Source organism: Labeo rohita, unplaced genomic scaffold (assembly GCF_022985175.1).
Source record: "Labeo rohita strain BAU-BD-2019 unplaced genomic scaffold, IGBB_LRoh.1.0 scaffold_307, whole genome shotgun sequence".
Lineage (NCBI taxonomy): Eukaryota > Metazoa > Chordata > Actinopteri > Cypriniformes > Cyprinidae > Labeo > Labeo rohita.
The window spans coordinates 1-72089 of NW_026129225.1; the positions used below are offsets into that span (position 1 = coordinate 1).

A 72089-nucleotide genomic window follows, 5' to 3' on the forward strand; every position below is an offset into this window, starting at 1 on the left:
AGATGCAAAATTCACAGCAAGGTGTAATCTGAATTTGACCCTAACGTGGCCCATGTGGTAAATATTGTATATGGCCAAAATAGTGCCAACCAAATGTGGGCCACCTTTGGCAAAAATGTGCCACAATTGACAAAGGCTAATCAGGGTGTAAACCAAATGTGGTTAGGCCTGTCGCGATAGTCGATAAATCGATTAATCGCACGATAAAAAAAAATGACCTCGATAATTTTTCCGGCCGCAATAATTTCATTTGCATACTTGTTTGTTATCCGCGACTGAATGACAACTCTTGTTTCCTTAGCATAGGAGAAGCGAACCCTCTTGTCAGTTGTATTGTCTTTTGTGTGGGGAGGCAGCGCTTGTCAGTCACATGAACTTTGTGTGGGAAGGCGGGAGTGCTTGAGGCGACTGCAGAGAAGAGCAAAAAGATGAGACGCAAGTTGTGACATGGAATTGGTTTCAAAGCCAAACGCGACAGCTGCCATGTGGGAGCACTTCGGATTCAAACCGAATGACCGTGGTGTACCACTTAACCTAAGCGAGCCGGTATGTCGCATTTGTTGTAAAACAGTATCGACTAAAACCGGTAACACAACAAACATGCACATGCACCTAAAACACAATCATCCGTTGCAGTTTTCCCAGATGGGAAAAAAAAAGCTACAACAGACGGGCCGTCTGGGAATGCATGTTGAGCCTATTGTTTAATATTTTTTGAAGTGCAATTTTGTTTACATCCATTTTATTTATTGTTTTTGGTATTTATTCAAGTGCATTTTTTGTTAACAGAGACTGAGAGTCCATTGCTTTTATTGTTTTTGGTTGTTTTGTTCATTGTTATTGTGGATATTTAAAATGTTTTCCATTTTCAGTGTTAAATAGTCTAAAAATAAACGTTTTTGAATTTTGAAAGGCGTAAGTGCATTATTATGCCATTATCATTATTCTAGATGAAAATGGTCTCAGATCGACAATATTATCGTTTATCGCGATAATTTCTTGGACAATTTATCGTCCAGCAAAATTTGTTATCGTGACAGGCCTAAATGTGGTCCACAATCCCCAATTATATATAAAATAAATCTGGGACGGTTTTGGCAACGATACGGCTGCGTAAGCACTGGCAAATGTGGGCGTGAGCCTAAAGTGGCCCACATATAAAAAGACAAATATTGCCCAAATAATTAATAACAATTTGGGCCACTTTTGGCAAATATATGGCACAGTCAGCATTGGCTCATTAGTGTATAAGACTAATTGTCCCACATTTGACATAGCAAATATGCCCCATATATCACAAAACAGATGAGGGCCACATCTGGTTTGGATGTAGCACTTGATACTGGCTAATAGAAATGTATCTTTAAAAGCTATCTTTGTAAATATGGCCTAAAAATTTTATAGAATTTGGCTACTTTTAGTAGGATGCAACACAGTTAACTAATGCAAGCTGATCAGGAAATGAGTCTTAAGAAGGCTACATAACCACCAATTTATTATCATTATTGTAATGTATGTGTACTGTGCAGCACAGAAAGAGAAGTGCACTATAATGATAGATGAAACAGATTTACTGTATATGTAGAGTCTGAGTGAGAAACTTGTAAAGAACTGTTTTTGAAGTCAGAGACATTTGAATTGCTGCTTGTGCAAAACATTGGTCTGGATGACTTTACCAAATTATTTGAACCTTTAAGAAGGACATTTTTAAATTTCCCTTCAAAATATGTAGAGTATTTTTGATGCATAACTCACTTAAGGCTTAGTGTGGCCCAGATCATATATATATTTATGCTTTATTTGGTTCATTATTAGCTAAAATGTGGCTGCGCAGTGGCCTGCTTGTGGACCACTGCTAGAATGCCACCATTCCATGCAGCATGTGGACCACATGAGGGGAAGAACAGGGTTAGAATAAAAATCAACTGTGGCCCACATTAGAGCTAGTTTTGGTTAATTTGGTTGATTTACAAGTAGTAATGCTAAGGCTTACTTGATGCCCATATCCAGGACTGCCCAAATGCTGTTATTTCACGTGGTATGTGGGCCAGAACAAGGTGTTTGGATCTGGGCCAGAATTAAAATCAGTGTTGCCTAGACTGTAAAATACTGTGCAATCACTTCAGACATAGCACAGTGCTCATTTAGTAAATGCACAGCTAAACAGATGTGTTTTAAGTCTAGATTGAAATATGACTACTGATTTAGCCCATCTGATGCTTCTGAAAGCTGATTCCAACTGCTGGCAGCATAATATCTACAACCAGATTCCTTTTGTTTGAAGTGAACCCTTGGTCTTTCTAACTTACTTGATCCTAATGATCTGTGTGGTCCGTTAGGCTTATATTTAGTGAGCATATCTACGATGTATTTAGATCCTAGGCCATTTAGTGATTTATAAACAAGTAATAATATTTTAAAATCCTTCAATCCTAAATGTAACTGGAAGGCAGTGTAAGGATCTGAGGACTGCTGTAATATGCTCAGATTTTCTGGCTGTAGTCAGAATTCTGGCAGCAGTGTTCTGGATGAGCTGCAGCTGTCTAAGATGATAGTGTGCTGATTTATTTACTGCTTTGACATGACTACTGAAACAAAGGTCTGACTCCAGAATCACACCATGATTCTTGATTTGATTTTTAGTTGTTTGACCCCTAGAGTCAAGGTATGCATTCACCTTAAAAACTTCTTTGTTTCCAAATGCAGTTATCCATGTTTGACGGAATAAAGTTTGGGCACATTCAACTGTTAATTTCATAAATGCATTGGCAGAGGGAGTCAATGGGGCTGTAGTCATTTGGCGATAAGGCTAGATAAATCTGGTTGCAAACTGCAAAACTGCTGCATTTTCAAGAATAACTTCTGACAGTACTGCACAAGCTAGGAGCACTATCGAGAAGCTGTGTGCAAAAGGTCTTAAGTCTAAAAGGGGGTAGAGTGAAAAGAATAGTGTGTCACGAGAGAGAGAAGAAGAGTGAAACAGATAGAGATGTGCAGAGAGGTGGATATAAAAAGAGGAGAAAGAGAGGGAGAAGAGACAAGTGGAACGGAGAACATTGGTGTAGTGGAAAGAGCAAGAGGAGAAACTGTACAAAGACCTGGACAGAGAAGAAGTGTAGAGCGAGGTGGACCAATATAGAGAAGGTAAAGACAATTTTTTAATGAAATCAAAGTTACTCTAATAGACTATGTAAGAAATCATGACTTATTTTTAGATGCTTGGGAACAGATCTAAAGTTTCCAGAAGAGTCTTTAAAAGAGTTTGTCAAAACAATTCTATATTTATGAATATTGTGCTATGATTTTTGATTTGTAGTCCTCCTGGGACAGCTTCTGTTCTTTACATGTAAATGTCCAAACATTATTCATAATTGAAGTTTGAGAACACTCAGGTTGACATGAATGGAACAAGAGCATTATTGATATGATGATCCAGAACAACATCACCAGCCACAAAGGAAGAGATCTGTGGAGATGATGAGAGGAGCTTGTCAAGCACGGATTCAGCCTTTTCACATATTTATTTCCTTTATGATGTCAACACAGTATGTATGTAGTGTGGATAAAATGCAGATGAAATTCTCTTCCAGATGTAAATGAAAGGCAGGATCAATAATTCAGTGTAATTCATGTACGACAGCAAATAATCACACACACGTAAATGTATATATGTATGTGTATGGATATACACTGATTAGGCTTAACATGGCCACCTTCCTAATATTGTGTTGGTCCCCCTTTTGCTGCCAAAACAGCCCCGACCCATTGAGGTATGGACTCCAAAGGACCCCTGAAGGTGTGCTGTGATATCTGGCACCAAGATGTTAGCAGCAGATCCTTTAAGTCCTGTAAGTTGTGAGGAGGGGCCTCCATGGATTGGACTTGTTTGTTCAGCACATCCCACAAATGCTTGATTGGATTAAGATCTGGGGAACTATGGCAGGTATCACATCAGAGGCAGCATGATCGAGAGTCATAAATATCAGACATGTTTGATGTTTATGATTTGGGCTCTGACGTGATCAGGGACAGTAAATTAATCATAATGACAACACACAATTGAGGATTTTTTTTTTTTTTTGACAAAAAGTCATTTGCGACAAGCCTTGAATCAGGCTATTTCCACCGATTGCTTAGGGGTGCAAATTTTTTGTGACCAGTTGTTTTTATTGAATAATCAGTTCAATATAAGAAGGAACAACAAACACACTAATATGATGTGGACTGTTGTTGTATGTTTTTGTAGATTGTCTGGCTGTATGGTGACAGAGAAAGGCTGTCATTATGTGTCTTCAGCTCTGAGTTCAAACGCCTCACACCTGAGAGAGCTGGATCTGAGCTACAATCACCCGGGAGATTCAGGAGTCAAGCTGCTTTCTAAACAACTGAAGGATCCAAACTGTAAACTCAAGTATGTCAAGCAGGAGGAAGTTTTTGGGTTTTATTGTTTAAACATTTCAGTGTCTCTGTATATCTGTACAAGTTTCTAGAGAATGCAACAATCTAAAAACATTAAAGATCACTAGTCTGAGGAGTAAAATCCAAAATAAACTGTTCAGACAAAACAAATGAACAAAAAAAAAACCATTACTTTAACTCCCTAACTGGCCACAAAACAGGAGCAGACAGTGAAAATACAACAAAAATTGTCAACCTTCCTACAGCTTTCATAAAAGGTAGAACAAACGTATTTAAAATGATAATTTATGTTGCACACAGTAACAACTTGTAAATAAAGGAACCAAAAAGGCCTAACTTTGAATATTACAAGTTACATGTTAATATCACTATTATTGCAAATTAGCTGACATTACCTTAGATTAAACAAACAAAAAAATAAATAAATAAAAATAAACCATAAGAATACACAACAGTTTCAACAAAAAAGTTGGGCAGGACAGAGACAGCACTCTGGAAAATGTTTCTTAGCTGCTGTGACCAGCTTCCTGACGAAGAAATGGGAGAAACACAGAGAAAAAACACAGGGAACACAAATGATAGTACACCACAAAATAAGACAAGTCAAAGGAGAAGTCCACTTCCAGAACAACAATTTACAAATAATACTCACAAATAATTTACTCAGGAAAACAATTTAGCATTTTTCTCCATATAATGGACTGACATGGTGCTCCGAGTTTGAACTTCGAAAAAAAATGCGGCTTCAAACGATCCCAAATGCCAAAATTGTAAACTCTCTGCCGAGGAAGAAGGGTCTTATCTAGCGTAACGATCGGTTATTTTAATGAAAATAATACAATTTATATACTTTTCAATGTCAAACGCTCGTCTTGTCTTACTCTGCCTGAACTGTGTGTATTCTGACTCAAGACAGTTAGGATATGTCGAAAAAACCCATCTCATGTTCTCCCTCAACTTCAAAATCATCCTATATCGCTGTATCCTATATCCTATATCTGATCTAAGTGAATGAAGAAAGTAGAGCTGCTGTTTAACTAGTAGTAGATGACTACTACATCTATGACACACTAGTACATAAGGACACCATAACCATGGTAGCGTACACCAGCCGGTCTACGCACCCGTCGCATGCTGCAACTCGCCCGCCATCTCCTCCTCTGGAGTCTGATGTGGCTCAAATTACCAGGCGCCATTCACCTTGTTAAGAGAGTTGAGTTGCACTCTTCCTGACAATGGCGACTCCAACCCCAGGTGGTCCAGCTCATCTGGAGTTGACTACGCAAAGCTCAGGTAAACCTGTTTTGCTTCCTTCGAGTCCTCCCTCTTCCAGTAAATGTCATCAACGTAAAAATCAATGCATAATATGCTGTAATGTTTACCAATAATTGCTGCAAATACCTGTATAGTGAAGCTGTCGTCTCTATCCTACTTAAAAACATTCAAATGTATTATCAACGTTGGTTTGTTCGTAGAGCTCCATGAATCACATGATCGCAGGCAGTGACGCCACTGGGATCAAACTCATTGCAGCTCTGTTTTCGACGGCTCTGGCATTAACAGAAGCACTACATTTTACGATTCATGCCACAATAAGTGCGCCAAAATGGTATTTATCGTTTGAATTCAGTATTAAAACTTACAACATTTGAAAGCTGAAACTTTGTTTAAAATCGCAGACAGGCTTGCCAATTTGGCGTGAGATTTACACGGGCAGAGTGAGAGCGGGAGACGCGTGAGAGTTGGCAACCCTGCTGAAAAGTGTGTTACTTATTTTTGTCAACCTGGCAACCTTGTGTACTCGCTTTCTCTCCACTGTGGATAAAAGCACTGGCTTTCTGAAAACATTATCTCCAGTGATCTCCACTTCATATTCTATTCTCAGAAAAGTGTCATTCATCAAGTGTTCATTTACGAGAGAGAGAGATTTCAACAAAACTTTATTACAAAAAAAACTTTAACACATTATCCAGACAATCTACGAAGCTTAAACAAAAATGGGGGCAAAGACCAGGTTGTTTTCAGAAACCTTGCACAAAGCTCCACCATAGCACCAAACTAAGTCAAAATTAGTAAGATCATCCATAGCTTTGTAATAACAAAATTTTTTTTTCTAGATTTTACTGAATTAAAAAAAACTGCCAATAAACTGTAACTCACATTTCGTTCAATTTTGTGTTTCCTAGTATTATAGACAGCCATTTTAGCTTGACCTAATAAAAAGTTCAAAAGTTGACATTTAAAACGTTTCCTTTGAACATATTTGACACCAAAAATAAAAGTCTTAGTAGAAAAAGTCACACCAAAACACAAAAATAAGTTTAGCAAGGCAGTAAATAAAGGCTCAAGTCTAAAACATTGCATGAAAGCATGAAATACAGTTTCTCTCTTCAGACAGAAAGGACAATCATGATCAACATCAGGATTTAAAAAAACTGAAATGAAGGCATTGACTGCAACTGCACCATGCAATATTCTCCACTGCAGGTCCCCAATTTTTTTAGTTAATGGTGACTTGTACAACGCTCTCCATTCAGGGTACTCACCCTCTTCCAACTGTAAAATGTCACACCAAGTAGTATCCACTCTATTATTTGAAAACATTTTATTCAAAGATTTAACACAGATTTTATATAAATCTTTTCCAGAAGCTGGCTTTAAGCCAGTTTGTGCCACATCTTTACAGTGCAAAAAAAACACCTTGACAACCTTCTAATTTGAGAGATAGTGACAACGCAGGGAAAGGATCATCACAGCTCAGAACAATTAAACCTTCATTGTAGTCATCCAGCAGCTTGATTTCTTCTGTTGTAAGAGAAGCTCTCCATTGCTCTAGAACAGTGGTTCTCAACAGAGGGGGCGTGGAGGGATCAGAAGGGGGGCGCAAATCATGGATCGCGGAACCGGGGGGCCGCCCGGGCCTGGGCGCGGGTAACATTTGAGGTCTGGTGCAAATTATGACATACAAAAATACATAGGCTATAGACTCATATAGATTATTAATTGAAATTAATTGCGTGCCACATGATAGGGGAGGTTTGGGGGGGCTTTAGTTCCAAAAGGTTGAGAACCTCTGCTCTAGAAGTCTATAAAGTCTTTTCCTGCCGACTGCAAAAAACATCCAAGAGTTGTTACTTTAGAAGAGAGGAGAATTCCATTGAGTGCAGGAAAGAAGCCTGCAACAGATATGTCCATGTGTGAACCACAGACTAAAGGCTCTTGTAGCAACCAGTGTAAGGAACTTACGCTCCAGGGTCTTTGCACAGTGAACAAAGTCCAGACCTTAAAAACATTATGATAAAAAAATTGGAAGCTTGGATACATCCATCTTTTTAGGATTCAGCCAAAACAAAGATTTGTCCAAACCTAGGCCTCCAAAAGACTGCAGAATCATAAAAGCCGTAGATCTCCAGCTCGAGTCCATATGTCCACTCAGAAGTCTCTGTACAAATTACAGCCGAAAGGCTGCTGTTTCTGCAAATGCACAAGTCCATAACCATCCTCTTCCTTAGGCAAATACAAAACAGCCTTTGGAATCCAATGAAGTTTATCCCAAAAAAAGTCAATCAGAATTGACTGAATTTTAACTAAGAAATTGAATGGAGGATCAACACACATTAACCGATGCCACAAAGAGGATGCTAGCAAGTTATTGATAATCAATATTCGGTCCCTGTATGACAACTTTGGAAGCTTTTCATTTCCTAGTTCAGTGGGAAAAATATCACTGAAATCTCATTTGTGATTATCTATAATTTCAAAAACAGAGACCATATACCTTTGTAGCCTATATGATTTTGTTTTTTAATTGTTGTGGGCTCCATATATTCGTTAATAATTACAGTGATGTTTGAGAATCAGACTTACCCTAGTTTTTAAATATAATTCATCAAAAATCACACTATGAAAAATATTAGTAACTATTGCAAAACATATCAAAACAATATTTGCAACTATGGCTTTACAAAAACACATTAAAATAAAACAAGAAATATGAGAACATGAGAAAACTGTTTAAGAAATGTTTAATATTTTTTAACTGAACTGTATGTTTTTAACTATGAGTACAGTAATTACAACTTTACAAATTTTATGTTTGCTTTTGGAATTTTCTGTCCCTGTTCAGGCTTATTATTTTGCATGTTAGGTTCATTTTGACAAAGTATGTGCTTCCTACAAATCTAATTGTGCAAGATTTGTTTATTTTATTTTATATATACAGTCATGGTCAGAATTGTTGGTATCCTTGTTAAATATGATCAAGACAGGCTGTGAAAATAAATCTGCATTGTTTATTCATTTGATCTTTAATTAATATAATATATTAAAATATCTAATATCTAATAAAAATCACATTGTGAAATAAATCATTTTCTCTTGAATTCTTGAGTAAAACATTTCTAAAGTATATTTCCATTCATATTTCAATGTTTTAGCACACCAGCATGACAAAGAACATTAAATTATCCAGGAGTGTAAATGTGAGGTAATACAAAGACCAAATTCCCTTAATCATTGATCACAATGAGAAAAATCAAAGAATATATAGTTCTGATGTGCAGCAAAAGATTGTTAAGTCTCACAAATTAAGTGTCTATAAGAAAAGAGCTCAAGCACTGAAAATCCCTAATAATTAAGTTCTAATCAACTAAAGATGTTACAAATCTGTCTGGAAGAGGACGTGTGTTTATATCATCCTAATGTATGATGAGGAGGAGAGTTTGTACCAAAGATCAAATGAATAAACAATGCAGATTTATTTTCACAGCCTTTTTGATCATATTTACTAAGGACACCAACAATTCTGACCATGACTGTATATTTTTCTCATATTGTAGTTGTGACGGTGGAAGTTTCAGGAATGTTTAATATTGTGTGCAAAACAATCCTGCAACATTATCATGTGTGTTGTTGTACAGTGAACACAAACAGTCATCTATTAGTTTGTTTAACCTGTAAAATTACTACCTTGAAACCAATAACGGTGTCTCTTTTGGTGATAATTATGCTTTGCTCTCTTCCAGGATCTTCATGGTTAAAGTACAAAGTAGTGGCGCAACCAAATAATCAGTAATAGCTCACAGCGCCTCTGCTGCTGAAAATAATCACAATCACACGATTACCAGCTGCTGATATTGGTCAAGCTTTTACAGTGCATTTGCAGGTTGTTTTGAATGTGTTGTAAAACGGGGACATTTCTGGGGACAGATCCAGTTGGGGACAGGACAACAAAAACCAGTACGTCTGGTCACCCTACTGAATGTGAGATATATGGAGATACACAGCCCTACTAGCAACCGCCCCATGTACCCTAGCAACTGCACAGCAACAACCTAGCAACAACCTTGTGTGCCTTGACATCAAAATAGCAACAGCCTAGCCACCACCCCAAGTACCCTAGCAGCCATATAACACCCTAGCAACCACCAAGAATGTATTATCAACCACACAGCAAGTACCATAGCAACCATATAGAAATAGCCTAGCAACCACTCCGAGCACCTTAGCAACTGCATAGCAAAACTCTAGAAACCACCCAGAACACCCTAGCAACCACACTGAGTGCCTTTGCAACTGCATAGCAACAGTCTAGTAACCACCCTAAGTACCTTAGCAACTGCATAGCAACCACTCAAGTACCCTGGAGACTGCATAGCAACAGTATAGCAACCACTCAAGTACCCTTGGAACTGCATTGCAACAGTCTAGCAACCACCCCAGGTACCTTAGCAATTGCATAGCAACCACCCTCAGTATCTTAGCAGCTGCATAGCAACCACCCAAGTATCCTGGCAACAGCCTAGCAACCACTCTGAGTATCTTGGCAACTGCATAGCAACAGTGAGTTGACTGAATGTGTGTGTGTGTGTGCACACCTGGTATTCATCACGTTATGGGGACCAAATGTCCTCACAAGGATAGTAATACCAGTAAATTTTGACCTTGTGGGGACATTTGTGAGGTCCCCATGAGGAAACAGGCTTATAAATCATGCACAATGAGTTTTTTTGAGAAAGTAAAAGTGTGCACAGTCTCCTGTGAGGGCTAGGTTTAGGTGTAGGGCGATAGCAAATACGGTTTGTACAGTATAAAAACCATTACGTCTATGGAATGTCCCCATAAAACATGTAAACCCAACATGTGTGTGTGTGTGCGTGTGTGTGTGTTTTCTAGTGTGGATCATGGAGGAGAATCCAGGATTACAGCAGGACTGAAGAAATGTACGTCTACAAACACCCACACCCACACACACACACACACACACACAGCTGTAGTGATTGTTGTTGTGTTATAAATGTGTCTGTTCTTGTGTTCAGATGCCTGTTTTCTCACACTGGATCCAAACACAGCAAACAAACAACTCAGACTGTCTGAGGAGAACAGAAAGGTGACACGTGTGTTTGAGATACAGTCGTGTCCTGATCATCCAGACAGATTTGATGATGAGTATCAGGTGTTGTGTAGAGAGAGTGTGTGTGGACGCTGTTACTGGGAGATTGAGTGGAGTGGACGTGTGTTTGTATCAGTGTCATATAAGAGCATCTGCAGGAAGGGACGGGGTGATGAGTGTTTGTTTGGATATAATGATCAGTCCTGGAGTTTGATCTGCACTCCTGACAGATACTCATTCATACACAATGACATACTGACTGTTCTCCCTGTGAATCCTATCATCAGTCGTAGAGTAGGAGTGTCTGATGATGTTGATAATATCTATAGAATAAGAGTGTATGTGGATGAGAGTGCAGGAACTCTGTCCTTCTACAGCGTCTCCAGAAACACAATGAGTCTCATCCACACAGAACAGACCACATTCACTCAGCCGCTCTATCCTGGGTTTCATGTTTTTTTTATCTTGGATCATCAGTGACACTGTGCTGATGAATGAGAATAGACTGATGAGAGATTCTACCCATAATGCTTTGAGCTGCTGATGAATCAGTAAGAGTGAGATGTTCTGGAGTCTCTTCATGACATTAATACTGCAGCTCAACTTCTGTCACTCAAATAACAGTCAATAAATATGTGTCAGAAATCCTCATATAGACAGTAAGATCAGTGTGTGTGAGTCTAGATTTGTGTTTTTATTGTCGTGTCTCATCACTCATTTATTTTATTAGTGTTAAAAATGTCAAAATGTCACAATCTTGACGAAGATCATGCCATTCATTTCTGTTGTTTTTGTACAGAAATAATAAAAGTGACGAATAAACTTGAGATCAGATTGTAACTGATGTTTGTATCATGAATGTAACTGATTCCTCACAAGACTGAAATGAGTTTCTGACATAAAATATCACATTAATCACAGCATTTAACAAAATATATTATTGTAACTACAGTAAAGCTGTACTAAATTATGGGATCTCTTTAAATAAAAAAAGCTGTCAAAATATATTTTAAAATACACTGTAAAAAATGAAAAGTTAACTCAGCTTAAAATTTCAAGTCAACTTGCTGCACAGCTTTTTTGAGTTTACTCGGTGACTTGGGTTAATTGAACAACTTGGTCCAAATGTGTCTCAATAAATAATGGTCTGTTAACTTTTTTTCTGTGAGCTTTATGGACAAAGATGTTTTGTTCTAGTTAGCATTTATGCAATACTATAAAATAAAACTACAACTGCAGGCTTCAATTTAATGTTTTTATTGTCTTGAATGTAGAAAGAAATACAAACAAGGTAAAATAATAGGCATAATTCCTAACATAAAAAAACCCTTGACAATCAAAAATCAATAAAAAAAACTAACTGAAGATGCATAAATTAAGATTTACTTTTAACCTTTTACAGGGTGTCCGCGGGGTTGTAAAAGGTAGTAAAAGGTAGTAAATGAAATTAGCCAAAATTAAGGGCATTAAAAAGTATTAAAAAGTAATAAACGTCATTTGACGAGGTATTAAATTTTCGATTTCCCATTTTTTTTGTAGATAAATTTAAATTTGTGTTAAGTGCAGGCCTTTCTTCTAAAATTTGCGTGGATTTGTGTATATGTTGAGAGTAGGACCTGAGCGATATCATGTGAGGTGGTGTTCGTTCGCGCGCGCACTGAAACAAACTGGGTACCCGGCTGGTTCGCTGCCAACCATGTAGGCGAGCTCGCTTCCGTTCAGTAATTAAATAAAACATGGGGAAATGCAAGTTTTCGGACCTCTAGCTGGAGGACTTAAGATTTAAAAACTGGCTTAGGCCAGTAGTTGGCAACAGCCGCGAGGCTTATTGCCACGTCTGCAAGAAGACGATTAATATAACCTGGATGGGGGTGAATGGTGTCAAATCGCATATGGAATCAAATAGCCACCAAGCTAGGATGCGCGGACGTAGCGAGCAGCTTCCCATATCAATGTTCTGCGCTACGGCTGCATCAACGACCTCAACCTCCACTGCTTTGCCTTCAACATCGACTGCTCTCCCGATGCAAACCACTGCCAGCAGTAGTCCTAGCAATATCGTCAACAGCTGCGTGACAGACGTCAGACAGCAGACGCTATGCGCCATCACCACCGCTACATTGCGAGCTGAGGGGCTGTGGTGTTTAGACCTAGCAACTAGAGCTGTAATCGTGCCGACAAGTATATTTTGATTGACAGTTTTTAAAAGCCCGAACCCGTTTACAGCCCGACATTATTCAAATGTGCGCATAGCTCTTTTGCCTTTTGTCAAAAATGAGTCATTTATACATGTTTTAACATAATTTATTAATGACTAACGTAGGCTATAGGCCACTTGGAAGTTGGAACAAAAAATAAAATAAGTCCAATGTAACATCGTAACATCTTAGCACTCTAAATAGGCATACACTTAGCCAACGCGCCAATAAAAAAGACTCTTTCTTATATTATATTAATATAAGTTCTAAATTAGGAAGGGGTTAAAGAAATTAAGATAAAGGCTCCGCGGGATTTGCTTCGCTACTTTTCTCCACAATCCGGCCTCAATGCGACGGTGAATATCTGAAATGTAATAAGAGAATAATGCCAACATTAGCCTATATACTCTGTCTACATTATGCATTTAAGACTCAATTAATATTTTGTTATAATTGAAAAACCTTTACTCACCAAGATTAGGGTACATATTTTTGTGGAGGAAAATGATTGAATCTACTGTAGTTTCAGCGTGGTCCTGCGCTCACTGATGGTGCGTTCAGTAGCACTAAACCCCCTTTCACTGCTGCTGCGACTGCCCGGGATGCACAGTACTGATCTGGCAAATTTTGCCAAAACGTAATCACCAGAGGCGAGCCCCCGGTTTACCTCCCCAGCATCCATTTTCGCGTCTTTCTCGCGCTAATCGAAATGCATCACATGACCGCTCATTTACCGCGCAAGCCGTGTAAAATGATATAAATTAAGCCCGAGCCCGACCGGACCCGACATCGGGTTCGGGACAAATATCTTCAGCTCTAATGCAATTGTTACTTTTTGACATTGATTAAAAACTATGGACAAAGGCCCATTTTGACAGCTTGATTAATACCTCTGCTTTACTTAAATGTATCAGCTTAAATTATTTTAATAACACCTGTGCTTACTGCATGGCCACCTCTTTTTTAGATTGCTCACACATCAGACTTACTGACTAATGATCTATGAAGAAGATGTCTCCATCTTCAGTCTTTATTTCTATTCTTATATCTGTGGGCAGTTTTTGAGTCCAGTGTTTATGTTAAGTTATAATGACCTTGTTACATTGTGATGCAATATGTTATTCCATTTGGAAAGGTATTTCATTTACGCCACTACAGTTGCAGCTCTAAGTCGTGCTGGTATTAATTTTTTTTTTGAAGGTATTAAAAAAGGTAGTAAAAGGTATTAAATTCAACTTAAGAAGTTCTGTATATACCCTGTTTTAACATGAAAAAGCTTTGACTATTCTTTAGAGTGTTTAAAACATTAAAACACCAATAAACATGTAAAATAAAGTTTATAGAACCTCATCTTTAGAACATAGCAGTTCAGCACTTGGATGTTCTGCCCACCTCAACAATGTAACTGTTACGGGGAGAACGAGACGAGAGGCGAGCGGATCCATGTGCAAGCTTTTATTGGAATGGCGGGACAAGGACAATGTCGTACAGGCTAGGTCGAGGCAGGAGCAGACAGGAATAATACAGGCAGTAGAAGAGAATAGTCCAAAAAACGAGAGCTAAAGTCAAAAGGCAGGCGGCTAGACAGAAGAGGACGAGAAAACCAGGCGGGAGATCCAAAAACCAGGAACTAGGAATACACTAGGAAAAGCTAACAAACAACAATACAATAATACACCGTGAGTGCACTGAGGGGGAGCGAGGTTTTTAAGGACGCCTGATTGGTCACGGGGACTGACGCAATAAGAGCGGTGGAGGATGGGAGATGCAGTCCGAGATGCCTAGTGACAGTCAGAGTGTGTAAGTGATGCGAGAGTGACATCTGGTGGTTGGTGGACAACGGGACACAGACCAGATTCGTGACATAGCCCCTCCCCAAGGAGCGGCTTCCAGACGCTCGAGGGAAACAGCAGTCCAGGAGAGCGGTGGGGTGGGAGCGAGACAGGGCGAGGGCTGGAGGACCAGGTCCATGAGGGAAGCCCAGAGATTGAGGCAGGACCGACAGAGCAGGTACCCTCCAGGGTGGGGCCGGAGGCGGAGCAAGAGCCCTCCAGAGCGGAGGTGGAGCAGGAGCCTTCCAGGGCGGAGCAGGAGGCGCAGGAGCCCTCCAGGGCGGAGCCGGAGGCAGAGCAGGAGGCGCAGGAGCCCTCCAGGGCGGAGCCGGAGGCAGGGCAGGAGGCGCAGGAGCCCTCCAGGGTGGAGCCGGAGGCAGAGCAGGAGGCGCAGGAGCCCTCCAGGGCGGAGCCGGAGGCAGAGCAGGAGGCGCAGGAGCCCTCCAGGGCGGAGCCGGAGGCAGAGCAGGAGATACCGGGACCTTCCAGGACGGAACCGGAGGCAGAGCAGGAGGCGCAGAGGCCCTCCAGGGCGGAACAGGAGGCGCCGAGGCCCTCCAGGGCTGAGCAGGAACCCGCATAATAGACTGGGACCTGGGGAGAACAGTGACAGAGGAGGCAGACAGAATGAGGGGAGAAGCAGAGAGTTTGTAGGGGGGCGCCACCTCCAAGGGAGGATCCACAGCCACGGCTGACACCTCAGGAGGCATTGGTGCAGCTTCTCCAACTGACGGGACCTCTGGAGCAGACTTGGGACCAGACGGGACCTCTGGAGCAGACTTGAGTCTGGGCCGTCAGGCGGGGCGTGACTTGAGTCTGGGCCGTCAGGCGGGGCGTGACTTGAGTCTGGGCCGTCAGGCGGGACGAGACTTGACCCTGGGCCGTCAGGCGGGACGTGACTGGACCCTGGGGCAGCAGCAACAACTTTGTTTGGCTCATGAAGATCAGCTGTGGTCTGACTTGGTTCTTGGAGATTGGCTGTGACTTGACTCGATTCGTGAAGAACAGTAGTGAACTGCTTTGACTCATGGAGACCAGCGGTGACTTGACTTGGCTCATGGAGATCAGCAGTGACTTGATCTGACACGTGAAGACCAGCAGTGACTTGAATTGGCTTGGGAAGATCATTGACTTCACTTGACTCAGGAACCACGGCTGTTACCTTGCTTGACTCAGGAATGACCGCCTTGACATTACTGGACTTGGAAGCTTGACTGGACTTGGAAGCCTGACTAGACTTGGAAGCTACAGCCGTAGCCTGACTTGACTCTGGAGCAGTGGCTGAAGCTTGACTTGGCTCTGGAAAAACAGCAGCAGCTTGGCTTGGCTCATGAGGACCTGCTGTAACCTGGCTTGACTCATGGAGGTCCGCTGCAACGGGACTTGACTCCTGAAGAACAGGTGTGACTTGGCTTGACTCGTGGGGGACAGCTGTGACTTGGCTTGACTCGTGAGGAACAGCTGTGACTTGGCTTGACTCGTGAGGAACAGCTGTGACTTGGCTTGACTCGTGAGGAACAACTGTGACTTGGCTTGACTCAGGGGTAGCCGCCGCGACATGGAGCGCCACTTTAGCTGCCCGTACTGTCATTAGGGGTGTGTCCAGCACGTGGGCCATCATAACCACAGGTGGCGTCCGGGCGCTGACCACAGGTTCTGGAATGGCAGCCATATTGTGGAACGGCTTGGAGACGGCGGCCATTTTGTGCAGTGGCTCTGGCGTGGCAGCCATCTTGTGCAGTGGCTCTGGCGTGGCAGCCATCTTGTGCAGTGGCTCTGGCGTGGCTGTAATTTGACTTGAGACAGAAGCGACAGCTGTAATTTGACTTGACACAGGATCTACAGTTCTGGCTTGATTTGAAACAGGAAAAACAGTTTTAGTCGCCGCCATTTTGCGAACGGGCACCGCCGTCGCCGCCATAGCTTGAGCGCGCTCCTGCACGGCCGCCATTTCACGAGCGATCCAGGCGGCAAACGTGGTTTTGGCGTCGTGATCCGACCTAACCACCAATCTGCGAGCGGGGTGCGGAGCTGCCGCGTCCGCGTTGTCGCGTTCCCCCTTCGCGACCCCCACAGTACACGGCGAGCCCACACACAATAACGCAAAGTTTAAAAAAGCAGCCAGAGATGAGCGCGGACCCTCGCGTCTCAGCCTCGTCTTTAAAGGCTCGTTTATGCCATCACAGAATATTTCCATGATTGTACAGTCCGGGAGGGTGGAATAATTTGAGATGGCCAGAAACTCACGGATATGCTGTTCTAGAGTGCGTGATTTCTGTTTAATCCTGAAGAGAATTGGGTCTGTGTCCATATCCTCTGACTGTCCGGGGGTGAAGCTGCTGGATCCTGTTGTGACGGTTGGTTCTGTTACGGGGAGAACGAGACGAGAGGCGAGCGGATCCATGTGCAAGCTTTTATTGAAATGGCGGGACAAGGACAATGTCGTACAGGCTAGGTCGAGGCAGGAGCAGACAGGAATAATACAGGCAGTAGAAGAGAATAGTCCAAAAAACGAGAGCTAAAGTCAAAAGGCAGGCGGCTAGACAGAAGAGGACGAGAAAACCAGGCGGGAGATCCAAAAACCAGGAACTAGGAATACACTAGGAAAAGCTAACAAACAACAATACAATAATACACCGTGAGTGCACTGAGGGGGAGCGAGGTTTTTAAGGACGCCTGATTGGTCACGGGGACTGACGCAATAAGAGCGGTGGAGGATGGGAGATGCAGTCCGAGATGCCTAGTGACAGTCAGAGTGTGTAAGTGATGCGAGAGTGACATCTGGTGGTTGGTGGACAACGGGACACAGACCAGATTCGTGACAGTAACAGTGTTAACAATGGCAACATATTCCTTACAAAATACACTGCAATCAGTATTAAAATTTTCAAACAAACAATTAAAAAAAAAAGTATAAATACAAATAAAATTGCACAATTAATAAAGAATCTGAAAAGATGAAAAAAAAAATCAACAACAAAACAAAAATAAATAAAAATGACATTGTAAAACATTATATTCACATTTTAACAATTCAGTATACCAATCCCTGGTTTAACATTCCAACATTAAGATGCTAATATTTGTTTAATTCAAAAGATGCTCACACCAAGGCCACATTTACACATAGCCGGGTATTTAGAGAAACGAATATTTCCTCCCCTCCGTTTTCAATAATAACATTGTGCACACAACATCGTTTTCAAAAAACTTGTCATTTATATCAACCCGCATAAATACGCCGTCGAGCGCCATAATAACTATGCCAAACCTATGTAAATAGGGCGCTCACATGACGTTAAGCATTTTCTGGCGCATAATGTGACGTTTGAGAACCTAAAACCCCGTTTCTCCCAGTTGACACGGCAACACATAACCGGCGTTATCAGAAATCTCCACTTTGGCCGGAGTTTTTAGAAATAATCGTTTTCTGTGATAAAAACGGGGTTTTCGTGTAAATGAGAGGCCAAACCGCAGGGAAATATCTGCGTCTTCCCTTCGTGTAAACGGGGCCCAAGACTTCAGTGTTCACAGCAAGAGTTTAGTTTTCAGGGACTGTACCTTTGCAGAGCAGTAAGTGCCTATTTCCATAGACACCTTCTCAATTACCTCAAAAGTATATTTGAGTTCATATGGGTAATGAAAATCCAAGGCGAAGATAAGGCCAAACAAGTAAACAACAGCAGATTGTAAAAGTAGGCTGTGTGCTAGAGGCAACATCATCAGTCATAAAAAGAATTCCCATTTTCATCCCTCTGATCTGTCTGTCTGTCTGTTGGTGATGTGTCCTAATGAAACAAAAAATACATCATTATCAGCTGATCTCATTTTTTTCCTGAAATACTAAAACAAATCATAATTAACTTCCTCACAATGTAAAAATTTACTACCTTTTATTTCTCCTAAGGTTATGTGGCAAGACGTTGTCAAGGCTTTATATCTGCAAAAGAATTAATGTTACATACTCACCAGACACTTTCTAAACAATGCAGAATGATCTTCAGGGAGAAACAAAGGGAGATCTTCCAGAACTGCTTTCTGTGATTCACAATATTTGAGGTCTGAAAAATGGGTACCAAATAAAAATAATTACAAATCATACAGTTTAGAGATTACACATGGTTGTCATTAACATGTTACCTGTTTATCAAGATTGTTAAGAAGATCTTCCATCTTTTTTCCAAAAGCCCCCTGTCTTGCTCTGTACAATTTCAGAAGTTGTGGTGTATGTTGGTGTAATGATGAGCTGAATGTATCGATGAGGCCAACACTGGTAATGCGTTTGAACTCATTACCTATGTGATGAGAGAAAAAACAGGTTTCAGCTATAAAATTGTTCAACAAACAAACAAACAAACAAACAAACAAAAAACACATCACAAAAAAACTCAATTATAAAAAAGTATACTACAGCTAAATACTTCCTGTTAAGGCTATTATTTTTACCTCATTAGGAAGAGACAGGGCAGGCCATCGTTCCAGCACCTCAGACACCATTGGCACCACTTTCACAATCTCTTTTCGTCAAAGTGGAAATGTCAGGCTCATTTTCTGACTGATGAGGATCTCTTTTTTAGTCCTCTTCTTTAGTTCCTCTTCTGAATTTTACATTGTGTGCATTGATCTCTGAAACCTGAAACCGTTGACTGACGATCAAAATGGCGCTATCATTGCATGTGCTCCAACGTCAGCATGTTACAGCGTGCATGCTCCAACCACCAAATCAACGTGTGCTTGTAAACTTGCATGTGCATATCCTGTCAACAGTTCAAATTAAGTTGGTCAGTGTAGAAGATTTTCATTAATCTTGAATCAATATAAAACAGAATTATGCCTATACATAAGAGGATATTATTCTACTATTGTCATCTGACTATGTGTATTAACTGCAGTGCAGTGAGCTTAGAGCAAAGAGAACTATTTAAAGCTTGAAAAACACCTGTGTATGGAACGAACCTGTTCAGGAGCTAGAAATACATGACAGCTATTGATCAACCTTCAGAAACTCATATACAGTAAAAAAAATACAACAGTGCATATATGGAATGCTTCAGGATGTATATATGTGTGCTTGAGATGAAACTCTGGAATGGTGTTCGAACATAACTCAGCCTTTTGTTAACTTAATAAAGGTCTATCTGGCTTCAAAGCCTCTTCAGAGCTATTTATTTTGAGCAAGGAAAATTCTACAATGCCTGCAAGGTCCCCCTGCTCAAGAAAGCACATGTACAGGCCTGTCTGAAGTTTGCCAATGAACATCTGAATGATTCAGAGGAGAACTGATTGAAAGTGTTGTGGTCAGATGACCTTAATCCCAGAGAAAATCTGCCAAACGTCAGCCTCGAAACCTTAATGACTTGGAGAGGATCTGAAAAGAGGAGTGGGACAAAATCCCTCCTGAGATGTGTGCAAACCCGGTGACCAACTACAAGAAACGTCTGACCTCTGTGATTGCCAACAAGGGTTTTGCCACCAAGTCAAGTTTTGCGAAGGGGTCAAATACTTATTTCACTCATTAAAATGCAAATCAGTTGATAACTTTTTTGAAATGCATTTTTCTGGATTTTTTGTTGGTGTTGTTATTCTGTTGCTCACTGTTCAGATAAACCTACCATTAAAATTATAGACAGATTTTTTTTTTTTTTTTTTTTGTCAGTGGGCAAATGTACAAAATCAGCAGGGGATCAAATAATTATTTACATTTTCTTTTTGCTTTTGCAAATGTTAATTTTCTTATTACTTATCCCTTTTCACACCCTTTTTGTGATAATATATTACATCAGGTCTATTGAAGTCCACTTTTCCTATTAAAAGGAACATGTTTTTCTGATTGTAAGGGACAACTGCTCTTTAAACACTCCCTGATGCAAAAGAACAGTACATAAAACCATGAGGGTGAAGTCACTTTCTTATGCAAGCCATCTCAATGTTTTCTCTGTACACTTTAAATTATATTCCTAATTATAACTTACTTTCAGGTCCCAAGCAAGATTTTCAACTTATTTTAATGAGAAACTTGACAAATGTTATGAATGTTTCTCTTAACATGAGAGTGAAGAATGAGAATGTTCATAATTCAAGCATAACATAAGGATGTTCCATAAATGTTGTTTCATGATAACATTATGAAAACATTCAGAAATAAGAACATTCATCAAGTACAAATAATGTTCTAAAGATGTTGCAAGAACGTTGTTTTAAGAACGTTTTCTACCAACATTATAAAAACATTCATCAAGTACAAACAACGTCCTAAAGACATTCCAAGAATGTTGTTCTAAGAACGTTTTCTCTCAACATTACAAGAACGTTCCAAAAACATTTTAGTAATGTTTTGTACTAACATTTACACAACTTTTAAAGAATGTTATGAATGTCTCAAATTACCAGATAAGCCGTTCTGAACATCGGGACCAATCAAGGTGCTCGACAAGATTTTTGCTCCGATTCTCGGGAGGGGAAAATCTGGGCAAAATCGGGCAAAAAATCCTGTAGTGTGAGGCCGGCTTTAGTGAATGTTCTGAGAACTTTCCCTGTTAGCTGGGGAATTAAGAAGGTAAGTAGCAATCAGACTCTGCTAATCAAATGGCTTTGATTAACTGATCATTATCAAGTGTGAGCACCTCTATAAAAGCAGTTTGCTGCTCTGTGTGTTAACACAATTCCAAAGAGCATTGATGGCATGTTTGGAAGGCTTACCAGAAGAAAGCCTATTCCAGGGGTGGCAAATGTCAGTTCCACAGCCCTGCATAGTTTTGCTTCAACTCTAATCAAATGCACCTGAACAAGCTAATCAAGTTCTGAAGGGTTACTAGAAAGCTACAGGCAGGTGAGTTTTAACTAGGGTTTAAAGAGTCTAAAAAATGTCTAGATTTACAATACTAATTACTGTGAAAAGGCATTATCATATGCATATAATAGACAGCTGTGTTTAAACAGGACTTTTATTTTGGTCTGGTGGTGTGACATCATAAAGCCCCGCTGCACTCCTGCATTTGTTGTGATTCTTTATTTAACATTATTTTTGTAAATAAAATGCATCCTCATATTACTAGGCTCTTCTGAGATTAAACACAGAGATGAGTAGGCAGCTGCATTGAGAGGAGGTGTGAAATAAGTCCAGTCAAAATGGACAGTTCTGACTTCTTCAAGTGGAACAGATAACTATGAGATCAAAGGTGGATATAATTTAAGTTCTGTTGCTTTTATATGAATAGAAATATGATGAAGACACTCTAAGTGCTTGCTGTTTAATTCCATTCAAAAGGCATATTTATAATTTTTTTAATTAATATATTTATATTTATATATATATAATATTAATCAGGTCATTTATGTCCATTAACTCTGACTGACTCCCTTACCAGCGCACTGACTACTGCACTAGGGAGCTAACTGAGATGCAGCTCAGAGATTTAGTTTGCATTTGAATTTATTGTTGAATTTATTTTTGAGAATAATTTACTTTGTTATTATTCTCATGTTAAAACAGAACAAAGTGTCCAAACACAGAAAACTCCTGTTGAATCAACTGGGATCCACATGACACACTATTATAAAGATGGTGTTTATTAAAGAGGAGAGTGAAGACATCAGGATTGAAGAAACATTCAGAGTCAAACTTGAAGATACTGAGGAACAAACAGGTTGGTTTTTATTCTCAAAGCTGGGCTCATTTGATCCTTAACATGTCCAGCTCTACAGAAATGCATGATACTTATGAAGAATGTCACACGAGTGCAATGACCAGACAAATACTAACGCTGCCTTCAAGTGCAGCTGAAAAGATCATGCTTTCACATTGGAGATTTGTTATGACATCATGCATTTAAGTTTTAACACTAATATGGAATTAATATGGATTTTTTCTGTAACATTACACCTAATATCCGCTTCTAAAATTAAAATTTCTAGCTCTTAATTATGCAAAAAAAAATCTAACTAATATTTAGCATAACGCAAACCTTCCTTGAACCTTCCTTGAGTAATAACTACTGCATGCAGTCGACATTTGTTCATTTAAATGGTGCAAATATACAGCAAATAAAACAGCCAGTGGACAATAAGGCAACATCTACAATAATCCGGATACACTTGAAAACTGCATTTTTGTTTTAAAATGCTCTTCATCCACATCCACAATTTTAGAATTTGACATGAAACATGATCTATAAAAAAATCCTTTATAAAGCAGAAAAAAAGGGCCCTGGAAATGAATTTAATGGGGCATATACCACAGATATGATTATGTATGTTAGAACTAATAAAACAGTGATGGGAATATTGCTTATGAATAAATGACATTTACAAAAAATCCTTTTTTGTTTATTTTTCCATCTTAGACCTAATAGCACTGAAAGAGGAGAGGGAAGTACTAAATGAAATCGAAGAGAAAGATCAGTATGAGAATCTTCCAGAGAAGAATCTTTTTACTTTTTTACCTGCCAACAGTGTGGAAACTGTTTCACTCATATAAAAAAAACAAAAAAAAAAAAAAAAAAAATGAGGCACATGAGAACTTACACTGGAGAGAATCTTTTCACATGCTATCAAGTGTGGAAACAGATTCAGTGACAAAATAAACCTTAACAGGCAAAGGAGAGAAGCCTTACACACGTTATCAGTGTGGAAAGAGTTTCAGTCAACCTGGAAACCTTAAAATCCACATGAGAATTCACACTGAAGAGAAACCCTTTATCTGCCAACTGTGTAGAAAAACTTTAAAGCGAAAACAAACCCTAATGGTCACATGAAAATTTACACTGGAGAAAAGTTTTACACGATCCCTCAGTGTGGAAAGATTTTTACTCAAAAACAATATCTTGAAGCCCACATGAAAATTCACACTATGAAGAGTCGTTTTACCTGCCAACAGTGTGGAAAGAGTTTGACTCATAAAGAAAGCCTTAACAGACACATGAGAATTCATACTGGAGAGAGGTTTCATCTGAAAAGTTTGAAACTTTAAGTACCACATAAAGAGTTATTCAAGAGGGACATGTTTAAATGTCAGATGTGTGAACTGAGTTTTACAGACAAGAAAAGCCTAGGAATCATGCAGGGACATTGAAGATAAGCCTGACATGTGCCATCACTGTGGAGACACTTCCAGAAACAAACCAACTTTTGAGTTTCAGATACACTGGATGATGGCATATTGCAGCTGAATCACATCTTCCAACATTGACATTGGTACCTGACTGAATTCAGCCAACACTGAACTGATTCTAATTGAATAACTACATTGCTTTCTTTTGTAGAACTGTTTAAAGCTGAATTGGTGTCATTTCAAACTGATGAACTTCACAGTTATTGATCTGAACTGACTTGAACTGAATAATGACACTCTTGTCTTTCAGACCTGCTTTACAGCATAATCTGAATGTGTATTATATAATTTACTAGAGAAATAAAGCTGACTTGACATAAAAGTTTATGCTAGAGGTAGTTATTTCACCAGCCATCAAGATCCTGATGTATTCAGTACTTGTTCATTCTTCCTCTTGGGGGTAAAAAGAATAGCCCTGCAGAGTTTAGCATCGACCCTCATTAAATTGATCAAATCTAGCTAATCAAGCCCGTCAGGGTTATTAAAAAACTATGGGTATGTGTGTTGGAGTAATTAGAGTTTTGCATCCCTGATGTAGTATATCAGGAGGGAAGCCTGTAATTGGATGGAAGTTACTCAGAGAATCAAGCAAAATACAGCTACCTACAACACCAGAGTAGCTGCTCAGTGTCACATTTTTGAATATTTGTGATCCACTCTTTGAAGACCCAGCTCATTTACGGCTGGGTAAATAGTGACAGTGTGAGCTTTATTTCAGAGTGGTTTTACGAACAATTTACACAAAAAATGAATGAAGGCCCATTGATTACAAAATAGTCAGTTATTAATATTTTGCTGGTCCTGTCTTGTTTTTGCTTGTGTTCATAATTTCTTTGTATGACTGCATGGTAAAAAATTATGACCACACAATTTGGCATTTTCATTGTAATATTATCAGAAATAAAAACAATTCACTCCAAGCAAATTTGCAATATGCCTACAAAATCAGCAACATGTTTTTGTTCTCTTGGCTACTACTATATGTCATTTAATTGATTTTCCAACTGACCGTCAAACCATGCTGCAAAAATAAGCCACTTACAAGGATTGTGGGCTTCCTTGGAGTAATTGGAGCTGTTGATGAAATTCATGTTCACATCATTGCTCCAACTGTAAATGAGGAAATGTACCAGTAGAAAAGGATTTTAAAACATCAATAATAATTTGTGATAATTTTGCACAATGCAAAGCATTTTTTTAAATACATTGAAATATTAAATAGTGTCTTAATTTTTATTTTAATTTATTTATTTTTTTACTATAGTTGCATCAAATGACTGAAGTGGTGCTGCTGTGGCTTCACATGAGCAGGCTCACTATTGGCTGTTTCAGAGGTCAAGGCCGGCCATTTTGGGTGACATCATTGTAGTCCTTAGTTCACAACACTTAAAGTGTCCCCTCAGTCAACACTTAAGAATCACTGTTATACTTTACTGAAAGTTTATATAAAAAAAAAAATTCTTTATAAAAGTCCCCTATTCTTAGAAAAGTCCTACTTTTTACTAAGACTTTTTCAACATTTAAGTCAAAGCTTAAGACTATTCTTAATAATATTTCTGAGAAGTTTTATACATGTGGGCAATGTTTTTCTATTCCTCAAATCATGATACCAAAGAACAGCAGAACATGCACACTTTATTTAGTAAAGTATGAACAAAAATGTGTGTGACATTCAGTTTTTGCTGCAGTTGTTGAATCTGAAGTGCAGCTGGACTCACTGAAACAGGAAGTAGAAGAACAGAGGACACAACAGCAGGAGGAAGCTTCCCTTACACATCCCATCTAATCAAGACAATAAGGAAACTATTGTTAATTAATACTACTACTAGCAATTAAAAATGCTTATTCATTGGTTATATACTTAATTGCAGTTTTCTAAAAACAATAATTAAAAAACTATAATAATAATTAAAAAACTCTCTGAAAACACTTAATTCATAAGATTTTTGCCGTTTTCTTAACGCACAAGCATTATACTATTTAGGACTACTTTTGAAACAATCACTTGTGTTTGTAATATTATTGTTTGTATTTTTAAGTCACTGTGGACAGAATCAGACAGTCAAATAAAAGGCAATACCTGCTGCATTGCAAAGGTCAGAGTCACAGCACTGGAGAGATGCAGTCCCAGTTCCTATCGGTTTGGTCGCAGGTTCACAGTCACGTGCACACTCTTTAACTGTGCTGGTCACCTTAGTGGAACCTGCAAAAAAGAGATTCATTCTATTGATGTAACAGGATAATGAAACAATTTTGCGATTTGCAATTATGTGAAAAGATTAAAAAGTGTCCAGAGAAAGCATGGGCATTTATAACTTGAACAGGAATCTGCTTATAGTTATTTTTGATTTACAACAACATTTTGTTATGCTGCTTGATATCTCAAACTGGTATTTATTACCATATTATTTTAATCTATGTCATAATCATAAACACATGGGGCTTCATGTATCAATGCTGCGTACACACAAAAACTTTGCTTAAGCCAGTTTTCACGCTCACAGTCAGATTTACTAACAGTGAAATTAACGTGAGAATGTGTGTTCCTCCACGCCAACTTCAGGTCTGGTGTACGTACATTTCTCATGTTTTTTGTCCGTTGGCGACTCTAAGAGGCAATGAAGTGAAGTTGCAAACATTACACTATGAAGTATTCTACAAGTCTATCTCAACACCACTTGAGAGAAATATTTCTGTTAATTTGTAATTGATAAAATTGGCTAATTGACATACTATTGTCACACAAGCCTTATGGGAATGTTCTCAATTATGCAATTAAGTTAGAACATATAAAACCATGTGCAAATTTATATAACCCTTCGTCTATAGCAATTTGTCTGGATAGACAAAAATGAAGAGAGAATATCAATTTTCATGTGTTCTGAAAACAAACTAGATTTTCATGGATTTGTAACAACATAGTAAATGATGACAAATTTTTCATTTTGCCTGAACTAATGCTCTAAAATGTTTTTACAAAGAGAATGAAATATGAATCTAATTAATTATTTTTTTTATGTGAAGGTTCATTGTGAGGATCAATCCTGACACACCTCAAGTGCTCTGCAAATTTCCAGACCAGCAAAAGAAGTGGGAAGATGGTGCAAATGAGAAACTCTGACCTGAACCCTCATGTGTCCAGGGAGTTTGTGGATTTCAGCTGGCAAAAATATTAATCCACTACAGGCAAATTAATTTTACTCAGGAGAGTTTTTGTGAATTTGTATGTTTTTAAAATTGTTCTTATCATTTAATTTATTCATTTTTTTTTTTAATTGCTGTAATATAAAATATTTAAATATTTTGTATACATTTTTGAAAAATGCTTCTTGTGTGTAACAAAAGTTTGAGTTTTATTTGAAGCTTCACTGTCATTGCTGTTCACTGCTATCACAGTATGTTGTGCTTAGGATAAATGCTAAGAATTTTTCTAGCTATAATAAATAAAATGGTATGTGCTGTAATATGTACAATACTTTGTAATAGTGTTTTGTTTGAGTCTTAACTGAATCTGTGAAAATGTTTATGTTATTCCAACAATTGAACAATTAAAAACATTAAAAGTTACACAGTTGTCATTGCATTTTTTTCTTGTATTGCAATGTATTACTAGAGAAAAGACCATAAAATTACTGTATATTTTACAAGTAAAATAATGTAAAAAATAATTGTACAAGTGCAGTATAATACTGTATTTACATTTACAGCAAGTTTTAAATGGTACTGTAAATATAAATACAGTATTTTTACTGTAAGTAAATTTACAGTAAGTTACTGGCGAACCGCTGCCAGTAAGTTACTGTAATTTCTACAGTGAAGTCTTTGTACACGAGGCCCATGATTTGTAACTCAGTTAGTTTTTTTCTGTTTAGCATAACAAACTGCAGTAGTTATTTACTTTTATTTACCTATAGCAGCAGAAGTTAGCAACTCTGTGAGAATTTTTTTCCAGTGAAGCAGCACCAATGAGTCACCCATCAATTATAACAGTAAATTTTAATCCATCATATTGGACTTACCAATTTGTGTCACTGTTTGTGTCGAGCACTTGTAAGATCCACTGGGACATGTTTCTACCGTTGGATCTGCACAAGAACCTATGGGGTTTGTGCACTTGTAACAGCTGAGAGAGTGTCCTTTAGTAATGCAAGAGAAAGACAGTGAGATACAGATCTGTATTTGTACCAAGTAACATTACAAACAGTATTTGTCTTTGTACCTGCAGTAAAAAGCAAGAACAGAAAAAAAACTAAGATCTGCAAATCCATTTTTGATCAGAATGTGATTTTAAAATCATCCCTGTTTCAGCACTCATTTTATAGGTTTTCAAAGCGGGTGGGTCTTCATGAGAACCTGAACGTTTCTGTAATCAGAAACTTCAGCTTGCGCAGTTTACTTGGAAGTTAAACATAAAGGGATGTTAAATAAGGAAATACATGGAATCCCTGCAAACAAGCCTGCGCTCACCGTTTACGGTGCCACGTAGGGATAACCTAAGGGCCACCAGCCGAGAGCCACTGAGACTTTGCTTATTGGCAAAACGTTGTCCCCTTAGCGCTGACCCTGCATGGGCAGCCCTCACTAGGCCCACACAGGGCCCGTAATATTAGCCTACAACAAAAAATCTGTTTGACTATAAATACTATACTGTTTGACTATACAGCTACTATAACTGAAGTCTTTGGTAAAAACAAGTATACATCTGAAATGGATGCACATAACTAATGTCTGTATTGTCAAAAATGTACAGTAGTCAAAGGGATTTCAAATCAATGGATTTATTAAATACACAATAGAAAACATTCAATTCAGGTTATTACTGATAATAATTTAACACTGAAAGGGAGTACAAATTATCTATACAAATATAAAATTGCAAATTAACATAAAATTAAAAAATACCAAATTATTACTTCGAGCTCTGCTGAAAATATGATTTGGTGTGCAGAAGTATTCATTGGCAAAGCTCCCTCTTTCATCCACCCAGTCTGTCTCTTGAATTCCGCAACCACACCTTTATCTCACTCTCAACTACAGAATCAGGAGGACTTGGCTGGAAGGAACATTTTTAATCAGCCTCTGAAAAGCAAAACAGCCAACATGAGGGATCCTCAAATCTGGCTTGTAAGATCCACTTTCCTGCAGAGTTTAGCTCCTACTTTGATCAAACTCACCCACATGTGATTTTCTAATGATCCTAAAGCAAAGCCACTATTTTGCAAGCCTGCTTGCATTAGCTGAAAAAGTGTAACGGCTAAAGCTAACGCTTCTGGTCTGGCAGTACGTGGGAAAAGAGACCAGAGGCCGTTTTCTTTGAATGGATGTCAATGGAAGAGTAGCTCTGCACTGAAAAAAAAAAGAAGTTTATTCAAGTGTGCTATTAGTAGTTCTTTTAAACTAAAAATAGGAAAGTATACTTTCAGTCTACTTTTTAAGTACTTCTCAGAAATGTGCTTTATGTACTTCTCAAAGATATACTTAAAATGACATTTAAGTATACCTGACTTGAAAAAGTCTAAATATATTTAAGCTATACTATACAAAGCTAAGGGAATCCATGTTTTCATTGTTATACAGTAGGGGCACTAGTACAGAATTTCCAAAACACAAGCAAAGAAGAAACTGAAACAACAGATGCTTCCACATGTAAACTAACAGGATCATCAGACATAAAAAAACCATCAAAACTGTGTAACATTTTGGGATAAAATGTTGACCCATGAAGAGGTAATAATGACTGTCAAGCTTTGGGGTGTTGATCAGCTCCATCTGCATTTTGATTATATAATTCCAGTTTTTTTTCAGCGTTTTGTTCAAAATATTTGTTTTTTTATTTTTTTATTTATGAAACTTAACCACAAGTGTTTATAAAAAAAAGAATGCATTAAGCTAGAATAAAATGGCTTTGTTTACAAGCAGATACCCTGTTCTGTCTTTTGATGTTTTGTATATTCAGATATTCATATAACAAAATATATACAAAAATGATACCTAAATAGAGACACAGTAGTATACTTACAGTATGATGTAAAGTTTACTTAAAGAAAACTTACGAGTATACTTCAGTATGAAACTACTAAACTAGTAGTTTACTGAGAATATACTTCAAAGTGTACTAAAAATGCTATATTTATTTATTTAATTAGTAAACTATCAGTATACCTATAACTTCACTTTTAGTATAGTTGCAGTACAAACTAAAAACTAAAAATACAAACCAAAAATATGTAAACTAGTTGTGTACTCAAAGTTTACTACTGTTATACATACAGTATATTTAAAAGTATACTTTTATACTAGAAAGTGGGCCAAGTTAGTGCCAAGGATTATCGAAATAGTACACTTACAAGTATACCACTAGTACACTGATATTTGCATACTTACTACATAAAGTATACTTACAAATATACTTAAACCTTACCTAAGTATCTTACTTAGGTAAATATACTACTTTTTGGTAAGGGGTGGCAAGCCCGAATTGGGGCTGTTTAGGTTTTTTTTGTGACAATTGTGTTGTCATTGTGTCTTTTTTTTTTTTTTTAAGTCTGTTTATTTACTTGCGTATGGTCCATAAAATTAAAGCCAATTGGGGTTCAGTGACATTTGGGCCCAAACAATATTCAAAATACCTTCTTGTGTTTTGCAGAAGAAAGAAACCTCTGTTTACATAGGTATGCTTCAGGTATAACTTAAATTCTGTGGTAATTTGATAAAAAAAAGGCATTGAGACACCAGACAAAGACTAGTTTCTATTGACTGTTTAAACAGTAATATCAGTTTACTTTTCTCTGGAATCATGACGGATCAGACTTGAGATGTTAGAAAGATAAAGACTTAGGCTTTAATAAGTCAATATGTAACGGGTCCCGGACACGGAACTCGTTGACAGATTAAAAATGTCTGAATTATCAGGAGAAACAAAAACACATTGAAACTTCAGTGTCTTTCCGCAGGCGCAGCTTAGTAGCGTCTCTTTATTAACATTCATATCATACCAAAAGCATCCTCACAAATCATGTTTCATGTAATTTAACAAACAGTTTTGTTCCCTTCTTTTGTATAGTTCTTTTACAACAATATAGTCTTCAAATACTTATACACTCTGTACACTTTTATATACCACATATAATCATTATACCTGCTGTATTTTTATCAGTATTATACAGAAATACACTTTAAATTCTTTCAGTAAGACGTCTTTCTCATGTTTCTCTGTAAATACCTCCATATATAACCATTTTACCATTAAACTACTAAACTCAGTTGATATAATCATGCGTCTGTTATTTGTATCATTTAAATTGTAACGGTTTCATTTGACACCAATTACCAATGTTACTCTCATAAACTATATACATTACTCTAACACATATTGATTTACGTTTTCTAAGTCATTTTCTGTCCAATTATCACGTACTGAGATAAATAGATATTATTTATTTGCGAGACAGTTGTAACAAACGTAACTCAGGCCAACTGTCATTTTACCGGTTCTTTCATCTAAATGACTCTACTCAATTTACTACCGTAAACAAGCTATTCGCTTTCAAACACATAGGAAATGTGTACTCGCATGTCTTTACATTCATGATAACAAACATATTCACTTTTTATGAAACATACCTGAATTATCAGGAGAAACAAAAACACATTGAAACTTCAGTGTCTTTCCGCAGGCGCAGCTTAGTAGCGTCTGAAGTAAACACAACGCGCATCGCCATGGCAACCCACAGCGCGTGCTTTCTCCAATGCTAACGATATTTTGTTTCAGACACAGATGTTAGTAGTGATAATTAATAAATGACTTTTCACAGTATATATATATAAATAAATAAATATATACATTAATAACAAAACAACCATTACTATTGTGAATACACAATATCACAAATACACATAAGATCAAGTTACTATCATTTTGATCACATTCAGAAGCACAAGACTAAAATTACCCTTACCAAAAAGTAGTATACTTCAAGTTTATTTTATTAAATATTCTTAAGTAAAGGTCAAGTGCATTTGTAAGTATACTTTATGTAGTAAGTATACAGATATAAGTGTACTATTTCAATACTCCTTGGGACTAAATTGGCACACTTTTTAGTATACAAAAGTTTACTGTAAGTATACTTCAAGTTTAACAGTCTAAGTTTTTAGTTTGTACTGCAACTATACTAAAAGTGGACTTATAGGTATACTGATAGTTTACTAATTAAATACCGGTATTTTAGTACACGTTGAAGTATAGTCTCTGTAAACTACTAGTTTAGTAGTTTTATACGGTAAGTATACTCATATGTTTTCTTTAAGTGAACCTTACTTCATACTTGAAGTATACTACTATGTCTAGACGTTGCTTTGATATCGGTTGTCTGATGCTTTTTTTCTCAAAACACAGAATCAACTGAGTATGCAACTGTCGCAATTCTTGTGTGCGCACAACATATGTGTGAAGTACTCTTACTGGGCACAGACTAGAAAAGTCAAGTCCTGTAGATATAGCTGATGTATTAGGTTGTTTTCACACTTTTTAGGGGTCGGAGCACATTCCACCTGATTTTTGGCCCATATGTGAACTCTCCAAACGATCTCAGACCCCTCGAACCGAACCCCTCGAACAATCTCAAGAGGTGGTCTGAGTACAGTTCGCTAAAAACGTGCATTGTGAACACAAATCGACCCGGGCTCACTTGATTTTTCCATTCACAAATTCTGATGTAGTTTGTTCATCAGATGTTTTCGTACAAATCAGCTGTTCATAATGGCTGTGTCCAAAAGCTGTAAAATGCTGCCTTTAGCATTCGTGTCATCGAAGGGGGGGCCGCCGTCATCGTCAAGCGGTCAAACTCAAAAATAGAAAATGCCGTCTGAGCGAAAAATAAGTATTGCAGTTGTTAACCCTTTAACTGTCACTACCATTTTTGAACACAGACATAAAATGCACTATCCAGACTTAATTTTTGTAACATTTTTAAAACATTTTGTAAAATGATTTTGATGTACATTTCCCGTGGAAGCGCAGTGTCTGATTTTAAAATGCCTTTCAAAGGATCAATTTTGAGATTTTAAGTTTTAAACTTATATATAATTTCTTACGATTTCTAAAGTGTGATAGAGAAAAAGGCAACAAAGAAAGTCTTTTATGACAAAGGTATATAGTTTGTCTTCATGAGAAGTTTCTGTAATCAGAAACTTAAGCTTGCTCAATTTACTTGGAAGTTAAACATAAAGGGATGTTAAATAAGGCATTACATGGAATCCCTGCAAACAAGCCTTTGATTGCCCTTTATGGGGCCACTTAGGGATAACCTGAGGGCCACCGAGACTTTGCTTATTGGCCAAACGTTGTCCCCTTAGCGATGACCCTGCATGGGCAGCCCTCACTAGGCCCACACAGGGCCCGTACTATTAGTCTACAACAAAAAATCAGTTTGACTATAAATACTATACTGTTTGACTATACAGCTACTATAACTGAAGTCTTTGGGAAAAACAGTTATTATACATCCAAAATGGATGCACATAACTAATGTCTGTATTGTGAAAAATGTACAGTAGTCAAAGGGATTTCAGATCAATGGATTTATTAAATACACAATAGAAAACATTCAATTCAGGATATTACTGATAATAATTTAACACTGAAAGGGAGTACAAATGATCTATACAAATATAAAATTGAAAATTAACATAAAATTAAAAAATACCAAATTATTACTTTGAGCTCTGCTGAAAATATGATTTGGTGTGCAGAAGTATCCATTGGCAAAGCTCACTCTTTCATCCACCCAGTCTGTCTCTTGAATTCCGCAACCACACCTTTATCTCACTCTCAACTACAGAATCAGGAGGACTTGGCTGGAAGGAGCATTTTTAATCAGCCTCTGAAAAGCAAAACAGCCAACATGAGGGATCCTCAAATCTGGCTTTTGAGATCCACTTTCCTGCAGAGTTTAGCTCCTACTTTGATCAAACTCACCCACATGTGATTTTCTAAAGATCCTAAAGCAAAGCCACTATATTGCAAGCCTGCTTGCATTAGCTGAAAAAGTGTAACGGCTAAAGCTAACGCTTCTGGTCTGGCAGTACGTGGGAAAAGAGACCAGAGGCCGTTTTCTTTGAATGGATGTCAATGGAAGAGTAGCTCTACACTGAATGAACAGCTTTTTAGAGGAAACGGCTTATTATTGAATGAATCGACAGCCTATCTGCTAATCTTCAACATGTTTTACACTAAACAATACTTTCCAATTTAACTATTTTTACCTACCCTGGTGAAAAAACAGCATATGCTGGCATAAACCAGCAAAAGACCAGCTTAAACCAGCATCAAAACCTACCTAACCAGCATCCCAGCATCAAAACATACCTACCAGCATATGCTGTTTTTTTCACCAGGGTATCGAGTTTACCACGAAAAAAATGCTGTTTTATAAGAGAAGTCACTGACTTTTTGCGGCAGGAGGAATTCAGCTTACAGCAAGTTTCCTATGGTATCCCTAAATGGTGATTGAGTGTCGCACAACTCTGACTAAAATTCAATGACGTCAAGGCTATAATGTTATTAAGGGACACGTGATCCAAGCTAACTGTTACATGTTCTCCAATAAGAAGTAATACAGACCCTCTCATCTCCCTATAGTAAGAAAATCTCTGCCTGACATTGATTAACATGCTCAGGTGGGTTTGATTAGGGTTAGAGCTAAACTCTGCAGGAAAGTGGATCTCGCAAGCCATATTTGAGGATCCCTAGCCTACATGAAACAACAGGTTCTGAAAAGGTCTCTTTTGGTTTAAGCCATTCCAGTTCAATTGAGTGGCTAATGAATGGCCAGTCAGTGTTGTTAGTATTCTCTTAGTTGCATTACAGGTCTGCCTTCACAAAACCTGCATGGGTAAAAAGGTACAGAAGTTGCTCTGGGCTTGAAAAGGCTGGCCCTGCAGTGAGCCTGCAGTGAGCACAAAGCTGCGGGCCTCAGCGTCCCTTAAGAAAAAGAAGTTTATTCAAGTGTGCTATTAGTAGTTCTTTTAAACTAAAAATAGGAAAGTATACTTTCAGTCTACTTTTTAAGTACTTCTCAGAAATGTGCTTTATGTACTTCTCAAAGATATACTTAAAATGACATTTAAGTATACCTGACTTGAAAAAGTCTAAATATATTTAAGCTATACTATACAAAGCTACGGGAATCCATGTTTTCATTGTTATACAGTAGGGGCACTAGTACAGAATTTCCAAAACACAAGCAAAGAAGAAACTGAAACAACAGATGCTTCCACATGTAAACTAACAGGATCATCAGACATAAAAAACCCATCAAAACTGTGTAACATTTTGGGATAAAATGTTGACCCATGAAGAGGTAATAATGACTGTCAAGCTTTGGGGTGTTGATCAGCTCCATCTGCATTTTGATTATATAATTCTAAATCCAGTTCAGTCTTTTTTCAGTGTTTTGTTCAAAATATTTGTTTTTTTTTAATTTTTTTATTTATGAAACTTAACCACATTCAAGTGTTTAAAAAAAAAAAGAATGCATTAAGCTAGAATAAAATGGTTTTGTTAACAAGCAGATACCCTGTTCTGTCTTTTGATGTTTTGTATATTCAGATATTCATCTAACAAAATATATACAAAAATAATACCTAAATAGAGAAACACAAGTATAATTAAAGTATAATGTAAGTATCATACTTAGGTAAATATACTACTTTTTGGTAAGGGGTGGCAAGCCCGCATTGGGGCTGTTTAGTTTTTTTTGTGACAATTGTGTTGTCATTTTTTTTTTTTAAGTCTGTTTATTTACTTGCATATGGTCCATAAAATTAAAGCCAATTGGGGTTCAGTGACATTTGGGCCCAAACAATATTCAAAATACCTTCTTGTGTTTTGCAGAAGACAAAAACCTCTGTTTACATAGGTATGCTTCAGGTATAATTTAAATTCTGTGGTAATTTGATAAAAAAAGGCATTGAGACACCAGACAAAGACTAGTTTCTATTGACTGTTTAAACAGTAATATCAGTTTACTTTTCTCTTGAATCATGACGGATCAGACTTGAGATGTTAGAAAGATAAAGACTTAGGCTTTAATAAGTCAATACACATAAGATCAAGTTACTATAATTTTGATCACATTCAGAAGCACAAGACTAAAATTACCCTTACCAAAAAGTAGTATACTTCAAGTTTATTTTATTAAATATACTTAAGTAAAGATCAAGTATATTTGTAAGTATACTTTATGTAATAAGTATACAGATATAAGTGTACTATTTCAATACTCCTTGGGACTAAATTGGCACACTTTTTAGTATACAAAAGTTTACTGTAAGTATACTTCAATTTTTACAGGCTAAGTTTTTAGTTTGTACTGCAACTATACTAAAAGTGGACTTATAGGTATACTGATAGTTTACTAATTAAATACAGGTATTTTAGTACATGTTGAAGCATAGTCTCAGTAATAGAGACTAGTACTAGTTTAGTAGGTTTAAATGGTAAGTATACTCATGTTTTCTTTAAGTGAACCTTACTTCATACTTGAAGTATACTACTACAGGGGTTGAACAATGAAACTGAAACACCTGTTTTTTAAAAAACAATTAGTATGTTGTTGAGCCTTTTTGTGCCCAATGCAGCATCATTTCATCCTGGGAATGACAAATATAAGTCCTGCACAGTAGACAGAAGGATTTTAAGCTATTCTCCTCTTGCAAAAAAAAAAAACAAAAAAAGTGGCCAGGTCACTACGTGATGCTGGCGTAGGAAAACTTTTCCTAACTTGCTCTTCCAAAACATCCCTCAATAATATTCAGATCTGGTGACTGTGCAGGCCATGGGAGATGTTCATCTTCACTTTCATGTTCATCAAACCACTCTGTCACCAGCCTTGTTGTGTGTATTGGTGCATTATCATCCTGATACAAGGCCTTACTTTCAGGGTACAATGTTTGATCCATTGGGTGCACATAGTCAACCTTCACTCTCTGCTCTTACTGGTGCAGTGTGCAATCAGTGAAGACTGGCCACCAGGCTGTGCAAACATATCCATGAAACCTCCAACACTATATTGGCCAGTGTTTCAGTTTCATTGTCCAACCCCTGTATGTCTAGACGTTGCTTTGATATTGGTTGTCTGATGCTTTTTTTTATCAAAACACAGAAACAACTGAGTATACAACTTTCAAAATTTTTGTGTGCGCTCAACATATGTGTGAAGTACTCTTACTGGGCACAGACTAGAAAAGTCAAGTCCTGTAGATATACAGTAGCTGATGCAGGTATTAGGGTGTTTTCACACTTTTCAGGGCTCTGAGCACATTTCACATGATTTTTGGCCCATATGTGACCCTGGACCACAAAACCAGTCTTAAGTCGCTGGGGTATATTTGTAGCAATAGCCAAAAATACATTGTATGGGTCAAAATTATAGATTTTTTTTTATGCCAAAAATCTTTAGGAAATTAGGTAAAGATCATGTTGCATGAAGACATTTTGTAAATTTCCTACTGTAAATATATAAAAACTTATTTTTTGATTAGTAATATGCATTGCAAAGAACTTAATTTGGAAAACTTTAAAGGCAATTTTCTCAATATTTTGAATTTCTTGCACCCTCAGATTCCATATACTGAAATAGTTGTATCTCGGCCAAATATTGTTCTACCCTAACAAACCATACATCGATGGAAAGCTTATTTATTCAGCTTTCAGATGATGTATAAAGCTTGTTTTTGAAAAATTGACACTTATAACTGGTTTTGTGGTCCAGGGTCACATATGTGAACACTCCAAATGATCTCAGACCCCTCAGAAGCGAACCGATATGAGACAATCTCAGGAGGTGGTCTGTGCAACGTGCATTGTGAACACAAATCGACCCAGGATCACTTCATTTTTCCATTCACAAATTCCGATGTAGTTTGGTCATCAGATGTTTCTGTACAAATCACCTTTAGAGGCAGCATTCTAAGGCAGGAAGGCATCAAGGCATGTCCGAATTCAAATTCTACTACACTTCCTGTCTCCGGAGGTACCTTCTTCTGATTGAATTCTGAAGGCAGCATAGATGTACCCTTCGCTGCCTTCGAATTCCCACAATCCTGTGTGTGTGCATCAGCGTTTGCGTCGTCGAGGGGAGGAGCTGCCGTCATCGTCAAGCAGTCGAACTCAAAAATAGAAAATGGCGTCCGAGCGAGAAATAAGTATTGTAGTTGTTAACCCTTTAACTGTCACTACCATTTTTGAACACAGACATAAAATGCACTATCCAGACTTAATTTTTTTTATAATTCATGAATGAAAACATTTTGTAATATGATTTTGATGTACATTTTCTGTGGAAGCGCAGTGTCTGATTTTAAAATGCCTTTCAAAGGATGAGTTTTGAACTGATATAATTTCTTATGATTTCTAAAGTGTGATAGGGTAAAAGGCAATGAAGAAAGTCTTTTATGACAAAGGTATATAGTTTGTCATGATTAGATTAGGATTTATTTGTAATATGGTGAAGTAAACACAGGGTGGACGGTGACAGTTAAAGGGTTAAATGTACGATTGGTTATCGCTTTCATATTTATATTTTTTTATTATTTAAAAGGGTCGTCTGAGGATACAGCAGCCTTCATAAGAGCCAGGGCTGAAAACGACATGGCAAAAAAACATGCTTTAAATGGGTGGAAGTGAGTTTTTGACTAAAAGTGACGTTTACAATTTTTAACAACAATGTTAATCTTACATTATTTGTAGTGCGTATGTAAAAAGCTTTTACTGTATGACTTACCATTGCCTTATATTGTGATGTACAGAGGTAGAATTCTTAACTCAAAATGCATAATGTTTAAAACAAACTAGCTTATTTTCTTGTTTCAAATATTTATCTTTGTGAGATATTACAAGGTTAGATTAACAATATGCTTTTAATTGCACTGTTTGTTTAGAAAAGTTCTTCAGGAGATTGGTCTCCAGGAAAAAGTGACACCCCTTCAAGCTCGTAAAAAGTGGGACAACTTGAAGAAACAATACAAGGTATTTACATACATTTACATACATGTGTTTCGATCCACGTTTTTCTTCGCACAAGAAGGTGTGTGGCCAGTTGTAAATTTTATGGGTTTGGCTTCCGGTCTTATCTGCATCCAGCTATTTTTAGCTGTACAAAACATTTTGGTCATTTTGCTGCTTGATATTGCAAGTTGTTGTGTCTTGCTATATTATTTTAATGTATTATCTTAATTATGAAAACTATAAAAACTTTTGAAATATAAATGATTTTAAGACACGATTTGTTGATTGTTGTCTGTAGGAATAAAAAAAAAACAAAAAAAACAACTGGGTCTGGAGTGGACAAGGGGTAGGACACTGCTGCATCAAGGCCCTGGTTCATCATGATGGATGAGGTTTTGGGTCAGAGGCACTCAGTCACTCCTTCAGTGCTGCGTGCCTCCATGTCACTGACCTCTTCCACCTATGATGAACCAGGGCCATCTAGTGCCTCCCCCGTGTCCACTGTAGAGGAGCATGACCCTTAACAAAAAGAAGTATACTTCAAGTTTATTTTATTAAGTATACTTAAGTAAAGTTCAACTATATTTTTAAGTATACTTAAATGCATGTTTGAGCTGTTTTAGCTGAAAATCGATTGCACGGACATATCTTAAAACATTGTTTTGCACACCAGTAACATTCTAAGGGACGTTTATAAAAGGTAGGCTACTTGAAAACCTAATGGCTCAAGTCAGGCCCTATCTGTAAAACCATGCAATTTTTTATGTATTTAAATTAATCATAATGCTTTATTATATGCTTTTTTATTGTCTGCACAGTGAACATAACACTAGAGCAGTGTTATATATTTTGTTCAGATGAGTACTTACAATATCTCAAATGTTTCCAACTATTTGTAAATAACAAGAAAATCGAGTTGCCTGTCAGTGGCGTCATATCCGCCTTACAGTCGGTTTACAGCTTTTATGACTATAGAAACCATGACAACACTGGTAACTATGGTAATGTTGCTCCAAGACTGCCACCACCTCCACTGTACAAAACGAGAGAAACACTATGAGAGAAAGCGGTAGCTGTGCAGCCATTTCACAGCTCGCTAACTCCCTTATGAAAGGGTTTTAATCTTTAACACTTAAAGATTAATTTTACACATTCTTTACACATAAAGTTTATGTAAGTACAGGGTTATTGCATTTGGTTTGTGATAAGTTTATTGACACTTCTTAACATGTCTGATGAAATCTATGACTATGTAAATTAACACAGTATATGTTATTGATAATTATTAAACAGGTTTTTGCAAATTATGTGGGTACATTCAAATGTACTTTTACTATTATTGCTTTGAAAACTTAAACCTGCACAGCATTATCACACCATTGACTAAGACAAATTCGGTAAGATCTATGACCCATTTATTACTCAACCTCACATTACTTCTAGCTAATTCATTATAATGAGAGAAAACCATGCTTCTCCTCAGCGTCATCACGCTCCGCCATTGTTGTTGTTTTCAATGTGTGTCCTCTAGCAGCGAAAATGACTTACTGTACCTTAAGGGTAATCTGCTAACCCATCTAGTTATTAGAGGCCAAGCAGCGAAGCTGTGTAGGTACATATTGTTTTTATTGTTGGCCTTTTATTCAAGTTTAATATCCAAATGTTAGTGAGAAAGAAAAATAAAACTTTTAGATACCATAATGCAAATGTGATAAACATTGTTTATGCTCAATTTGTATTAGCTCCTTGCACAATATTTAATAAAGAACATATAAATGACCTTAACTGGAAGCAATGCAACATGTTTTACAACAGAATTACGTTTGTTGTCATAACCACATTTTGGTTTTATAGTCTGTTCTTAAAGCAGTAGCACACACCAAAATTCTAATTCTCATTATTGAAATAATTATCAAATTTGTTATATTGGACTTGTACAACATTCTTCTTTCTTCTTTCCTCTTCAGTAAAAAAAACCCCTGAAGACTCCATCAAATGCTACCACAAAGTGTTACATCTGGCAAATTGTGGCTTCACTAAAGCTGAAGCGTACAACAAAATGAATGTTGACAGAAACTCAATTGTCATGCAAGCCCCCACTGCTGAGTTGGCAGTTGCAAATCCTGAAAAATACAAAGCAGTGAGAGCCACCTTTAAAATGGGAGAAAGCATCCAAAAATTTTCTGATGTCTGTCTTGCAAGGTGCCTGGCTCAGCCTAATGTAGACATGATAAAAAAAATTGAAAGAGAGCAGTGCCCTTCTTGATATATCAAAGAAGTGAGGTATACTTGTTGCTTAAAGGGATAGTACACCCAAAAATGAAAATTGTCATTTACTTACCATCAAGTAGTTCCAAACCTGTATGAGTTTTTTCTTCTGCTGAACACTAAGGAAGCTATTTGGAAGAATGTTTGCAACCAAGCAGATCTTGGGCACCACTGACTGCCATAGTAGGAAAAAATGCTATGGTAGTCATTTTTTGGGTGAACTATTCCCTCAATAGTATAGACATGCTAATGAGTATCTACAGTAACTTAATTAAGCTAATCATCTTGGATATACTGGTGCAAAATAAGGCACATTATTGCTAACTCAATATTAATTACTTATAAAGTAACTTGAATTCATGACTTGTTGACGTATCATTATGTCATGACTAATTGACTAACCCTAACCTAACCAATTATCAATTACACATGTTTTATAAGCTCATCTAAATAAGATTTTTGGTGCCTTTTGGTGGTTTGTAAAGAAGTAGAAGAGCAGAGGTCCTGTGGCTGCATTTGGATGGAGAAGGAACTGAACGGTAGGAGGAAAGTTGACTTTTTGAAGGGGCAATTGTGACCCAAAAGAAGAGAAAGAACACAAGACAAACATCTGACTTCAGTGCATTATGATGACATAATAACAGTAAACCGATCCATAACATAACCAAAGCGATAACCAGCATCTCCGTGCTGACACTGATTTTAAATTGGAAAATTGCATCTGCTTAATGAATGCATTATTGTAGGACGGCAGCAGCAGAATCACTCAAAACAGGATGAGAAATTTGTTTTTAATTGTGAATGCATCATTGTGTGTTGTGTGTTAGTTGCAGGAACTATGATTGGGACTATAGGTCTCCAAATACAGAGAACAGCCTAATATAGCAACAACTATGTCATGAGGAAAATCTGTCTTAAATACCCTTGAATAAAAACAAAACACTTCACACCTGAACTTGCACATTTTTGGACAGAACCAAAATAAATGACCCAATGTTCTCTTGTTGGACTTACAGCTATTTCTTCCCAGAATGAGTCAGCAAATGCTGTTTCAGGTCACTTTGATATGTGAAACTCTCCTTACACTGAACACACTTGTAAGGTTTCTCTCCTGTGTGTATTCTCATGTGAACATTTAGGTTTCCTTTAGTCGTGCAACTCTTTCCACACTGAGAGCAGGTGAAAGGCTTTTCTCCAGTGTGAACTCTCATGTGAGTCTTAACGTTTGCTTCGTATTTAAAACTCTTTCCACAGTGAAGGCACATAAAAGGCTTTTCTCCGATGTGAACTTTAACATGATCCTCAAGGTGATTTGTGTCTGTGAAACTCCTTTCACACTGATGACATTTAAAACTGTTCTCTCTTGAATGAATCCTCATGTGATTATTAAGATTATTATTTCTGAAACACTTCCCACACTGCTTGCATGTGAAAGGTTTCTCTCCAGTGTGACTTCTTATGTGAATCTTAAAGTTTCCTTTAACCGTGAAACTCTTTCCACACTGCGGGCAGGTGTAAGGTTTCTCTCCGGTGTGAGTTTTCATGTGGACATTAAGGATTTTTTTATGTGTGAAACTCTTTCCACACTGATCACATTCATTCGGTCTCATTCCAGAGTGAGTTTTCATGTGGACATTAAGGGTTTTTTTCTGTGTAAAACACTTTCCACATTGAGTGCATATGAATGGCTTCTTCTCAAAGTGAGTTTTTATGTGGATTTTAAGGCTTTCTTTTCGATCAAAAATTTCTCCACACACTTGGCAGGTGAAAGAGCTCTCTCCATTATGAATTACCAAGTGGGGATTAAGGTTTGTAGTTTGTGTTTTTTGAGGGCTTTTTGGTGAGGAACTCTCTTCAGTTTGCGAGCAACTAATCAGTTTTTCTTCGATTTTGAAATCGTGATATTTTCATTCTGATCTTTCTCTTCTGTTTCATTCAGTTCTTGACTCTCCTCTTTCAGTGTCATCAGGTCTGAGGTGAAAAGAGAAAAATACAAATTAACACCAGTTCAATGGCACAAAGCAACAGACATCCAAACATTTAGACTAGTGCTGTCAATAGACTAAAAATAACTAATTAATTGCACATTTTCAGTAATGAATCAAATATTGATATTGATATATAGTTATATAGTCATACTTTCACAACAAACACTAGACCAGACGACACACAAGGGAACAAACAGGAACTTATACTTATGAAGGATAATAAACACAGCAGGTGTGAGAAATCAAACAATCAAACTAAACAAGAACAGAAAGTGACCATATATGGAAAAACAAGAACTGAAAATAGGGCAAAAACAAGACAAGTAACAACACTGACAGTATTGTTTAATGGCATGTTTTTACCAAGTAGCCTAATGAAGGCTAGTATCATTGCTACAAATGCAGCAACTGCTGTCTTTATTAAATGCATTTTCCCCTCAAATTTAACCAATAATTTTAGACATTCAGGATTACAGTATCATTGACTACCATGATGTTTAACATTTTTAAAAATAGTTAACTTAAAACAATCTTCACATAAAGTAAAATTTGTGTATGCATAAACTATAATTTGAATATAAATTAATCTTTATTCAAGCTACAAAAGTTAATCAGTGAGCAGTGAACAGTGCATTTCTTTCTTTCTTTAAAAAAAAAAAAAAAAAAAAATATATATACATTCATGACTGCAGCAGGTTTTGCTTAAATACTGAATTCTCAGCCTGATCTCATTGTTTACAAACTATACATTTTTCAATGTTTTTACTGATGCTGAAACATGCAATTTGCACGTATTACACGGTTTAAAACAGTTTTACTAAATATTAACAGCTAAAAAATATGTATTAATTTTTATATCATGAAGATATGTGTATTCATGCATTTTTATCTTTCATCGATTAATGATTTACATTTTTAGACCCCTTAACCTAACCCCAAACCTAAACATCCATTTTATAATGAATATAACAAAGATATAAAACATAATAGACCAAAATATGCAGAAAAATCAGTATTTTAAAATCTAACCATAACCATCTATTAAAGATGTACATATTAAAAATACGTACACTACAAAGAAAAACATGACAGACAAGTACAATCACAATAACTTATTTTTTGCAAAAAAAAAAAAAAAAAAATGACAATGCATTGCAGTCACAATAGCAAAATGTAAGGGTGTTTTCTGTATTCTGTGGTGCTGGACAATTTAATGAGGATCAAATGAGTGAGTTCAGCTTTGAGAATAAAAACCAACCTGTTTGTTCCTCAGTATCTTCATGTTTGACTCTGAATGTTTCTTCAGTCTTCATGTCTTCACTCTCATCTTTATAATAGTGTCAAGTCAATCTCAGCTGCTTCACCAGGAGTTTTTCTGTTTGAACACTTTGTCCTGTTTAAGATGAGAATAATAAACAGAAAGAAAAATCAAATACAAACTGCATTTTCAAATGCAATAATCTCTGTGTGTCTCAATCAGTGTCTAGTTCATTTGTCAGCACACTGGAGTCAGAGTGAGAGTTAATAGTCTTAAATGGCCTGATATGACAATAAAACAAAAAAACCCTAGCATTCAAATTAATAAAAGTACTCAAATTATATAGCCTACAATGTTCCCATTTGTATTAAGATTTATATTTATTATTTACTGAATTGTAGGTTATATTTAATAGATTCACTTTCATGAAACAATTTGCGGGTGTTTTCTAAAAGTTGTCATTACACCTGTTTGTTGTTCTCGTTGCATTTACACTGTTTTGAGCAGCAGGTGTCGTCAGAGTGCGCTGATTCGAGCGATTCAAAATAGTGAATCATTTTTTTGCGATGAAATTGATTCAGTTGATTCAATTGATTCAGCTAGAACGAAATGAAACGAACCGCTTCTGTTCCTCATGTGCACATGCTGTTTACACGCACAAAATAAACCTCATTAATATCAGTAAATAAAGCTTTACCGTGTTACACTGCTTAACAATTAATTTCAGTTATACATAATTCTCTAAATTGGTTTTATTTAAACGAATAAAAGCACACACCTTTCTTCAGCCGAATCACAGATGCAGGAGTGCGGCGCAGCCTTATGACCTCACATCGCCAGACCAAAATAAAAGTCTTGAACCGATTCTCCCCTGCTGAAAAAAACAGACAAACAAAATATGGAAATATACTGTATATAATTAATTGAACACTGAACATCTTAGGTTTGCCATTAAAGTTGTTGTTCTTTATCAAGATGCTGAAGAGGAGGCTGCTGTATTGAGGACACAAATCCTTCAAAGAACCAGGATGCAAAGGAGGATAGAGAAGAGATCTGCCTTATTAACATGTCTCTCTAGCTTTGCACATTTATTTTTTCTTCATACACTTATGTATTTACGTGGACCTGACAGTTTACTTGATTTATCTAAATAAAAAGTAATATTGATCAGAAATAAATACATAATATATAATACATCAAAGGTATAAATGTATTATTATTATTCTATAATTAAATAATATATAATCTCTTAACTCACATAAACACCTTATGAAAAGACAACATAAAATACTAACTCACGAAAGTGATAATGCTAACTATTGCAGGAATGTTACATAAAACTACATTAGAATTTTCTAGGTGTATCAAATAAACTGCCAAGTACAGTAGAGGTTTGACAGTTAATGACATTGAAATTAATTAGGCTACATTGCACACATAATTTGTCCTTTTGGTGCTTAAATATGAGGCTCATACTCTATTGGACAAGCTTTGTACAGTCAGGTGCACATCACATCACTGCATTAACACAAACAGGACATTTTCTGTCTATAACAGTCATATACACTACAACTTTTAGACTCTGGGAAACAGTTGTGCTAGTGCTTATCAATAAATGAATGAAACCAAAATCGAGCATAAGCAAATACCTCACCAAGCAGATAAACTGTTAAGGTAAAATTTAATTCTGACAGTCTTCAACAAGTAATTCCAGTTTATATGAGTCAATATGTTTAAAACACAGCTGAACAAGTATTGAATAAATATAGTAATATATACATTAAATATAGTAAAAACATTTTAAAAAGCAAGATGCATCAAGATGCTGGATGGAGCCATGAAACTGAAGTGCAGATTACACTTTATTGTCTTGTCTATGCAGCATCTTACAGGACTGTTCACAGTGTTGTGGAGGAGATGATGACCATAACAAAGTTATTCATTTTCCAAAAGCAGTGGAGATGGAGGAGCTGGGGGCCGGCTTTGCTCGCCTTGTTGTTCATGAGACCAATGAAACAGGCATCACGCACAAGCAAAAGACATCATCAAGTGCACCTTTGGGATGTTAAGATATGCTGGCATGCCATTTTCTTGAGGGACTTTGGAGATCAGGCCATGGTGCCTGTTGCATCATCCACAACATTTGTATGACAGGAGGATCACATTAAAAATGCAGCAGTGGATGAGAGGAATCTATCAGGGAACCATCTCAGAGGACGTCTTGCTGCTCAGCTTTCTTCTCCTGAGGAACTGTCTGTGTGTCTGGGTGAACATGACTATATCTAGACAGGAAACCTTTCCAGATGTTGCCAGTTTAACATAATTTAAACATTAAATCTGATATAAAGAATTATTTATATAGATTTAGATTTAAAGATTTATAAAAAGATGCATTTACTTATTGTGTCTTATTGTTTTTTATAATGATCACATGAACCCAAGAGCAAAAAATGAAAATAATCAAAGTAGACAGAAAGCCCATCTGTGCAAGGGACATCAGTCAAAGGGGAAGAGATTACGTACAACTATGAGGATTCTAAAATTTAGTTTACAAAGTTAATTTCAGTTATTAAAATGTAGTTTATCTCTTTTTCCTTATCTCACCTTCTGACCATCAGAAGACACTGTATGACACTGCTCAAGTAATTTATTTACCATTGGAAAAAATAGCATAGCATTTATTTCTGATACGTTCTTAAGTTAGCAATACATTGATTTTTAACTTTAAATGGACTTTAAAGTTGTTACTGAGAACAAACAATTAGTTATAAGAAATGTTTTATTTACATTTGTCACAGTACGATATGTGGTTGACCATAGGCATTATTCTACTCAGTTTTCGGTTTTCCAAATTTTAATATATTCTCCTTTAAATGGAATCAGTGTCATCTTGTAATCTTTATTTCATTTGTAGTTAGTAGTTCAATAGTGATCAATAGTTACAAGAATGTAAACGTTTAACTACAAAAATGTGTATATGTTTTACTGCAATTTTATGAATCAGTAAATGTTTGTGTGACAGGGCGAGGAGAACAAAGAATTCAAATGCCGAGGGTTAGATGCAAATAGAGATTTATTCTCAAATGAGGATCAAACAAATAAAATGGTGAACCAAATAGTGAACAAGTCTCTGGGGTAATCCAGCTTCGGTCAGCAGCATAGTGCAGACTAAACAGGCTGAACACAGCCCAAGACCTGAGGAAACAGAACCAGCAATGTAAGAGAGGCGTGAGGCAGAGAGGCAGTCCTTGTCTCTATACGTCCTGCGATACAGGTAAGAACAAAGGTAAAAGCAATGGAAGAGCACGGAACATACAGAACTCAAAACACAAAACAGTCAACTCGCAACAATGACTAGTCAGTGGAGAATATAAGGATGAGTTAATGAGAAACAGGTGGAGGAGAAGCAGCTTGTGATCTGCGCAGCCTCAGTGCCACATCAGCACTGATTGCAATCCCACATGGCGTGCATCTTCTGAAATCAACCCGTTCACACTTAATATAGATGAGAATACCCAAGATAATATTAAAACATAAAAGGTTTTGGACAAATAAGGTAATCCCCTTCACTTTATGGTTTCACTTGCCGTTGTATTTTCACAAACATGAACTATAAGCCACTGCAGCTGATAACATGAACACGACATGCACCCACCCACCCCAAAGGATCAGAGCGCAGGCTTCAGCTAACGCTGCGTGTTCAGCTCCTCCAGGTTCCACACTGGGCTCCTTAGTCTTCTAGGCAGACGATAGCACCATGCTCCTCATCCTCAGACCCTATAGTTCTATATCCTGTGATTTAGTCCTGTAATCTCCAAAAAAAAAAAGTTCAAACAGCCCTATTTATCTGATTATCACTTAAGCCCTTTCCCAGAAGATTCACAATGCTCACTGGCCTATTTCTTATACTACTAAAAAGACTGTCATGCTGCCCATCATACTTTCCACACTTCAAAAGCACATGCTCAACTGTTTCTAAGATACCACATTGATTACACATCCCACTTTCATGCTTCCCCATTAATGCTAGTGTTGAGTTTAACCCTGTATGTCCCATTCTTAGTCTAGAGATCATTCTTCCTTTCTTTGTTTTCCATAAAACTGTTCTTTTTTTCCCTACTGATTTCACAATATTATAAAACCACCTACCAGTGCTGCTATTTTCCCATCCTTGTTGCCATATTCTTATTAATTTCCTATTAATCAATGATTTTATTTCACTTCTTCCCAGAGGCACCTTAACACCCACATTTTGCTTTAATGCCTCTTTTGCTAATTTATCAGCTGTTTCATTCCCTATTATCCTGATATATGCCGATGCTTAACAGAAATATACAGTTATACTTTCCACTTTAAGTCTGTACAATAATGTGTACATTTCCACTAGCAGATCTTCTCTATCGCTTTTTGTAGACATTATACTTTTAAGAGCTGATGAAGAATCTGAGCAAATCAAAATCCTGTTTGGCCTAACCTGTTCTACCCATTGCAATCCTACTATAACTGCAGTTAGTTCAGTAGCGTACACAGACAATTTGTTACTTAGCCTAAATCTTGGAATGTATACTCTTATGCCCACTTTTTGTTCAGCTGGATCCTTAGATCTTTATAAAAGAATAAAAATGTTCTGTCATAAAAACGTTAATTTCATAACCATTACTATATCTTTCTTCTGCTTTTCCCGGGCCTCCAGTAATCTCATTTTAACAACAGGTTCAGGAATATTCCATAACAATACACCACTTAATGGCATGTTAGGACAGATTGCTTCATCCTCTAGACCACAATCCTTGACCCACTGTTCATATTTCCATCCAAAGATATTTCCTCCATTCTTTTTATATTCCCAACAGTCATTTAATATTATGCGTGTACAATTATTCTTATTACTAACCTTTAAGTAGGGATGCACCGATACCGAGCTCCTGTACTCGTACTCGTTAAAATGCCCGATACCAAACGCCGATACCACATCATGTGACAAGTGCGTATGCAGGCAAAGAAACACTGACAACAAAACGACAGACAGCGGAATGGGTTCATTAGAGTATAAGGATGTCTAGGAAGTATGTGTATGTACGTAATATAATGTTAAACATTCAGTATTAAGCTTGTATAACTGGTGCGCGTCAGCTGATAGGCAAAGCACGCAGATTGGATTGAGCGCGCGGCGGCCAAGATGTGCGGGGTGTCGAGTTAATATCCCGCGTTGACATCACTGGAAAGTTTGTAGTTCGGTGAGATATGTTAAAAACAATTTAAGTAAATCAATGCACAAGTTATTTAAAGGTATAGAGAGAGAGGGAGCGACAGAGAAAGCGCGAGACAGAGAAAGAGAGAGAGCGCGCGCTGCTGCGTGATCTTCATTGATGTTCGCATATTTAGCACACGCATATTTTGCATTAAAACAAATTCGTAGATATATATATATATATATATATATATATATAGGGGCATTCGCTATAAACATCGTTCTTTTTTTTCAACCTTAAACATACACGAATATCCGGCGAAAGTGAAACTATAGCAGCCTGTGTGAAATGCGATGCGATGTTTTGCTTGCTTTACGACTGATTCTCCATTATTTGAGTCGCTTTGGATTGTAGCCCAAATAGCAGCATATTTCAGATAAAAAAACGTGACTTATAATTCTGAAAATATCAGAGTTAGGAGATTCATAATGAGTAGTTCTGAGCCGCTGCAATTGAGCAGTTTAATGCTATTAATTTGAAGATGATGTACCATAGAGCAAGAGAAAAAAGAAAAAAAAACAGTCAAAGTAACTAAACACATTTTAATGGGCATAATTAAGTGTAAAAATAAAAATAATTAAGGGATATATAGTCAACCCAAAAAATATATATATATATATATATATATATATATATTTTTTTTTTTTACTGGTGGGTGCAGGACACAGTTTATGATAATGTGATCTAAATACATTTTGGTTTGATTGTATCTATTTGATAAATAAAGTTGACCAACTAACATTATACATATTCTTTTAGTTTCTGTACCCTATATTTTACAAATCTACCTGTAAATTTTAAAATATCGGCATCAGTACTCGGAATCGGCAAGTACCAAAAATAAAAGTATCGGTATCGGGCGAGTACTGAAAAAAGTGGTATCGGTGCATCCCTACTTTTAAGTTATGTATTCAGTTAAGCAGAAACAATTAACATAAGGCAATAATTTATTGTGATCATAATTACAATAAATAGGATATTTTTGCAGTTTTGTATGTCAATTCAAAGTTGGCGTAATATGATGTCCAGGGGTTGTCTTCATAGGTGTTGGGGCTATCTGAAATCTTCAGCCGAATATAAATTGGAACAGCTGCAATTTATGTCTTAGCTCTTTTACATTTGCCTGTACCTCAGGATTCCATTCCAAGGTGGAAACAGAAAAGCAATGAAGAAGGGTATAGCATTTTAGTGTATAGCATTTTAGGTAAAAGATCATTTGCATTTGATTACCTATAACTACAGTACAAGGTTATGAAAAGCATTATATGAATGTAATCCAAGATGCTTCTTCAGTCCAGATTTAAAATGGGACCCCTGAACATGACCCAAATATTAGCAGGAAGGCTATTGCAGACTTTTACAAGACAGATGTGAAAAAGCTATACTAGTTTAGTGTACGGATTTTTATTTTTTAATATGATACAGGAAAAATGCATTAAATGCATGCAGGACAGGTATATTTGCCAGTTGTAGAGGGTCTGCCCACACAGTCCCAGTGGTACCACCTTCCACAGTCAGAACATTCAATCTAATGAGGAACAAACAAATACAATAGATTACATGTTACTGGAGAACAGCTACTTTTATGTTTTTATGTTATGCAATGTCTAAATTATTTTACCCATTGGTCAGTTTGGTCTTTGTCCCGATCGCCACAACAATGGCACAGTTGAGAAAGGTCATCTATAATATGTGGAGACAGTCATATCATGCCATATCATGAGAAATAAAAGGCATCTAGGTTTAAACAAATACAAATACATACATACATACATACATACTTTAAAACAAGGACATAAAAGACTCTTGCTCACCAGATTCTCTCAAAAGCGTTCTTGCAATTTCCATGCGCATTGATGCAGCCCCTTCCTCATTTGAAAGAAGTGACATATCTTCCTCCATAAGAACAATCTGTGCAAGCTGATGTGAGCAGTTATACATGAATTGTGTTTTAGCAATAAAAACGTTCAAAAAAAAAAAAAAAGATTAAAATAAAAACACAATACAAAAAGTAGATTTAGCTTACTTTGCAAACAAATGCTCCACATGATGTGGTATCCTGCTGGGTGGGATGTTCAACTGAGTGGCACCCCCACCTTGAAATGTCGAGCCCTCTCATCCTCATGAAAGATCTATTAAATAGAAAGTGCACTCATCATTAACAGGCAATAACACATTATACAGTAAAATAGACACTTTCCTCTCAGTTTTAATAAACTTTGTCTACTTGCCTTGTCACATCCCTACATTTGGTTATTGCTGCTGGTTTAGCACCGAAAGGGTCGATATATATTGATTTTGATAGTTTTGGGAACATAGCCTAAAACAAACACCAGCTGTCATTAGATTATTATTTTAACTTTTCATTACCACTTATTCATGAGTCTAGTTCTGTGTACATTAAGAAACTTGCATGCACTTACTATGAGTGTCCAATGGTGGTTGTCACCCACAGCCCCAAAAAGGACATCATAACTGGATGGATTAAGCTAAAAACAATACAGTAGCAGTTTCAGATGTGTTCTGTAAATAGACATAAATACTTTGGGGCTTATGTTTAAGTGCAAAAACCTTTTTCAAGCCTTTTTGGCTTCCTTTCCCGATTGCAGTCATCTGGTAGGAATCTATTAAGTATGCCTTTTTTTCACCAGACATATTTAATCTGTTTTTTTAAAGGGATAGTTCACCCATTTAAGACATGAAGTTGTATGCAATCCTTACCAGCACTATAGTGTATACACGCTGACCCACTCTGTGGTCACCTCCCTGGTCAGAGTTCTGGCCGCTGGAAGTTTTTCAAGGAAGTAGTCCCGGTTAGTTTCCGGGGCCTCAAAACTGTGCGTTTTTACGTGAAAAAATTATATGTGTTTCAAAGCTTGATTAATTTACATCACAAAAAACACTCCAGACAAAATTCATACCTCAGTTTAAATCGGCACTATTTTCTTTCCATTTCCATCAATCCGCACTGCTGTCAACGTCAACAGTGTGCACGTTCCGATCAGCTGTTCTATAGTGTTTACACACTCGAATGACAACGACGTAAAAAGTAGAAAATTAACAATGGTGCGAACTTGTAAATTCCCAGGTTGTGACCACAAGAATGTGCCGGGATCACCGTTCAGATTCCATCGTTTTCCTGTTTCGGATATAGCTATGAGACAGCTTTGTTTGGTTGCCATCGGCTATTCTGCGGGAGCTAAAATATCCAGTATCAAGGATTTTCGTGTGTGCAGTGCTCACTTCAGCGAAGACGATTACATCCCCAACCAAGGAGGAAAAAGCAAAAAACGGATTTTCCCCAACCATTTTTGTGAGACTCCTGAACATTAAGAATTAAAAAAAGAAAATCATAAAATGTTCAAAAACGATTCAACGTGTCTTTTAATATATATATAAAAAAACACCTGTGAATTGTGCCATTCAATTTCTCGACAAGGCCATTTGTCTGGGGATGGTACGGTGAGCAGAGACTCCTGGTAATGCCCAGTTTGTCACACAAGCTAAAGTTAACCTTTGAAAAAAAAAAAGTATATATATATATATATATATATATTTATATATATAATCATTCGATATATTAGATATTGTTTATAGTCATATTAACATGTTTTAAAATGATTTGTGTTAAACCAACCTTGTTTACAAACTCTCGCCCCTGATCAGTTAAGATTCGCTTCGGTGCCCCAAATTTGTAAAAAAAATCAAGAATGCATGATGTGACTTCGTCTGCATTTTTGGTTCTCAGAGGATAGGCTTCTGACCATTTCGTAAAATAGTGCACCATAACACAAATATATTGGTGGCCGTTTTCAGTGGGAGTCAGCTTGCCAATAAGGTCCATCCCAAGTAATTCCAGAGGTTCTGTGACCTGAAATTGAAAGCATTTTAAACACTCAGGATTAAGGCTACTTTCTTAAATGTAGCATACTCACAGTTATTGGATTGTATGCCTTCTTCTCCTTTATTGACTTTCTCCTGGTTTAACACGGAGGACATTGAGCTATCTGAAGCAGAGGTGGGTCAATACCATTTTAATGTAATATTACTTTAATGGACAAAATCTAATGTGTCACTTCCAACAATTCACTTACCCACTTGCGGATGTCCTGCTCCATGCCAGGCCAGTAAAATCTCAGGATTATGGCATTATGAGTTCTCTCGACTCCACAGTGACCACCAAGAGGCCCTGCATGGAACTCCATAAAGATGTTGTGTGCCTCCTTGGGTAAAAGGACAACTTTAGCCAAATGCTGGCTGTTGTCTTTCTTTCTTCTGCATATGTAATGCAGCTCACCGTCTGATATGAAATAAAAACAAACAAACAAACAAACAAAATAAATAAATACATAAAAGTAACATTATATTACCTGTATGTGGTGAGACCAACTTAAAACACCCTTACCCTTCAGTGTGAAATTTTCACATCATCTCTTTATATAATAGCACTCCTTACTTGAGCAGGATATTGGTTATTCTGCAAAAAGTTTTTAATTTCTTGAACCTTACTTGGCTCCATTTGTCTGAGCTGTATGTGGCCTAGTCACAATGGTGCCAATTACCACAAAGACACTGTTTTTATAGACCTTTTCATCTGTGCTCCTAATTATTAGCCGACCAGAACACTGAAAGTGCATGTGATTAAATAGGATAGAGAATATGTTAATACTACTAGGTTGATACAGATTACTGGCACAATTCAAAGTTATAGTTCATATAAAGAGACCCACAGTCATTAAACAGTATTTATAAATCTAACAAACTATTGTGTCATATTTTTAGTTTAATGAGTTTGCAAAAAAGTAAAAAATAAAGCTTTTCCTGTAATTGATGTTTGGTAGAGAGGCATGATATTCATGTGATAAATGATTGTAAATGATTATGTTGGTAAATGATGATGAGGTTAGTGATGTCTTAAAATATCAGCCATATTTGAAAATAAAATAAAAAAAACATCATCATATCATATGTTTTACCAGTGTCATGAAAATCTGGGATTGCCACTTAGTGTTTGTCACAGGACTTACAAAATACAATACGTCACAATAAGCTGGAAAAAGAACCAGTCAGTAAAAAAGACCTCACAGAATGGTGAGTTTTAACTGTTAAACAGTTAAGCACTTTATTTTGTCACCTTCAAAATGTAAACATGACATAGATGTGACATACAATTGCAAAAATACCTTCATGTGTTCATCACACATATTAAAGTGTTTGGGTTGCACTGCTTATCACATGTTTTCTACTGTGTTCTGGTGAGAGACTAGTATGTAGAATGGGGAAAAAAAGCAGGAATCATGAACTCATAAAAATTACTAAAAACAAAGTAAATAAGGACAACATTCAAATACGATTCACAACATTTAAATTCAAGCATTCAACTGAGCATAATGTACAATTAACTATTACTATATAAACAAACAGAAAATTCAGTTAATATAACTGATTATATGAATATAACTGCAATATTAAAAAAAAATTGTTCTAAATACGGAGTTCTGTCACTGAAAAAAAAATGGGGGAAAAAAATGAAATAATGTGCTGTTATTATTTGTAAGCCAAAACGTTGATTTCTGTCATAAATTCAGGATGAACCTTCTCATCCAGGATGAACATTCCTGGTGTCCACTGGTATACACCAAACAAGCCCTGCAATCACAACATTAAAAGAACAAGCATTCTTGCCTCATCAAGGTTGATTTTTCTAAGGGCCCAGAAAAACCTTTGTTCAAAAACATGAGAATAAAATAATCCTTTTACACAGAGCAGAACCTGACATTAAATGATTGTTGAAAAATCTGCTGCAAATGTTAACAGTGCATATGTTAGTTACCTTCATGGCTCTATAGGCATAGTTGCTTTATGTCCAAAGAAGAGAATACACAGGCATCAGAGCTGGTTGTACAAGTAAGATCTAAGATAAAATCAGCAGAGTAAATCTATTTGAAATAACTCAAGGCAAAGTATTCTCTCTCTCTCTTTAATATATATGACATCAATTAGAGAATAACTTAATCACAAACAACAGTAAAGTACAATTTAAATAAATTCATATGACGTTAAAAGGGAAGTACACTGGTCATGTTTTCTTGAGGTAGTCTACTGTTAAGTTTTAACTTAATATAGGTTGATCTGTTTTTGTTGTTGTTGTTGTTGTTTTTGTGATAAGAACATGGGAGAACACTACAAAATTAGTATGATGCACTGAAAAGAAAATAGGACTTACAGTTTTACCTAAACGCGCTGGCAGGTTTGATCATCCATTGAAACGAATGTCCCATGTTAACGTGGGCGTGTTTTGTGAGCGTGACATGACAACACAGTAAACTTTCTTTAAATTGCGTCAAATACGCAGGAACAGACACTTCGAGTTTAAAGCGCGTTATTGTGCATATCAATGTACACAACTGGTGAAACGGGTTTTTGTACTATGATCCGCATGGAATATGGCATGTGACGAATCTGTCGCCGTTCAACATCTGTTGGAAATTCAGGTAAACATGTTGCGTGCACGTGCATATCCCCAGTTAACATGATCCCCAGTTGATCCATAACACCGGAACCCAGCAAATCTGTATCATAATTCCAGTAGCAATGTCGTTGATATTTCCTTCAAGTCATCTCTTTTTGTTTTACTAGCATTCAGACTCCTAGAAGATGCAGTAGAATCTGAACAAATGACTACTCTCTCCGATCCTATTTCTTCTACCCACTGTAATCCTAAAATTATGGGTCCTACTTCTGCTGTAAATACTGACAATTTATTACTGATTCTTTTGCATATAGTTATATCAAATTCAGGTGTATACACTCCAACTCCAACATGGTTGTTTCCTGGATCTTTAGATCCATCAGTGAATATTGACAAATAGTTAAAATATTTCCTCTTTACATATTCTTGAACCAAACACCCCATGTTATCTACATTATTTTCAATCTATTCTCACTTTTGCTCTATAAGTTGCAAGTCTACATCAGGAACTGGCATTATCCATGGAGGTACATCACCCCATACAGTATTGGGTCCAAACTCTTTCTATCTCACTCTACAACTTCCTCATCTTTTGTCATGCCCAGGGAGCTCACTAAGACCCCCTGGTGGTGGGGAAGAAAACTACTGAAACCTTGTACACACTCATCAAATTCAATTTGAAAACTTCTAACTTCTACTACTAGTTTGTAAAGGAGATGCAGCTGGTACTGTGTCACGTTGTGGTGTACGGGGAATGAGGAGTATGACAAAGAGATCCAGAACATGAACATTTATTGAACAATCCACAAAAGGAGCAGGAACAGCAGGGAATCCAACATAAACCGATACAACAAGAAATTGAATAAACAGAGTGACAAACAATAACCAACCACCAAACTGTGAACACAACCAAACTTAAATACACAGACTAATCAGGGGGAGACAGGTGTGATCGATTAAACACTGATGTAATAATTAAAGACGGAACAGGAAAGACCAAATAAGGGCATACATGGGGAAAAACCACAAAACAGTCCACAGGGGTGTGACATACTGACGCTTCCATTTTTAAAATGCCCTTTTCAGTCAAATGCGTTTTCTCATCGGAGATTACAATTTCATATCGATCCGCAAATTTTAATAATTGCTCTTTTGTACATTTTCCAACAAATCACAAGATGGTCAATTAACAAAGAAATCAATATCAGCCATGAAAAACAATCGCTAGAAATTAATTATAAAGTGCAATTAAATAAGTTTTCCCTCTACCTATATTTTAAACAACTAGCTACCTCAAATCTAGTCTTCATGCGATTACTTGTGGGGGGTACTTATGCACTGTAGCCCACTGGGTGAATCCACAACTGGCAAAACCAGCGATGCCTTCAACACCACTGATGTGCTCCTGAGATAAATACTACTAACCTACTAACACATTCACTGCAACACTACAGAAAAACAACAAACTCGACACGTCTCAAAAGAAACATGCCGCTATGCCAGGGAAACTCATTTAGTTTGTCTCATGTCCCTTTAGAATACATGGAGAGGGCAAGGTCTATGACCTATACTGAGTGTGCATTGATACCCGCATTGTTGTGCATGAGTCATTTATTTACAGAGCAGAAAATAAACAGTAATTCAGTTTTTACACTTTACTATTTTATAAGATGTATGTTTTTTAATTTATTTTTTTTATTTTAGTAATTTTAACATTCAGGTAATTTAATAGCAAACATAGCAAGATACATGTTTCAAATCACCCTTGTTGCAAATATAAAGATGCTACAGTATTACAGGGTACAGATGCCACATAAAAATACATCTACATTATCTCTCTTATGTAATTGAGATAAAATTAATAATGTCTGCAATACTGTTTGTCCAGTGTGTCATCAAACACACACACACACACACACACACACACCGTACAAACTTGATTTTCTATCCCCTTACCCTAACCCAACCCCTTAAAGAAAACTTTCTGCTATTTCAGATTGTCAAAACACTTTATTCTGTTCAGCTGCATTAATCATAGGCTATGTTCACACTGCAAGTGTTAGTGCTTAATTCTGAATTATTAAGATCAGGTTTTGTGTGTGTGTGTGTGTGTGTACTTGTTTTTGCTACAGGATAGTAAAACCTGAAATTTTTGACATTGTGGGGACCGGCCTGCGGTCCCCATGGGTACAAAAGCTTATAAATCATACAGAATGAGTTTTTTTGAGAAAGTAAAAATGCAGAAAGTTTTCTGTAAGGGTTAGGTTTAGGTTTAGGGGTAGGGTTAGGGTAAGGGAATAGAAAATACAGTGTGGACAGTATACAAACCATTGCACCTATGGAGAGTCCCCACAAAGATAATAAACCAGACGTGTGTGTGTGTGTGTTTGTGCGCATGCTTTTGGTCGTCATGACAACAGTGCTGCTTAGGGCGGCACTAATTTGTGTTTCATTGACACTGAACCACAGCCTCAGCGTCACCTTTGATACAAGGCGCTGATGTCGGTCAGACTCAGCGACTTTACACAGAATTTTCAGTTGGCACAGAGCAGCCATAACTTGGCTGACTAAAGACACCTTTATACATTCAAACTGGTATCATTATGACTGGAAAGTAATACTCCTGGATTCTTCCAAAATTCAGTGGTGTATACAGGATTGTACTAGTCCAGATATACATTTTTTCATGCACTGAATCTTCTTCAATACTAGTTCATTTAGTACATTATATTATCAACCAACACAATAATGAGTATCACAATTTATACTTACTTGGGTGGACATTGAGGTCCTTAGGGCCATAAAAGTGGGAGCTGGCTTAGGCAGGCCCATGTGCACCCACACTTTCGCAAAAGCCTTGAGGAAGCCTTTGCACACCCCTCCATTTTTGTTAAAAAAAAAAAAGGTCTGGTTTTATGCTTTTTGTAAAATAATTGTACAGTAAAATAATTATGAATAGGTATATGACTATATATTTAATAAAACATATGTAAAAAACAAAAACAAAAAACTTAATGACTACTAAAACACTTACAAAAATGGCGTGGTCATCCTGTCCCTCTTTCGCATTGATGACTTCTTTTGTGGTGAGGTTGAGAATGACACCTGGCCTGTGGCCAGAGGTGCCAATCAACAACCTTGCAAGAAGCCCAAAAAATGATCCAGACCACTGCTGCTGGTTTTGTCCTTGAGGTTTTCTAAAACATAATAAAAAGAAATCAGCCCACACAATGAAAACCAATAACTATGAAATCAATCTCCACTTATGCATTGTTTTATCTGGAATCTTCAGAAAGCTTTGTACTTACGTAGGGCCTTCGGCAACGCTTTGCAGATGAGACAAAGGCTGCGTGGACGCTGGGATCCAATAGTTTTTCTGATAATTAAAAAAAAAAGGCTGTTGTATTAGTCTATCTATGCAAGCTTTTAAAACTTGTAGACAAACATAGAGTTTGTCTACGAACTTCTTCTTCTCTACGAGTTCTTCTTTATTCTGCCTAACTCTTATAGACAAAAGAAGTTCAGTAAATTGTCATCAGTAAAAAAAAATATGAATAAACAATTTAAACAAATATAATTGTTGTGCTGTCTTGCTTGTCTATTTCCTTTACTCTTGTTGGCTGTATATCGGCACAGCTGTGATTCGGCCGTTGGTAATCACAGCGTGCTGATATACAGCCATATCTCACTTCTACGAGTGTGTAAATAAATTAGAAACAACAACAGAGTGTCTTTAAAAGCCCTCTTTTGTGCAGAACTACTTCCCTCCACCACAGATTCAAATCTAAAGTTGACAGTTTAACAAGCTGACCCCAAGCCTTCAATAATAATTCGAAAACATCACTTTAAAACTAGTAACGAAGGAATGTTGGGTAGCATCATTTGAAAGCTTACTGTATTTCTGTAGTAAAAGCTTGCTATATTATGTATAGTATTATGTGAGATTCTTCTGCGTTCTGTGACACAACATGGTATTATTTTAAAATTACAGTGGATTTGGGCGTCCGCCATGGCACTCGCTGTGAGAAATATTGCAACCTCAGCAAGCGGAGTGATAGAAATGGTATAACGGTTGGGGGATTACCCTAACAGTGCAGCGCAGAGTGCTGCTTCAATGACAGGTATAAACAAAAGCATTGATTCAGAGCAGTAATGAGCCGCAGACGTGTGCAGTACAGGGGGTCGAAACGCATGCCGAAGCCGCGGTCTACTCCGGTTGCCGCGTCAGAGCCATAATGTGCAGTGTGTGGTAAGAGATTTATTCATCGTACAGTGTAGATAACGCTTGATAATTACAGACAGTTGTGTTTGATTAGGGTTGGAACCAAACTCCACAGAAAAGTCGTTCTCCAGAAACAGGGTTGGGCACCCCTGGTACACAGAATGATACGATGCTAGTTTTCTCAAATGAATCGGTATAATTCACATGAAGTGAATCATTTAAATGGGTGTTTCATTCAGGAAACAGCAAACAGTGCTGTGGCTGTGTTTGGATTTATTTTTGTTGATGAAATTGAGCAAAAACAGCCAATATGCTATCTAAAACATAAGTCTAGTAATTAAATTCTTGCTTATTGGACCGTTGTAAAAATCATTTGTAATCTTGCTGATTTTGGGAGAGAAAAAACTGACCTCTTTTGTGATATTGATTAACTATGTGAACTTGTAAATAGATACATTTTCTGCCCCTATATCTTGAATTTTGTGATCATTCTAAATGCGTTTTAATAGTCTGAATCATGCAGTGAAAGAACACACTCTCTTTGCACACTCACAATAGTCTAACCCAGGGGTGCCCAACCCTGTTCCTGGAGATCGACTTTCCTGCAGAGTTTAGTTCTGACCCTAATCAAACCCACCTGTCTGTAATTATCAAGCGCTCCTTGAGACCCTAATTAGCTGGTTCAGGTGTGTTTGGTCAGGGTTGGAGCTGAACTCTGCAGGAAAGTCGATCTCCAGAAGCATGATTGAGCACCCCTGGTCTAACCTAATAGGATATGTTGTAATAGAATTAGTCCAATATTATATATATATATATATATAGAGAGAGAGAGAGAGAGAAATACACACACACACACACTACTCACAAAAGTTCATTCTACAGTGATATTATGTCATGCAAGTAGGGCATTTAAGTTGCAATGGTAATTCCTTCATCATCCTCAAAGAATTTATTAAAACAAAAGCTAACAACAGTAATGGGTACACCACAACAAAAAATATCAATGTCTCAATAACATGTCATGTGTCCTTGAGCAGTAATTACAGCTTGACAACATCTGTCTAATGCTGTTCACAAGACAACTTATTGTCTGCTGAGGCAAGGCATTCCACTCTTCTTCAAGGGCTGCCCTCAGTTCATTGAGGTTCTGGGGTGCAGGGTTACGACCCTCTACACGATGACTCAGATGATCCCATAGGTTTTATATGGGATTCAGGTCTGGAAAAAGTGCAGGCCATTCCATTTGAGGTACCCCAGCCTCCAGCAGCTGTTCCCTGATGATGCGACCTCGATGAGCTGGGGCATTGTTGTTCATGTACGTAACCTTGGAACCCTGAGAAGGGAACGAGACACTGTGTCCTCTAGGAGTCGCTATGGGGAACGCCATCTCCGTGACCCGTGTCTGAAGCCTACATACAAAAACATCAACAAAGTTGGCCAGCGACAGCGTATGACATCACTTCCGGCGCAAATTGTCACTGCCGCTGCGTCACTACCGGTGCGACCACAGTATAAAAGGACGCTGGTAGAACAGGACGGTCGCTTCTTTGTCTGAAGCTCACATCCGAAGCATGGCAAAGAGCCTAGAGGATGCAGTGTCTTGTTCCCTTCTCAGGGAACCAAGGTTACATATGTAACCTGAGACGTTCCCTTTCGAGGAACTCGAACTGCGTCCTCTATAGGGAACGGTTATACCCACGCTGCCATGCTGAGGGGAGTGCCTGTCATCATAGAGGCAAGCACTAAGTACCAACGCCCTAAGCTTTAAGGGAGTTGCCCTTGAGATGTAGTGACTGCTGTCAGTGACATATCCTCTACAGCCAGAGCCTGGGCTGCATACCCCAACTTACCTGCAAGGGTCAGATCACTGGACCCGGGGTAGAGCCTCAAGCTTGGAAACCGAGGTATTCCTTTAAGGGGATACGGCCAAGTGCCTAGGATTACCTAGGTTGGCCTGTTACCCAGGAGCTACCGCAGCTCTGCAAGGTTCCCTCAGGAGCCATATTACAGAACGCAAGTGGTAACCCCCTGCTCAAGAAAGGTCGAGCATAAATAAGGAGCGCGTTGGGACTAGCGCGTGTAATACCATTCCTTTAGCCTGGCAGATGCTCTGGAGTGGGACCCAAGGTGGCCGGGGTTCTAACCATCTCGAGAAAGGGTACGGACAATAGCGCGTGAATCCCTTACCATAAAGGATTTTAGAATGGACGCAGAACTCTGGTGCATTCCATACCACAGTGTGGATTTTAGAAAAATGTCCAAAGGTTTGTGTGCGCACTTACCATATACATGGATTTGAGAAAGCGCCCAAAGGTTCGTGTGGGCACTTACCATATACATGGATTTGAGAAAGCGCCCAAAGGTTCATGTGGGCCTTACCATAAGAATGGATTTTTAGACATACCATTGAGAAACAGTGAAATAAGAAGACCCTCAGAGTGAGGGGCCTGTCTAAATGCTGAGAAAAAATCACCAGTGTGAACGGATGTGTTAATGGTGTGAGTGAGTGCAGGTACAAGTGCAGGAGAAATTGCTTGAAGGAAATGAGATGGAATAGAATCAAGCGGACAATTAGTAGGATGATTAGAATGGATGAGTTTGGAGACCTCTTCCTCAGAGAGTGAAGAGAAGGATGTGAATGAGTGTATGTTTGCTAGTAACATGCTTGACAGATTGTGGAGTGGAAAATTGTGCACTGACAGTTTTAATTTTATTAATGAAGAACGTGGCAAAGTCGTCAGCTGTTAGAGCTGATGAAGGAGGGGGAGGGGGGGGGGAGGGGGAGGGGGAGGAGGACGACGAAGGAGAGGGGAAAATGTTTTAAAGAGCATGCAAGAGTTAGACAAATTGTTAATTTTGTTATGATAGTATGTCCTTTTAGCAGTGAAGACATCAGCGGAGAAGGAAGAGAGGAGTGACCGATACACATAAAGGTCAGTAGAATTTTTTTAATTTTGGGCCAAACCCTTTCAGCAGCCCTGAGCTTAGAACGAAGTTTGCGGAGAACATCAGACAGCCAAGGGACAGAAGGGGTGGTATGTGCTGGCCTGGAAGACAAGGGGCAGATGATGTCTAAACAAGATGGAAGAGTGGAGCAGAAAGTATCAGTAGCACTGTTAGCATCAAGTGATGAGAACTGTTTAGGGGGATGAAGAGAAGATGAAACCATAGCAGATAGCCGGGAGGGTGATAGTGAGCGCAGGTTACGTCAAAAGATGACATGTGGAGGAGTATGTGTAGTGTCAGGAACCATGTTGAGGTTAAAAGTAAGGAGAAAGTGATCTGAGGTGTGCAGTGGAGTAACTAGCACATAATCAGCAGTCCAATGTTGTGTATAAATAAGGTCCAGTTGGTTACCTGATTTATGTGTAGCCGTGGTTAATGCTCTTTTGAGATCAAAAGAGGAGTGTGGAAGTCTGCAGCTTGAGGTTTATCTAGGTGGATGTTGAAGTCTCCAAGCGTAACTAGGGAAGTGCCATCCTCAGGAAAGTTTAAGAGCAGGATATCTAATTCATCCAAGAAATTACCTTGCGGTCCTGGGGGGCGATAAACAACTACAAAGTGGATTTTAAAAGGGTGGGTATTAGTGACTGAATGTGATTCAAAGGAACTGGCAATACCCAGAGAAGGTAAAGGAATAAATTTACATTTACATTAGAGATAAGTAGGCCAGTACCTCCACCTCTTCCAGTCAGATGGGGAGTGTGGGAAAATGAGAAATGATTGTAGAATGAAATGAGAACTGCAGGAGTAGCAGTGTTCTCTGGTTTTATTTAGGTCTCTGTCAGGGCCATGAGGCTTAGCTTTGAATGACTAGCAATAGATGTAATGAAGTCTGCTTTGTTTAGTGCAGACTGACAATTCTAGAAACCAATAGAAAAAGAAAGTAGCGTGTTAGTAGATATAGGCTAAGTCCACAGGTAGTTAGGATTGTGCTGCCTATAGTGTGTGATGCGTGGTTTACAAGTGGTAGTAACAGTAGGAATATGGAAACACGTAGGAAGAGTTGGTCATACAAACTGAAACAGAAGTGAAATAAGCTGGAGAAAAAAAGGACGAATCAAAAGCGATACTTATGTCCCTTGCCCACGTGCGAGCTTTATTGAACAGATCGTAGTCAATCCAGGCAAGGTCAATCTCCAACAAACAGGTATATCCAGGGCAAAACAATCTTGTAGTCCACAATACAGGCACAGTCCAAAAACCAGAGAGAGCAGTCCAAAAAGTAACAAATAAACAAGGAAAAGAAACCAGACAGAATTATGGCAATGAACGAGGCAAAACTGTGGCAAAAACAAAGACAAAACTATGATCATGAAACAAAACCGTGAAAAGACAAAAACAGGGCAATGGAAACAGGGAAAAACGCTTGGTAGAGTCCACAAGAGCAAAACAATACTTCGCAGCTTCCTGCTTGGCATGGCCTGCCTTTTATGGCTGCCAAACAGGAAGTTACCAGAGAAGCAGCAGAGGGAGCAGCAGCAGGCAGTCAATGGGTGAGGGCTCCCTCTGCTGGCGTGGCGTTACAAATAAGCACTAATTTATTCATTTTTACAGTGATTACATTACTTACAGTAAAGTACATTTGATTACTGAACCCTTGTGCATCAATCTAAAAAAATTACACAAAGGTTCATAGAGAACAGAAATGTCCATGTCAAAAAACCCTCATGAAAATTTGAAGTACAGACCTAAATTTGGTCTTATTTTAAAGAAGACCCTTGGCAGATTATTGTTGAAGTTAAAAAAAAAGTTGTAAAAAAAATGAAACCAAAAAATTGTTATAGAGGTTTACGTTTATAAAAATTATTTATGAGCTATTTGTTATATAAAATATATATTTTAGTTTATTGAACAAAACAATTGATAAGCCATGAAAGCCATGAATCTAAAGAAGTTGTGTTCCAAATTTGAGGTTGATACCTCAAAAAAAAATTTTTTTGGTTGCAGTACCAAACTTTTCCCTTTAGATTCCAGCAAAGCTCCACTGGCATACACAGCGGTGGGATTTGTGATTCGTAGTACAGTATAATTTCTCTCTCTCAAACATTACAGGTGCATATATTAGGGATGCACAGTATACCGGTAGTGGAAAAATACCGGTATTTATTATATTTCAAACAGTACAATATCATAATTTTGCACAATTCGGTATTTCATATGCTGCTGTTGCAAAGCGCACCTGTAGGTGGCAGTGCTTCCCAAATTGTTGTGGAAACCGGTAAATGTGACAACAGAACGCGATGGATCACACAGATGAAACTCTCTCAACGCACCTAAATTTAATCAATAAAGAGAACAGTAGAAGTGAAATATGCCATTACTTTGCATACAAAACGGATGATAAATGTGATTTAACTGACCTTACTGCACCTATATGCAAGCATTGCTATGTGCTACCACAGGAGCCAACACATGAAATCTTGCTATTTGTCGCTTGCTCATCCTGATCCTTTCAGAGACTTAAGAGATCGACAAGTGAGCGCAATCATTCGACAATCATTCATCATTCATAAATTCAGATTTAATTTTTACTTTTATTCACAACTGATCAACGCACATAAGATGTGATACAGTAACAACGAAAGCTCAAACGTGTGTGTGACATGCTAGAACCAGTTTTGGTCACGTAATATATGCACTCGTATTTCATACATTCGAATATTAATTGAATTTGAATTAAGCAAGAGTTTTGCTATATTAATTTTAGTATCAAAAAAAAAAAAATATATATATATATATATATAGTATGTATAGTAATGTCAACAGACCATCCAGAAATTAAAGCACTGTTTATTTCTTATTTTATCTTTATTTTATTGGATTTTTTAATTTGTTTGTACTTTCTTTGTTATTGTTCTTATTGTATCTTACATATTTAAAACATAGCCTGCAAACGTGCATTTACAAAGAGATATTTCATATTCATTTTGTTCAAAGAAAAGTAATAAAAATACTACTTTACAATTTAGAAAGCAATGATATATTGATATAATGACACTCATCCCTGGGTAATGTGTGAGGAGGAGGGCGGGTCCAACTGCTTCATATAGCCAATGAAATGAAACTCTCACTGACTCTCAATTTACTCTTATCTGACTGGTTCAGTAACACACCAGACACAAAGACATCTATCTTCATTTAGTTCAAGATCAAGAAACAAAGACATGGTCGCATACAGACAGGGTCTAACAGTGGGAAACAGGCATATAGGAGCAAGACAAAAGAGTAATCCGTAGGGCCGGCGAGGGTCGATAAACGGCGAACATAATCCAAGGGGCTAGGCACAAGGATAATCCAATACACATGCGAGAGTTCATACGAGGAGCAAACAAAGTCTGAACGACAAGGCAAAGGGTTAAAGCCACAACGGGCGAAAAGGTCCAGGGCAGGCTGAAGGCAGACAAGTTGATAACACAAGGCGAGGATACAAGACTAGAATAAACCAACTAGCAACACGATAGAACTAGGCTAAGGATTAACAAAGTGGCTCTGTACAGCTGCTAACACTACACTGTAAAAAATAAAAAAAGACAATTTGTTGAGTCAGCTTAAAATAATTCGTTACTCTGCTGCCTTAAAATTTTAAGTTCAGTCAACTAAAATAAGTTTAGTCAATTTGTGAAATGTTAAGTTGTACTAAGTAACAACTTAGATATTTGTGTTTGCTGAACTTAACAGATGGGTGAGTAACCCAGCTGCCTTAAAATTTTAAGTTGATTCAACTCAAATATCTAAGTTGTCACTTAGTATAATTTAACATTTCAAGTTGAATAATTTTTTTTTGAGTTGACTGAACCTAAAATTTTAAGGCAGCCAGGTTACAAATTATTTTAAGTTGACTCAACAAATTGTTTTTGACAGTGTAGGGGAGTGCTAAACGCAATGCAGCAAGAGATGAACGGCGACCCTTGCGTGTAAGTTTGGACTGTAAAGGTTGATTAACGGCATTACAGAAAAACTCATTCAATTTACATTTACATTTACATTTATTCATTTAGCAGACGCTTTTATCCAAAGTGACTTACAGGTGGGGAATACATCAAGCGATTTGTCCTAAAGAGGAAAAACGACCTACAAAGTGCTCAAATTACCATATAACAGGCATTGTTCAAATAAGTACAAGCTAGAAAGGGAAAAGAGTAGAAAATTTTTTTTTTTTTTTTAAGTGAAGTAGTGTCGAAAGAGATGGGTTTTCAGCAGTCGCTTGAAAGTTGTTAGGGAGTTGGCATTCCGGATAGCGGTGGGAAGATCATTCCACCAGCCAGGAACGGTGTAAGAGAATGTTCTGGAAAGTGATTTTGTGCCTCTTTGTAATGCTACAATGAGGCGTCGCTCACTGGCGGATCTCAGAGTTCTGGAGGGAGTGTAGATTGTAGGGGTGGAGCCGAACCCGAATACGGTATTCGGAAAGGCACAAATAGCGTGTTTTTTACAAATACTTATTTCGAACAAATACTTAAAAAAATATTTGTATTCGGGAACAAGAAAAACTTTATATCAAAAAGCTGCGTTTCCTCATGAGACCGCAGTGCATGCCCGCATGAGCGAGTGAGTGGGTGACATTCAGGAGTCGGAGGGGTTGGGGGCAGGGCATATGCTCCCAAAATTTAATCTGCGCGACCGCAAAATATATTTGGAAGCATTTGTGCGAGTGCGAGAAATCGTTGCGGTGCGACTTGTTTTTATTTCTTTACAAAACTTTCGCTAGCCTAACTACTGCCCAGACTGCTGTGAGCTGATACAGTGACAGTTTCGCCGTTTTCTCCAACATTACATAACTAACTAAACTTGATCTTTACATTCTTAACAGATTTTAGATATTAGCCGTCAATCACTCCCTGTCACTGACACTGCCCTCCGCTGAAACTCGGAACCGGCCGTTTTTTTCTCTCTCTCTTAACCAACCTCTGTTCCAGATTTGTACAAACTACATTGCAATTAGGGGTGTGTGATATGACGATTTTTGATTGTGGACAATTAAAATGTCTCCACAATCTGCTTTTGAAGAAATATACTATATTTGTGCTACAGCGCACATTCTGGCATACATTCACATCAAATTATAACTCCACTCACGCAGGGGCGTAATTTCCACTGGGGACACACTTTTCAAAATCCCGTTTGTGTCCCACCACTTGAATAGTTTTGTTAAATTAATGTCTTGTATTGTGGAATGCACGCTCAGCACCGCAGAGAGTTTTGCGCCATCGTTAAAACTAAACCGAAAGTAAAACGCGCGCGCGCGCATTCAAAAGCAATTTTAATACCCCACGTTTAGAGAGCGACTCCCCAGTTCACGTTAGCATAGCTTCCCGTCACTCATTAACTTAGTTGGAACTCCTCACATGGATTTGGGCAACCAAATAGAAAAGAGTGTGGCTGCTGCTGAGATCTCTTGGTCCTCCACCAGCCAAAAAAAGTGTGTAGAAGTGTAACGCAAAAAAACTGGATTTTTACGCCTATTTTGAATTTTACTCGAATACAAATACAAATACAAATACTTTTCTCCCCTCAACAAATACAAATACAGATACAAATACCGGCTGCTTTGCACACCCCTAGTAGATTGGTAGCAGTGAGTGGAGGTAGGCGGGCGCCGAGCCTGTGGTTGTTCTATATGCAAGCATCAGTGTCTTGAATTTGATGCGAGCTGCAATTGGGAGCCAGTGCAGGGTGATAAAGAGAGGTGTGACATGGGCCCTTTTGGGCTTGTTGAAGACCAGTCGTGCTGCTGCATTCTGAATCATTTGTAGAGGTTTGATTGCGCATGAGGGAAGACCGGCTAGAAGAGCATTGCAGTAGTCCAGCCTGGAGATGACCAGGGCCTGGACAAGAAGTTGTGTGGCCTGCTCAGTTAGAAAGGGCCTGATCTTTCTAATGTTGTGTAGGGCAAACCTGCAAGATCGAGCAGTTTTAGCAATGTGGTCTTTGAAAGTCAGCTGATCATCAAAGATAACACCAAGATTTCTGGCAGAACTTGATGGGGTAATTGTTATGCTGTAGTGTTGGAGTGGCAGGGAAAATATGGAGCTCAGTCTTTGCCAAGTTGAGCTGTAGATGATGTTCTTTCATCCACTCCGAGATGTCTGCCAAGCAGCCTGAGATCCGTGCAGCTACTGTTGGATCATCTGGTTGAAATGAAAGATAGAGCTGCGTGTCTTCAGCATAGCAGTGGTAAGAGAAGCCATGTGCCTGTATGATGGGCCCCAGTGATGTAGTGTAAATGATAAACAGTCCGATATATCTGAGTAATTCACAATGGCTAAATACTCTTGAATGTAGCCCTCGAGCGATCATGTGCCCTGCTCAACGGCTAATAAGAGTCTTGCAGTGTCCATACCTTTCCAATGTCCATCCGAAAAGCTGCTGGATCTTTTTGCGGCCAAGTATTCTGTAACGGAGCGAGAGAGACGAGAAGCGGGCCGAGTACTGTATTGTGCTTAGCATCTTTACGGAGCCACCTTGTCAATCCTAGTTCTATTGTGATTGTTTCAATGATTGCATCAATATTGGATGTCTTAACCCTTTCACACGTGAGTTTAAAATATTCTAGCTGAGCCCCCAGAGTGAGTTTTTTTTAGGCGACCGTTATTTAGAACGTATAGCCTTATTGTTTCCATGGTGATGCGTCATGTTTGTCACATGACACAACGCAGCCACAATAGCGCTGTATGACACATGTATCACTTTTATATAGTTTTTCCCCTTTTTATTATTAATTTTCACAAACGTGCCGACTGTATTATGAAATATCTTATATTTCGATTCTGAAATATGTGCAAGTAAATGTATTTGGAGGTTTAAACACTTTTATAATGAGCGTGTTAGTTGATCTATGCCGAGTGATGGGCGCCGCCTTGTTCGCGCTGAATCCGAGCTGTGGGATTTACAAAACGCAAATTCATCCTCTCCTCCCGAAAAACATTAAAGTAAGTCTCTGGTGAACTTGGAGAAGAGCAGAGTAAACTTTATAGTTACCTACACAATGTGTATATGATATAAATAAAACATGTCGTCAGATAACCTTCGTAAGGATCTTTATTGCCGCTGCCATAGACATCGGCATGTATTTTGCTAAATATAAAGGCATCGTTTTACTAGGACGTATGTGTATGTAAATGTCTGGGACCTAAAATAAGCATTTTATTGTTGAAAACACAGAATAGTTGCGATAATATGACAAGCGCTCAGCGCGTCCGATCTGGCTCAGCGCCAGCCAAAGCGCCAAAGCAGATTTGAATTCAGCGGTTGATCACGTGACGCACTGAACGTTCGAATCACACCGGTGTGATCGTACGCTCCAGGGACCAGCCAAGAATGATCACACCAGTGTGATCGTACGCGTGAAAGGGTTAATACAGACTGTGAGTCTTAGCTCCCCTCAAATGGGCAAGTATGGTGCTTTCCATTGGGCAGCGCCAATGAACTAGAGTGAACCAGTGAACTTTGGGTGACTTCCAAGAATATGACAAGGGTGGCACAAACAAGTATAATGAATGGCCATGAGCACACCTGCATCTTGGGAGAGGGTGAGACTAAGGATGAAATGGAAAATGGTTCAAAGTAGTGTAGTAAGACCAATCGGAGGCCGAATTATCATTTTTTGGTTGAAAAGACTGATAAGAACAGGGTATAAGCATGGGTAACCGGACAGACAAAGACTCAGATGTGGCGGCTGTCATCCCGGCTTTGTTGCTGTGTTCAATAAAGTCTTATTTTGACATCTGGAACTCTGCTTGTTGAGCTTTATTGACAAATTTGAGAAGACCATTGTTTGTTTCCATAACATGAGTAACACGTTTAAAAATGTTTTTAAAAATTTAATCTGTGATATGACTCGTTGCGATCACTGTCGTTGTTCATAAAGCAACTCATCTGATTTACTGTTCAGCAGCTCTTTGTAAGAAATCGAGTATTTGTTCAATTTAAGTCCATTAAATTAAAGACAAATAAATAAAAAATAAACCCATATTGGATTTTAAATGGTATTATTCCTTAACACAAAATCCCTTTTTTAACTGTGATAATAGAATGGAAATTGGAAAGATTGACATTATTATTATTATTATTATTATTATACTGTAGTATAAACTATGTATTTGAATTCATTGTAAAATGAATAACTTTCATTTCTACAAAAGAAAAAGTAACTTCTGTAATTAAAGATGTAATCAAATCACGAGTCTGTTTCAGCATTTCAACATCAAAAACAAGATATATTTCAATAATGTAATTGAACATAGGCTACAATCAGGCCCTATGTATTCCCCATTCATAAATAAAATAAGGTTGAATCCCTGAAGAATGGTGAATGCAGCCAAAGAAAACATAAAGAACAGAAAATAAAGTGGAAAATAACACAGGTAAGACAAATAAATGAATTCTTACTTTTTAATATTTACATATCAAGCTGTTGGTAAGCTGACAAAAAAGTTATTTAGGAAAATTACTTTTTTAGTTATTGCATTTAAGACTGTTGTACGTGCAGCGCAAAAATAAAAGTGTAATATAGCCAATCAAATGAGCTTGTGATCGAGTGACGTCACTTAGGGTACACGCATGTGTCCATGGCAACGCTGAGCTGCTGAGTGACAGTTAATGGTCATGGTGATTTCGCCAGACACGGCCTTGAGTTTTTGCTTTTGTCCGGTCGAAAAGGTATTTATG

At 37.6% G+C, this 72089-nt stretch overlaps 2 protein-coding genes and 2 long non-coding RNA genes across 6 annotated transcripts; 1 reads left to right on the forward strand and 3 right to left on the reverse strand.

Moving 5' to 3' along the window:
- Positions 1-6: 6 nt before the first annotated feature.
- LOC127160263 (stonustoxin subunit beta-like) lies at positions 7-11975 on the forward strand. Its single transcript, XM_051102925.1, has 3 exons — positions 7-4411; positions 10594-10640; positions 10737-11975. Exons 1-3 carry the CDS (start codon positions 4215-4217, stop codon positions 11288-11290), a joined length of 798 nt encoding a protein of 265 aa, XP_050958882.1. The 5' UTR covers positions 7-4214; the 3' UTR covers positions 11291-11975.
- A 6513-nt stretch (positions 11976-18488) lies between these two features.
- LOC127160261 (prostate stem cell antigen) lies at positions 18489-28299 on the reverse strand. Of its 3 annotated transcripts, XR_007826685.1 has the most exons (7): positions 28169-28299; positions 27969-28085; positions 26030-26152; positions 25668-25731; positions 24992-25059; positions 19287-19597; positions 18489-19135 (listed from the first exon to the last, which is right to left on the reverse strand). XR_007826685.1 is itself a non-coding variant. In XM_051102923.1 (6 exons), coding segments are annotated over exons 1-6 (423 nt in total). In that variant the 5' UTR covers positions 28218-28299; the 3' UTR covers positions 19261-19595. The 3 variants fall into 3 exon arrangements, 2 of the variants coding, with proteins under 2 accessions (XP_050958880.1, XP_050958879.1); XM_051102923.1 differs by lacking the exon at positions 18489-19135 and having other exon boundaries at positions 19261-19597; XM_051102922.1 differs by lacking the exons at positions 18489-19135; positions 19287-19597 and having other exon boundaries at positions 23358-25059.
- A 545-nt stretch (positions 28300-28844) lies between these two features.
- Positions 28845-31636, reverse strand: LOC127160264 (uncharacterized). The gene is made up of 3 exons (XR_007826687.1): positions 31573-31636; positions 29124-29295; positions 28845-29028 (listed from the first exon to the last, which is right to left on the reverse strand). It is a non-coding gene; the product is annotated as an uncharacterized LOC127160264 (long non-coding RNA).
- A 9868-nt stretch (positions 31637-41504) lies between these two features.
- Positions 41505-45291, reverse strand: LOC127160262 (uncharacterized). Its single transcript, XR_007826686.1, has 3 exons — positions 45252-45291; positions 44474-44608; positions 41505-43198 (listed from the first exon to the last, which is right to left on the reverse strand). It is a non-coding gene; the product is annotated as an uncharacterized LOC127160262 (long non-coding RNA).
- Positions 45292-72089: the final 26798 nt, after the last annotated feature.

Excerpts from the sequence above, each read along its gene's own strand:
- LOC127160263 (XM_051102925.1), top strand. The coding sequence starts at position 4,215 with ATGATGTGGACTGTTGTTGTATGTTTTTGTAGATTGTCTGGCTGTATG. Across the intron at positions 4,412-10,593 it reads GATCCAAACTGTAAACTCAA|TGTGGATCATGGAGGAGAAT; the intron begins GTATGTCAAGCA and ends TGTGTTTTCTAG. Across the intron at positions 10,641-10,736 it reads TACAGCAGGACTGAAGAAAT|ATGCCTGTTTTCTCACACTG; the intron begins GTACGTCTACAA and ends TCTTGTGTTCAG.
- LOC127160261 (XM_051102922.1), bottom strand. The coding sequence starts at position 28,217 with ATGGATTTGCAGATCTTAGTTTTTTTTCTGTTCTTGCTTTTTACTGCA. Across the intron at positions 26,153-27,968 it reads ACAAACAGTGACACAAATTG|GTTCCACTAAGGTGACCAGC; the intron begins GTAAGTCCAATA and ends TCTTTTTTGCAG. Across the intron at positions 25,732-26,029 it reads TGACCTTTGCAATGCAGCAG|ATGGGATGTGTAAGGGAAGC; the intron begins GTATTGCCTTTT and ends TGTCTTGATTAG.